General features: G+C 41.1%; 5 protein-coding genes across 6 annotated transcripts; 1 reads left to right on the forward strand and 4 right to left on the reverse strand.

The window, feature by feature from the left end:
• Window positions 1–762: 762 nt before the first annotated feature.
• Window positions 763–15,404, reverse strand: susd1 (sushi domain containing 1; the record flags this gene model as incomplete). Its single annotated transcript, XM_080739170.1, has 12 exons — window positions 763–886; window positions 1,338–1,431; window positions 1,910–1,949; window positions 2,147–2,402; window positions 3,745–3,838; window positions 4,597–4,783; window positions 5,170–5,264; window positions 5,558–5,722; window positions 12,046–12,228; window positions 13,235–13,384; window positions 14,555–14,710; window positions 15,266–15,404. The coding sequence occupies 12 exons, from the start codon at window positions 15,402–15,404 to the stop codon at window positions 868–870; spliced, it is 1,578 nt and encodes a 525-aa protein (XP_080595296.1). The 3' UTR covers window positions 763–867.
• Window positions 15,405–22,887: 7,483 nt separating this feature from the next.
• Window positions 22,888–28,267, reverse strand: LOC308296015 (uncharacterized protein). Its single transcript, XM_080739124.1, has 5 exons — window positions 27,981–28,267; window positions 26,056–26,219; window positions 25,431–25,676; window positions 24,338–24,538; window positions 22,888–23,906 (listed from the first exon to the last, which is right to left on the reverse strand). Exons 1-5 carry the CDS (start codon window positions 28,250–28,252, stop codon window positions 23,716–23,718), a joined length of 1,074 nt encoding a protein of 357 aa, XP_080595250.1. The 5' UTR covers window positions 28,253–28,267; the 3' UTR covers window positions 22,888–23,715.
• Window positions 28,268–29,645: 1,378 nt separating this feature from the next.
• ier3ip1 (immediate early response 3 interacting protein 1) lies at window positions 29,646–31,996 on the reverse strand. Its single transcript, XM_080739121.1, has 3 exons — window positions 31,861–31,996; window positions 30,875–30,976; window positions 29,646–29,939 (listed from the first exon to the last, which is right to left on the reverse strand). The coding sequence occupies exons 1-3, from the start codon at window positions 31,949–31,951 to the stop codon at window positions 29,884–29,886; spliced, it is 249 nt and encodes an 82-aa protein (XP_080595247.1). The 5' UTR covers window positions 31,952–31,996; the 3' UTR covers window positions 29,646–29,883.
• Window positions 31,997–33,085: 1,089 nt separating this feature from the next.
• Window positions 33,086–50,909, reverse strand: LOC308296139 (mothers against decapentaplegic homolog 2). Of its 2 annotated transcripts, none has more exons than XM_080739292.1 (11): window positions 50,754–50,909; window positions 49,036–49,461; window positions 47,458–47,547; window positions 47,022–47,215; window positions 44,283–44,417; window positions 43,630–43,692; window positions 43,402–43,455; window positions 42,955–43,167; window positions 40,288–40,425; window positions 36,243–36,387; window positions 33,086–35,582 (listed from the first exon to the last, which is right to left on the reverse strand). In XM_080739292.1, the coding sequence occupies exons 2-11, from the start codon at window positions 49,275–49,277 to the stop codon at window positions 35,459–35,461; spliced, it is 1,398 nt and encodes a 465-aa protein (XP_080595418.1). In that variant the 5' UTR covers window positions 49,278–49,461; window positions 50,754–50,909; the 3' UTR covers window positions 33,086–35,458. The 2 variants fall into 2 exon arrangements, with proteins under 2 accessions (XP_080595418.1, XP_080595417.1); XM_080739291.1 differs by having other exon boundaries at window positions 43,618–43,692.
• Window positions 50,910–66,522: 15,613 nt separating this feature from the next.
• On the forward strand, window positions 66,523–68,404 carry LOC308295177 (uncharacterized protein). The gene is made up of 4 exons (XM_080738171.1): window positions 66,523–66,666; window positions 66,913–66,979; window positions 67,089–67,130; window positions 67,537–68,404. Exons 1-4 carry the CDS (start codon window positions 66,650–66,652, stop codon window positions 68,230–68,232), a joined length of 822 nt encoding a protein of 273 aa, XP_080594297.1. The 5' UTR covers window positions 66,523–66,649; the 3' UTR covers window positions 68,233–68,404.
• The last annotated feature ends 3,685 nt before the right edge of the window (window positions 68,405–72,089 follow it).

Raw genomic sequence — 72,089 nt, forward strand, 5'->3', positions numbered from 1 at the left:
CTGGTGACTCATACTGTCCTCCTAATACGTGAGGGGGCAATGTTTCTTTGATTCATCTTTTATTTATTTTTTATTGTCTATACATATCTATATTTTGTAAAATATGTATGAAAACAAATGCTGTTAACTCGGCACTTTCACGTATGAAATGAACATCTATATGTGTATTTTGAACGTTAATTTTGCATTTGTTTGAAAGAAGGCATGTTTAGGAAGCAAAATAGTAAAAAATCTTATTTTTTTACATTTTGATTTTTTACATGTTTTCACCTGCCATGTCTCCCCTTAATTACTTGCGCCAACAGAGCGTGCAAGTACTGAGTTCGGCTGTGTATGTATGTATGTAAGCATGTATGTATGTCGGTATGACCAGCATTTCTGGCAACGTCATCATTAACAGCCAATGAGGGACCAGCATTCCTGGTGATACCAGTGCAGTGGTGAGTGCACCTCATGGCTGGCGCACAAGTAAGATGCAAGTTGGCACCTCGACAGAGTGCAGTTCTAGTTTCATTAAGCGTCCCGCAGGCCAATCACAGTGCTTTCTGCGAAGCTTGGCCAATGGGACCCTGGGCATACGAACACACTCTGAGATGTTTTTCGGGCCCGGACAAAGCCGGATGTTGGCTCCTTCCTAGCCTCACATAAATCACACTGCCTTGTGTTAGCAATGGCAGATAGAGTCTAGCTGCGCTAGGCTATAGCTCCTTCCAGGAGCACTGCTCAACAAAAAAAAAGAGAGGAAAAGAAGTTTCATGTGAGTCCAAGGCCAAGGAAGGACCGTGCTGGCTGGCAACCATACTGTATGTTCCTCTCGGAGTGCCGAATGGGGTGGTTTTCAGTATGTATGAGGAAATGTAGGCGGCATCATGCCTTCTTAAAAAACCTGGAAGACAAGGTACAAGATCACCAGGAGATGAACTAACATTATATATTAGGGGCCCTATTTTCATCAATGCCCTAAACGTCTTTGCCTCTTTTTTTTTTTACTATTTTGAAAAACATTTTAAAATAGTTCAAATAGCTGATATACAAGCTCGCAATGTGTTGATGTAGATCAGCTATTTGAAGTATTTAAAAATGTTTTTCAAAATAGTAAAAAAAAAAGGCAAAGAAGTTTAGGGTTTAGCATGGACGAAAATAAGGCCCTATATGTTTAACTTGTGTGTATCCCTGTGCATACTGTACAGCTGGAGGGTGGTGGTATAAATACTATTTACAGGTCAATAATGTAACAAACCATGTGCAAAACCGTTTTATCAATATAACCTTTTTACTGCAGTTTACTAAGGTCGGTCAACAGACATACAGTACATCATGATGTCAGACAGACTTACCAGATGTAGATATATCCACCAAAAATCACCAAGGCAATCAGTCCTATTATTCCAGCAGCTGACAGAGATGACACCTTCATTACATAAGATGTACCTGGAACAACAACCAAAAATACATGAGGCTAATTTCTCATACTGTCGCACAACTCGCACGGCACGGCTGCATCGCTTGCTGACAAGAACTTGCAGTGCATTGTTGGCTACAAGATCTGTTCTTTTTCTTTGCAAACCACTTTTATGTCAATGCTATTTTATTTGACACCGCATATACTCTACTCCACTCTAGTGGACTTAAGTGGAGTCTTGCTTAGGCTAAAATTGAATCTTTTTTAGTTGAGTTAATAGCTTTAATTAAAAAAGGTGTTTTCCACTGATTGTATTTCAGGAGTATGCAGAAATAGCTTCATGTTTTTGTACAATATATTTATAGATTTTGAAAACAAAATTCATCATGTAATTCAAAGAAAAACTTGTTAGTGTTGACCTAATTGATATATCATATCTTCTGAATATTTTCATAGAACAGAAAGGTTTACTTATATTTTGGAAGATAACTTCCCAAATAGGCTTACCTCTTACTTTAGCCCAAAGAACACAAGAACCTTTAAAAGCCTAGGAGAGAGAGAAGGTAAACATATGTGTAATTTAATGCCACCATCTTAAACGTTTAATATAATCTGTTTTGTTTGTTTTTATCTTTACCTTTAGTTATTGTATAAGTTATTTGGTGACTGGGATGGCATTTTTATTCTAAAAAAGGTTTTTACAGTTAAATCAATAACTTTTTACAAAACAACTATTGGACCAACCATTTTCCATTGACTGACAGCTCTTAAGATGATGTAATAGTCCTTGCCATGCTCCAGTGGAGCATTGTAGAAGCCATCATAGTAGAGACCATCTCCCACAGTGAAGTTCATTTCTTTTCCAACATCTCTGACGTGGAACTGGGCAGCGACATACTGTGCTTGGTACTTCCTTTTGTTGGAGAAATCTGGGGTCCCAGGGGCGCTACAGTCAAAAACCAAAGTCCCCTCGATTGACAGCACAAACACCTGGTACAAACTGAGAGAAAACATTTCTTAGATTCACAAATCTAAATCATGGATACAATGCCAAAACGGAGTAGTCTCAGGAGAGTGGTTGGCATGGGGTAGCGGCAGGGATAAGGTAAGAAGCTCAGTCATCCGCGAAAGACTCGGAGTAGAGCCGGCGCTGCTGCCCCTTTACATGGAAAGGAGACTGATAGATATGTTTTTGTACCATATTTCATTTGTATGTGCTTTTTTCATATTTGGTAGCCTCTTTCTTGTACGTCAGTTTGGTTGAACTTCCTGGTACGGTCCATCAGGCAGTGCCTGCAACTTAGTTTTTGTTTGATGGCTCCTATATCGTATAAGTCAACAATCCATTTAGGCCTGAACGCAAATCTGTGTCACTTTAGATTTTAACCACTTTAACCATTATTTTATGCTTTAACTAAAAATAGCAGATAAAATCGTGAACATTTGTGCACGTCTTTTAAATCCTTCTTCTAAATCAGTGGTTCTCAAACGTATTCATGTCAAGGACCCCCAAAATGACATGTATTTGGCCACAGACCCCCCCATCTCAAAATATGTTGTTCCAGGGACCACCCGGAAGCAAATATTTGAGTTACAAGCTTGAGTTACAAGCTCACAACGCGTCGCAGCGTAGATCTGCTATTTTTTGGCAAATGTTCCGCCCCAGGATAATGGATTAAATAATATCGTAAATTGCGATTTTCTTTCGTCACAATAATCGTGATATGAAAGTTTCATATCGTCCCATCCCTAATCTCCATGCTGGACACTCTGGATCCCCCAGTTAGAAATAACTAATAATAATGGCAAATAGCTATTGGTAAAACTTTAGATTACTGCACACCATTTATGATGTAATTATTTTTAATTACAGGGGTACTAAAATGTATAAAATAATAATTATTGAGTACAATAATTGTACAATAACAAATTGTTTAAAAGTGAGGGTTATGGAGGTTTTGTGATTCTCTTGTCATTCTGTTGCAATATTGTCACAGTAGACTACTTCTATTTAGTAGTAGTAAGGCTATATTATAAATAAATACATGGATAAAATGGTGAAACTAACCTACAGGATAGGATAATCTATCTGTTTAGAAGCCTATTAGCTATCCTATAGTCCTATAGTATAATAATGGGTACTTGCTCAAAAACAAATCTAATAACACCAGTAAGACTCCCTAATCGGGAGATAAGCGACCGTCACGTCATACACAAACTTTAGAAGGCAGTCGTAGCCAATCAGGAGGGAATATGGGAAATGACCTGACGGTCACAATAAAAAGAATTGTATTGTGTAAGGTCGCCTCAGGAAAATCAAGTCATAAACTTGTTAGGGTTACCTGATTGGGTCCAGTGTGCTGGGGGATCTGTACAGCCTTAACACAGGTGATGGAGTTTCAAATTCTTCATATGATATAACTGGTGCTCTGGGTGCTGGAATGAAAGGAATCAAACCAAAACAATTCAAAAGATGTGTTTACGTGTAGTTTATCTTCCTACTCTCAAACAAAATCTTTTACAAATGTCTTAAACCCATTTAGACCTGAATGCAAATCTGTGTCACTTTAGATTTGAACCACTTTAACCATTATTTAATGCTTTAACTATAAAAGAATTGCAGATATACAAGCTCACAGTGCGATGTAGATGGGCAATTTTAGAAAAATCGTGAAAATGTGTGTAAGTCTTTGTATATTTGACCCGATTCTATAAGTGTCTTCTAAAAGGTTTTCTTTGAAAAAAGTATGTAAGCAGTGAAGTAAGTAAGTATATGTCAGTGATTGGAAACAAAGGCCATGCACATCCAGAGCCATATAGGCAGGGTGCTGGACTAAAGTTAATCAACAATAAAAAAGAGAAAAAGTCCGCACACCAATTTTGCTGTTCCCAGTATAGAGTTTTTACTTTGGTAACGTTTCGAGCCTGACGGCTCTTCTTCAGAGCCGACCAAAGTAAAAACTCTATACTGAGAACAGCTAAATTTGTTGTGCAGACTTTTTCTCTTTTTTATTTATCTATGTCAGTGGTTCTCAAACTTTTTCATGTCAAGGACCTATCAATAATTAGATAAGATATAAATCAGCCCAAGAGGATGTTTGGTCATGTCAGCAGCAGCAATAATGTATCCATAGGCTAAATAGAAAATAAGCAAATGACTCAGAACAAAACAAAAGTAGAATGTTGTACTATACCTTGTAAGCTGGTATTAGCTGTGGCTACAGTTGTGAACTTTGCAGAGAGTGCAGTGATGGAGATGGTATAGTTTGTGACAGGCAGGAGATTAAGACAGAGGTCCAACTGGTCGGCTCTGGAGCTGAGAAAGCGCTTCCTCTTATCAAGAAACGAGCTCTGAAAATCTCTGGAGCCCACGTATATCACCTGTGACATAAAAGGGTCAGGTTATGGTGCCAGACAGTGAAGTATACTTTGACACTTAGGAGAGTCAAGTCAGATCAAACACATGTCAAATACAGAAACACTTCAAATACAAAATATTGAGCAGTGGTCAACTGCTCCTCAGAGTGACTTTGTCCGTTCCTATCGATGTCCCCCTGTCCCTCCGTAGCAGGAGTTGCAATACCGCTGCTGACCAAGTGGCGCTGTTGCGTCACACACGCACACACACGCACACGCACACACACACACACACACACACACACACACACACACACACACACACACACACACACACACACACACACACACACACACACACACACACAGAGCTGTGTGTGTCCATTCTGTCCAATAAAGTCCTGACTTACTGTATAATCTTCTGTATCCTCGTCATATTTCTCTGCTTTCCACCTCAGACACTTCTCATCAAAAACAATCAAGTCATTGATTGCTGGCTTGACTTCTGCAAGATATATTATAATTTCAATTATTTTTGTGAAGAGGCAAGCAGAGTGACATTGCAGTGGGGCACGGACATGCTCTCACCCATTGGATCGATCATTTCGTGACAGAACTGTTACAGCATTGTGTCACGTTATTGTATTGCTTTTTATTACATCATTTTATTGCTATTTTCTCATATTGCTGCTATGTTGAGGAGTCAAAACCCAATAATTTGCAATATCTCAGATTGTGGCTATGCAAGACTATACAGTTGGTAGCACTTTTTCTTCATTTCCTATTTTCCCCACTCACCTACACATCTCAAAGTGGCCTCCTGCCACTTCCCAGAGCTTCCACACACAGAGATGTTACTGCCCCTCCAGCTGTGGTAGCCATGAACACACCGATGCACCACCACACTCCTGTTGTGACACACCACCTCTGAGTTGGCAAGGAACGGTGCTGGACCACACTTGGCTTGGAAAACATTGGAGAAAGGAAAAACTGTAATAATCACATTATGACTGAATCGTTTAATTTAGATATAGATAGATAGATTGATTGATTGATTGATTGATTGGTTCATGTATTCGTTCAGTCATTCATTTAATTGATTTGATGAAAGCAAATACAAGTGCTTTACTACTGCTCTACAGTGTGGTTCACGGTGGAACAAAAGAGAATGCAAGCAAATCACCCAATAATGCACTACAACCATATCTTAAACTGTAAGCGATGTAATTTGAATGCATATTCAGGTCCATTGTGTTCAATTAGTACCCAGTGTCTTCCAATGCAACAAATAAAGCCTTCGTCTGGTGAAAGTAATCAACAAATCTTAATCTCAGTCTCAACATGTGTAAGACAACATAAAGTTAGTGTTCACTCCAGACTCTAATGTACTCTAGAGATATGAAATGTGTGGTATTTGTGTGAGCTTCCTGCCAACTAAAGGCTAAAGGACCATAGTTGTCAATAAGGCATGAGAGTCAATCAAGTTCAGTTTGAGATATGGTTACTATACCTTTGCATTGTATAGACACTTCACCCCATTTTCCTGATAATGAACACGTTGAAATATTATGTCCACTCTCATGGTAAAATCCGTCCATACACTCATATAAAGCCACGCTCCCCGGTCTACTGGAATGGTCCCACAGCAGGTTAGTGTGAGGAAGCGTTAGTGGGGAGGAGCCACAGCTTATCTCTGCATGCAGAAATGAGTTTGCCTATAGGTTATTAACATGGACAGACATATACCATATAGCCATTGTTTGTCCATTTAATGGTAATTCCAAAATTTTCACCTTTGCAACACAGGTCAATATCCTCCCAGAATCCATCTTTTCCACACACAGAGTAATTTTTGACACTTGTGGTGTAATGCCCTTCATCACATTGGTAATAGACCACGCTATCAATGTGTGATTTGTTGTTCCATAGAACTTTAGCATGTGGTTTGAATACAGGTTTGCCACATGTAATTTCTAAAACAAAAAACACACACAACACAAGTCATTCGTATTGTATATGATTGGAACTACTACTATTGAAGTAAAAGTTATAATTAAGGCTAACTGTAACACAATTAAAAGTATCAGCTGGCAAACATCCTCTATATATGTTATGTATGGTATATTCTATCAATCACCAGTATATTCTATAGCTTTGTTCTGAAAGTAACTGGGCGTAATCTCATTATTACACTATTGGGTATTCCAAACCACAATGGTTGGAAATCAGGAACGTCTTCAAATCACAGTTTTGTTTTACAACTATATTTCCTTCCATTTGATTGTCAAATTACTTTTAGACTGTTTCAAGAAGAAATCCATGAAGGTCACTATCTTAACCCTCCTGGACAAATATTGGGTTTAATAACATTATCACCTTCACAGAGCATGGAGGCCAAATCCCACTCTCCACTGGCAGAGCAAATTGACACATTTCCTTCTCCAATGCTGCGATATCCAGAGATACACTGATAAAACACCTGAGAACCCACTGAGATGTTTTCATCCCACATCATAACTGAGTTAGAGATGGCAGGAGGCTCACCGCCGCAGACAACTTCTACAGCCATGGAGAAATGATATGATTTCAGCATAATAAATTAATATCTTCCATGTTTTGGCATCAACTCATTCATGCACATAAGTCAAGTATGTTATCACGTAACATTTAATATTCAAGTGGTTCTCTAATCTACGTGAATCAATGGTGCTCATAATTTGTCAATTAGATGATGATTGACACAACTGTACAATGCCTGTCCCAGGTCCTAAGAGAAACTATTTACTGAATATTATTTGTCTATATCCAAAATGATCAGCTAATCTTGGCTTCACATCAAAACCACAGCTTGGTCTAGTGGTTAGATTGACTGTCCTTTAGCAGAAAGGGCTCCAATGTAACCTGTGTGAACATATCCCTGAGCAATCTAGTTTGTAAATCAACTCATTGCAAATCACTCATAGGATCATCGGTTAAAGGCCCACTTCACCTCTGGGACAACCCTATCTTATTTTATTCTTGTTTGGGACACGATCAACACAATCCTGAGTTATTTTTTGTGTTCAATCTGTTTTTTTTCTAGATATTTTAGTATTTCAGCATGTACTAGTGATGCATTTTGCATCATCAGTGATGCGTTTTGCATCATATGATGCAAGATGCATCACTAGTACATGCTGAAATACTAAAATATCTCAAAAAACAGATTGAACACAAAAAATAACTCAGGATTGTGTTGATCGTGTCCCAAACAACAATAAAATAAGATAGGTTGTCCCAGAGGTGAAGTGGCCCTTTAAATAAATGGAAGGGCATATGATTATTACAATATTATGATACACAGTATTTTGGAAAGAGCCGAGAACGTTTGTGTTTTTTCTACATTTCGGCATAAAGTGTTACCTTTGCATGAGATGTTTGGCTTTGTCCAGTAACCATCTATTGAGCACAGCGAGATACCGTTTCCCTCCTCATTATAAAATCCTAGTTTACAGTAGTAAGACACAGAGGCTCCTGGAGTGCAGCTGCCATTCCATACTTGCCCAGTGTGAGGCAGTATAGGAGGATCCCCACACAATATCTCTGAGGCAGGGAAAGACACAAGAGCATAAATATATATAGAATATATAATCCGAAACAACTCTTAAAATCTTGAAATTAAATCCCTAAAATACCTTCAAACCTTCAGATAATTGTATGGATGTTTTAATTACCTTGACATGATAGTGTCGGCTGTGTCCAATAACCACTTTCATTACATACTGCTAACAGGTTATTTCCTCCTTTGTTATAAAAGCCCTTTTCACAGTGATATAGCACAGTGCTTCCAGGGGTTGAGCTGCCATTCCACACCTGTTCAGTAGATTCAATGACAGGGGGACTCCCACACAAAACTTCTACAAGGAAATAATGTGCCATATGCACCACAGCAAGATCATTTCAAGACCAATTCAATTTACTTCAACCAAATGGGAGGAACAGAGGGAGAGGGTTTTGTTCAGAAATCAAAAACTCAGTTAAAGGGATATTTCACTTTCAAAAAAACTTTTGGTAATTTTATCATCTAATCAGGCTTTTATGAATACCCTGAACAGTTTTTTATTAGCTTGATTGAATATTTAGATATTTGATGTAAATGTTACCAGGCTTTTTTCCATTTTCCCAAATAATTATTACAAATAAATGAAAAAGGTTATCGAAAAAACACGGCCTGCTCACGTATTAGGAGGGTAGTATGAGTCACCACTGGGTGTTTTTAATGAATCTACTGGGTGTTTTTAATGAATCTATCATGGTTAAAATGGAGTTTGAAGTTACAATGGGTGTGTATGTGGAGAGAGGCCCTTCCACTGCTCCCTGTTGAAAGTGGAATATCCCTTTAAATCTGTATGACCGTACACTCCGTCACTGTTGTTATAATCTGCTACCTTTAATTGCCTCACTTTAATAATTTGTCCTTCAACCATGTTTTTTTCAACCTTTTGTACATATGTTATTACATCTGCTGCTATCATCACTGCCTCATCGCACTGCTGGTTTTACCACAGACATGTTGAAATCTGATCTGTTATCATCTTTCTTTTTCCTTTTTTCCTTTCTTGGAACTGCAATCGCGGAACTTGCACAGCAAATAACTTCACCCACTTCTTTTACGCCTGTAAACCTATAATATCACAATTAAGTTCAGTTGAGAAAGCCATTCTGTAATTTAAGTATTGAGTAAAGACTATAAAGCCCAGTAATGGTAAAGAACAGCATATTCAATCATTTTTCCACTACCACATCTTGATAGAGAAACTGCAGAAGCAGGGATCTTAATTGTTAAGGTCACGGCTTCTGCACTCACTTGTCTGTGCCGTCATTGTAAACTGTTCAGGATAAGAGCAGCAGCTACATAAACATATAGAATGAAACTATTATTATGTGACTTAATTGCAGTGTCACTGGACGTTTTGAACTGGGTGAATTTAAAGTGAACTGACCACAATCCTGTGAATATTCCTCAATAAGCAAAATGAGCATACCTTCACAGAGGACAGATGCCTGCTCCCACTGTCCAGTAGGAGCACAGGTGGAGATGTTGGTCCCACCCACATTGCGATATCCAGAGTTACACTCATAAACCACCACTGAGCCAATTTTTGAGGTTTTGTTCCACAAACTCTTTGAGTGAGGGATTGCAGGAGGTGGGCCACATTCAACCTCTGGGGCCAAAGCAGTGATATGCAGAAGAAGACCAACATTTAAACATTCTGGTTGAAATTTGAGTGCAGAGTCAGTTCCAGGACTTAATCGCTGTCAAAACTCCATAACTTGTAAAAGCATATGAATGAATGAACGAATGAATTAATTAATTAATGGATTTGTGTGACAGTTTGAAAATGGCATAAGGCAGACAATAATCAATAGACAATTGTCAAGATGAGGAAACAATGATTTAATTCTTGAAACACCTACCTTTTGTGGATATTGTATGCTTTTGTATCATATTTCCTGCAGACTAAATCAAATTGACCTAAGTCATCTATTGCATTCCCTCTGGCTCTGCCAGTAGAGCTTTGCATTGATAGTCCATGGGACCAGGCCAGAGTATTCACTAATTGGCACAACTCTTTCTCTTTTTGCACTGTCCTGGCTGTCACAGAGGTGGTCGGGGTCCAAACAATTTGTCTCTTGGCTAAGGGTACTTCTCTGATTCTGAGTTCTCAAGGATTTATTTATACAGTGGATTGTTCAAGCCGCAGAAAGACGGCCAAATCTTTGTGCGACTAGTTGTGAGCGGCTATTTTCGGCAAGGAGGTTTGGCTTACAAGGGGGAAGAAAATAGCAGACCAAGTACTGAGCCAAAGGTCAAGTTTACAAAGTATTGAGGGTTTAAATCAAATCCAATACTGAAAAACATTGAACCTCTTGCACTAGAGCAAGAGTCAGGCAGTGAGACCAATGCAACACCGGATCGTGCAAGAAAGGCCAAAAAACTTGACCTGTGTCATTATTTATTTTCTCATTTTCTCTCACCCTTCCTAGTTGCTTCAGCAAACAGAAACGTCTCAATTGTTGTCAACCTTTTTTTGATCACTTCACTTCTCCCTTCTTTTGAACTGAGAGTACTTTGCTTCATCATCGCTCTTGCATCATCCTGATGCAACGTGCAAGTTACACCCATCTTCCCCACTTCCTGCACCACCCTGAGCTGCACCCATCTTTCCCACACCTTGCACCTCCCTGAGTACAGCTGAGGGAAGTGCAACATACAGCTGCAAGTCAACATGCCCAAACACACCTTGCACTGAAAGCAGCCATAGGCCTACAGTATGTCCTCGATTGATAACTATTTTTAAATGTTATCTAGAACATACTCTTATCACGTTGTATCATAACTTATTCCTAAAGGTCAAGGATGTTCACGATCACACCAGAGGCAGCTCCACTAATCATGTTCAACGTAGATTTAACACTAAACAAGACTCTAACTCGTTCTCCTGCTATACCACCAACATGTGGAACGCCCTTCCGCAAGCCTTAAAGGAGAGCAAATCCCTAGCCTCCTTCAAAATTGGTATGAAAAGTCACCTTCAGGCGGCTGCTACTGGTGACTTGTACAGTAAATAGACTAAGCCCCCATGCCCCCCCCGCCTTTTCTGCTTTTGTAAATGATGTTACGCTCTTTCAGCTTTTGAAATTGATGTTGATTGTTGATTGATTCTAGATAAAGTACTATGTTCTATCAGTCTGTCTTTCAATGCTATATGAGATACATAAAGTGTGGTTCCTGTGTAAATAAGCCGTAAGGCTTTCTAGGATCTCCTTTTAGTTGACCCTGTACCAGTGATTTGTGCTGTCATGAAACTGTACTTTTTTCTATTGCAAACTGCTAATAAATTCTTCATTCAATCAATCAGTCAATTGCAGCCACCTGAATTCTGGCCAGTCACATGGACTATAAAGTACTTTTTACGTGGCATGGCAGTGCTGCTCGCCAAAAATAAACTATTTTAAGTGAATGTCACCATCGTGCAAAACAAAGTATAAATTAGGCTCACGACTGCCTTTGCTGGGTGTTTTATTATTCCTGCAACTCATTGGGTGACATGGCACTAACAAAGCCAAGGTTCAGAGTTTCATTTTCAACTTAAAAAATATTCAAGTGTGAATTGTGGTGCTGTAACATGATATGATGAAAGCTCGGGGGAGTGGGGGTTTCCCACCCCTCGACTCGAGTATGAAGTAAGAGAAAAATGGCTGGCATGTGAATATAGTCAATTAATTGCCGTATTTTATGTTACCTTCACAAACTAAGGTTGGGCCTTTCCATGATCCATTGCTTCCACACACAGAGGAGTTATCTCCTCTGCTCCACCGAAATCCATCATCACAACCAAATGTTGCTACGCTGCCATAAGTGGTCCCTGTGGCTGACAGCAGCACTGTGTCCTCCTCTACTGGTTGAGGCTGGCCACAGTCAATGACTGATGGAAAAGCACAAATGAGTAGAAAACAGTGCAGTTTAAATGTGGGCAACGGAACTCGTTGACATGTCCCCTGGCTGTGGTGGACAGTGGGTTCCATTATTCTCCAGTTACTGAGCTCATTTCACCAGTAGAATGTTTCATCAGCCAAATATGGAATGTTATACTGTGAAATAGCCACGTTAAGTGATTTATTTTATTTAAAGGAGCTATAGTCAACTTTTTCATTGTAGGGCCGGCACTTTGTTTACATTCTAGTCTATCTATAGACTAGAATGTAAACAAAGTGTCGGTCTGACAATGGCCAAAATGATTATTTTATCATTATTTTACCCTTTTTGTGGTCATTTTTGAATAGAAACACATATCTGAAGCTTATTTTTTTATAATATTTTTGAAACATTATTTTTATTTTAGCATCCGTTTTTCAAGAAAAAGTTGACTATAGCTCCTTTAAGTAAGTGTTAAATTGCTCTATAATCTTATAACGATCATTGCTATCAGATTGTTTGTTCAGTAACAAGATCTGTCTCTCCAGCTCTTTAGTAAACAGAAAATGCATTATCAGGTAATTACTGTATATCCGATATCCAATAAGGTGAGAGAACTCATACATGATACAGGATAGACAAGTGAAATTGGAAGCACTGACACAAAGAAACAGAATAAATTGAATCTGGAACACTGTAAATGGAAAGTGATAAATGGGTACTCTCTCCTGATTGGACGAAATTGGCAAAATGGCAACGGACCTGAAAATTATTAACAAACTATTTTCTGTTTATTAAAGAGATGGAGAGACGGAAACTCATGTTATTGAACAAATACAATATAGCAATGATAACTATCTGAATGTGCAGTACAGTTTGAGCCTTTTCCACACCAAAGAATATCACTACTTTGAAACTGTCCAGGAACAAGACACCAGTTGGACATTTAAACACGTTTACATAATCCATGAGTTATAATATAATAATACAATATAGAATACCATAGCTTGCCTTACCTTTGCAGGAGGCCTTGTCTCGCGGATGGAAGGGCTCAGTTCCCTGGTCCACCCGGAACCCCAACTGGCAGCGGCACTCAAACCCACCATCAAGGTTTGTACACCGTCCTCCCTCCCCACAGACCCAAGGCATCCTGCACTCATCCACATCTGCACAACCAAAAGGACAGCACGATCATGGGTATAGTGGACCACCAAGTACAAACAGTACACTTAGCACTAACGCATCTCAATAAAAACCTTACCTTGATTCACACCGTCTCATACACTAGATTCACAATGCTTTATTAAAATCTTGCATATTTTGTAGGTTTTTATAGTGTGAAACATTTTAAAGAGATCATTTTAGGGACTTTGATTTCAGTGGGTGGGGGCATGCGTACAAGTGGCTAAATATGTCTTTTTAGACACAATAAGCCGGCAATTTCTTTATTACTATTTACAGTAACACTAATAGCCCCTATAAGTCGCATCTGCCCATTAAAGATTGCAGTGCATCTTGGGAATGGGCTTATTGCATCTAAAAATACATATTTATCCACTTGTATGCATGCCCCCACCCACTGAAATGAAAATCATTAAAATCACTAAAACGGTATAAAGCAGTAAATGAAAACAATTTTAACATTCATCTTTTCTTTTCTGTAATTACAATCTAAAATGAACCCTTGCTGTAAAAAACAAAAACAAAGTTGTCCTTTAAATGTGGGGTATGTTAGCTGGGGGTTTTAATATTCCATTGAGATGTGTTTGATCATCACATTTTATAACTGCAATTCTTTACTTCTTTAGTCTTACTATACTTATTATTGTCCAACTAAACAAAACTAAAAAAAATAACCAATCTATCTGTACTAGTCCAGGGGTGCCGCGAGATGATTTGATAATATTTGGAATTTATTTGGACACTTGAAAAAATATTTAGTATCATTTTAAACAAAAAGTATTTTCAGTTATTTTCAGTCAGTTCTAACCAAAATGGCTATTATCTCAACATTTTCCTCGCAACATAATTGCTTCATCATACAAGACTGTAGCACAAAACGAGTGAAAACAGCCGATCTACAAGCACTCAACGCCTCGCGATGCGAGGCGTTGTGTGCTTGTAGATCTGCTGTTTTCACTAGTTTAGTACATTTTATAGATGATAAATACAAAACGAACGGTTTTGGACATACAAGGTTTCCACCCGACAACGACGATATGCTATAAATATAAGGTGCTGGGAGTGAAAATCATAATGTAGGGGTGCCTCGGATTAAAAAAATATTTATGGGGTGCCCTGAGACAAACAAGTTTGGGAACCCCTGCTCTACTCACCCCGGCAGTGAGTTCCATCGTTTGGGATGAAGACGTTCATGTTGTTGGTGGGGGTGTATCCAGACAGGCACCTGCAGTAGTAGCTGCCGTACGTGTTGTGACAGGAGGTGTGTGGCCCACAGATCTTAGAGGCTCCTATCTGACATTCATCTTTGTCTGGGAGAAGGAACAACCATTTTATTTTTATTTAGTTTTTACACCTTAGGACAAGAGAATCCAATGAGAGAGAGAGACGTAGCTACTTATTGGATTCATGTTATATGTGTTTTCAGACATTTAACCACTTAAATCCTCAATACTTTGTAAACTTGACCTTTGTCAAACCTCTTTGCAGAAAATAGCAGATCTACAAACTCTCTCACTTTCTAATTTCTATTCGGAGGCCCCACTGCAGTATCTCTGAGGACCCCTATAGGGGTCCTGCAGGACCCCCTGTTGACCCCTGCCTTAGTTAGTACATAGATGTTGAAATATTACTTGGCAGTGTGATTTCTTGAACAGGATTGGGGTAATAAATAATTGTGAATACTTTTGATTCACCATTCACCTTCAGTTCACAATCACAGTGAAACCATAATGATCACTGTAATTGCTACGCAACATAAATGAGCAGGAATTTGTGCTGGTGACATTGATGCAAAAGCATATGGGAAATGTTATACCACATAAAGAAATATATTATTTAAAAAGTCCATGCTAGTAAATCCATACCTTGACAGTAAGTTCTTCCATTTCCAACAAAGCCATACATGCAGTTGCACACTTTCCCAGAGCCATCAGACTTGTTATCACATGTGGCATTGGCATGGCATGTAGCACACACATCCAGAACCTGGCCCGTTGCCGGCATGTCTGAAAGAACACATCATTAGTACATGCGCGCACGCACGCACGCACGCACGCACGCACGCACGCACGCACGCACGCACGCACGCACGCACGCACGCACGCACGCACGCACGCACGCACGCACGCACGCACGCACGCACGCACGCACGCACGCACGCACGCACGCACGCACGCACGCACGCACGCACGCACGCACGCACGCACGCACGCACGCACGCACGCACGCACGCACGCACGCACGCACGCACGCACGCACGCACGCACGCACGCACGCACGCACGCACGCACGCACGCACGCACGCACGCACGCACACACACACACACACACACACACACACACACACACACACACACACACACACACACACACACACACACAATCTCTGCTTCATCTGGTGCAGGACTCGGGACTACTTTGCCCAAATGACCCTTACATGCTTTCTGTGTTTATAATTGTTGCACTATTTCCCTCCAGTCCTATGTGATTTAGATACGGTATCACAGACCAAACAAACTACAATGAATGTACAATGTCTATTTTATTCAAATCAATTCACATTTTGGAAAACAAGCCTCCCAAAATGTTGTACTTCATAATGAATTCAAAGTGAAATTCTCACCAAGAATTGAAGAGAGCAGAAACCCCACGACGATGGCCAAGGTTGGACAGTCCATGCTCATAGTGTCTTCCTCTTCAGCACAGCATCAGACACAAACTCTTGATCTGCATCCTTCTTTGTCGATGACGTTTGATAGCCATAGATTGAGGGGAGGGGGAAAGAGGGGAAGAGGGTGGAGAGCCACCCATGAACTCACAGAAGTCACCCAGAAAACTGTTCCCTCTTCCACTGTATTTTCTTTTCTCTCTTTTTTTCTTCTTCCTCTTCTGTTTTTTGGCACCGTTAGTTTGTGGCTTTGCTTGTCATCCTCTGACACATTCAGTTACACTTCAAATGTGTTGATGATAGACTCTGTGCTGCAGGAGTCGGTCATCACCCTCTGGTAAACTGCATACTCACACTGCGCTGGCTGATAAGGGCTATATTTGTCCCCATAAACCTGCCTGGGTGCGTTCCGCGAGTCTGTGACCTGTTTTTGACAAAATGCAGTGTTAATGGCGCTACATATTCATAGGGGGATATGCGTCTTGTTTAAAATTAACCAAAATTGTCATTGCCCAACAAGGCTGTGTTTAATTTGGTGAATTTCACACACAAGCTTGCATCAGATACACCCTTTGTGGTAGCGATTATACAATATGTACAGTATACAACGGATAACAAAACACAACAGGATAACAAAACACAACAGAATGAAACATAATGTTGGGTATTATGAAAGCTGCCATGTACCATACCTTTTCAGTTTGCTTCTCTCTACACAGTAATTCTATGGTCCAACAAAAGGAAAAAAAAACGCTTCATGGTGTCAATAAGGTCAAATTAGTGCATTTGGTTCAGTTCCTCATCGTTGCCTTATAAAACCCAGAAACAGACAGCCCTCCACATACTATATTGAGTTGCCGGTGGCCCAGACAGTATGTTGGTGCGGTTTGGGAGGAGGAGATAAGTGTGGTGGGCTGCTATCTCTCGGCCCACTAGGGCAGCAACTTGGGTCTTTGTCAGAACTCCCACCTCACACTAACGCCTGCTGGAAGGGCCTGATATAAGACTGCTGCTGCTGTATTGCATAATGAGACACGTCGCCATGTTGGAGGAATGACAACCAAAGGAAGGAGTATTGTTATGTTATTGCCTCTCCATTGAGTCTCCTCCTGCTGAGTCCGCCAGTCATCAATGGCTTAGGAATGAGACAAAAACTAAAAAAGAAAATCCATGAATTCAAAGCTTCATTGGGTGTGTAATTGATAAGAAAATAAGCCACATGGGGCAATTCAAATTGGGATTTTAGGGAACCTAATCAATAAATAAGTAGCAATATTTTCTTATTTTACTGTATTTAATATTTGCATTATCACCAAGTCATTCTAAAGCCTCACTAAGATCATAGTAATAAAGGTAGATGCATGCAACCATTAAAAAACCTTTACAGGAGACTACAGGAGTCTATAGTTTAGTTAGTTTTCTTGAAAATTAGTGTTTGAGAAGAATTTGAGTTGTTTAGACGTAAACCTTTGAATGTGAGAATATTAAAACAATCACATTACAGTGTTAGAATACACTAACTCTGAGCTTGGATGAAAAGGTGTATTGCAACAACATTACAGCAGAATGCGGTATGTATCATGAACCTAATTAAAATGATTTGCCCAAAAGTCAGAAAAAGAAAGAAAAATAAATCACCTATACACACATTTCATTTTTATGAGCACAGATTCTTATTAAAGCGTGAAATCACACTGGCATTTACAAAGGTATTTCGACAACAAATTATTGCTTTTGCCAGCTGATTTACAGACTGAGCGTTTTGTTGTTTATGATGAATTACAGTTTGTCCAAAACAATGGCAGTGTAGTGCTTCTTATATATAAAGGTGGATACTCTGCTTGTTGCAGGGGTTGAATAAAGTGTCTGAGCTTCTTCTTTCCGTACAGAATAGTTCCTCTTGAACGAGCGAGTCACCCTGCCTCCTATAATCACATCCTGTGGTGGGACATAAAGCTATAGACAGAAAGAGAACTGAAGCAAGTGAACATATTCATGTCTCAGGTAGGTGAGGGGTCATAGAATGGCACAAAAACAGCAGTGCTTTTGTTTTCTGGGTGTGGCCCCTGCCTCTTCGGTGGGAGGGGCCTCGGCGACCGCCGTCTCGTCTTTGCAGTCAGACAGCGAGCAGCTGGAGGCGGTGAACAGCCTCCCACACACCAGGTCCGCCGCTTTGCCGTCCATCGCCATCGACAGGTCGGTCACCGTCTTCTCCCTCAGTGACATGTCCTCGTCGTCATCGTCGTCGATCAGCACAAACTCCTTGACGTAAAGCAGCCCTCCCCCTGCCAGAGCCATCCCCCCAAGGCTGGGGCTCCCCTCTGACTCGTTGATGGTGTGGGCGTCCACAAAGGTCAACGTCGAGGTTTCTGTCAGGGTCTCGTGGGGGTCTGTGGAGGCGTCCTCTGGGCCAGAGTAAGCCTGGCTGCTGGAGTCCAGCATCCATGAGGAGGAGTCCTTCGCAGAATTCTGGTCTATGAGGTTCTCCCTCTGGCTTCTTCCATTGGAGGCGATGTGTGACGCACAAGACACCTTCCCTTTACTGGCAACCTCGTACCTCATGGTGTGTGAGCCAAGCTCCATGGTGCAGGTATTGTGTGGATACATCAGTCATTGTAGACCTGCGTTCTGCCGCCCCCTGCTGGGGAGAAGTAGGTGGTTCCCTGTTCCTTGGTTACCCACACATTGCTCTCTTCTGCTGAACTTGATCAGGGTAGAAAGAAAAAGAAGAAGAAGAAAAAAACATTTTCATTATTTCATATTTTGTGAATTAAATGATGCTATACAAATAAGGTTTACCGTACATCACTGTAAAACTGTCCCTTCTAAGGGGCGACTGCTGGCCTACCGGTCCAGGCGTATACCACATAGGCTCTGATGCCTGACAGCGTGTCACGGGTTCGGTTTCACTCCCCATCTCCTGTCAGTCTACCGTCCTATCAACTGCCCCCGGACAACCGCTTCAATGTTGTTATTTATTTATAACATCAGCACCAAAGCATTGAATTGAATTAAAGTGTTTAAAGCACTATTTTATAAGTCGAAACAGATCTGCAAGCTCACGAAAGCGTGTGAAAATGTGTGCCTATAACGACATGGCCATGAAACTGGTCAAATAACCCATTTAGACCTGCGGCCAATTCTAATTCCTGACCTAAGGTTTCAGAAAAACTCAAAAATAAACGTTGCTCTCTCTCTCACTCTCTCTCTCTCCCTCTCTCTCTCTCTCTCTCTCTCTATATATATATATATATATATATATATATATATATATATATATATATATATATAGCAACAGCTAATGTTGCAAAAAGGGGATCCCGGATTGTAAAGGTATAACAACGAATTGGGGTTCTAAATGGGTGCTGTGCAAGTGAAGAGAGTACATGCTGCCATTTAGGATCTACCTTTTAGAGTACCGTAAATAAATCAAGCTGATGCTTTAAAATAAAAACTGAAAATAACTTCAAATCCCCACAGGAGCAGAAACGACGTCTTCTAAAGTGAGAGAGAGTGTGTGTGTGTGTGTGTGTGTGTGTGTGTGTGTGGGGTGGGGGGGGGTAACTCTCACTCTTTCCACCCATCTTCATTCCATCTCTCTCTCTGCACCACACACACACACACACACACGCGCACACACGCACACACACACACACACACACACACACACACACACACACACACACACACTGTAGATTACACGTATGAATAAATCTTGTAGCTCTGAGAACATTCACACATCAGATGTTAATGCACTAACATGATCTATTGTAGAAAAAGCTTTTAGTACTGCTGTGCGGAAACATCATTTTAACCATTTGTTTAAAACAAAATACAAATTCAAGATCTTGAAACAATATCCACTCATGTAACAATTGAAGTAATTTGAATCAATAACACAAGCCGAAGCAATATACTGTAAAAAGAATACTGCTCCACAACTGTGGCCCTAATAACTACTTTTTTACTTTCCTTTTTTTCTTTTCGCATTTCATCTCCTTTGCAGCTGCTGGCACTCCTGGGGGCCCGCGACCCCACTTTTGAAAAGCTGCGGACTATAATCATGACTTATGAAAATGAAGACACTTGCCAATTAAGATGCCCTCAAAGGACTGTATTCCATTTACAGTAGTAACACCCCTGTTCCACTTGACTGACTCCTATGCATGACAGAATCAGGGCCCCATGAATGAATAATGGCACAAATGTACATGCTGCTCAAGACCCACTGGTGGATGAGGAACAATGGATGAAAGATGGATACCGGTTAAACACAGTAGTTGCAATAATACATTTGGTTTGCTCCTTACGTTAATTGTGCATAGGGCAGTCACGATATGACATTTTACATGACGATTAATTGTCACTCAAATAATTGCGATTAACGATTTAATTGTGTTTTTGTCGTTGATAATTACATTTCAGTTCGGCTTTTAGGCGTAAGTTGCACATGGCAGATATGAGACATAACCTAAATATACAAAGAAATTACTAACATATTTGACAAATTATTTCTTAAAAAATAACATTGATAGTAGAAATAGCCGATCTGTCGCGATGCGACATGTTGTGAGCTTGTAGATCTGCTATTTCCAAAATGTTTTACTTTAAAAAAAAATATATGAACATTCTTCAACATGGAAACGATTATGACGATTATGAAAAATATACGCGATTATGTCAAATAATTGCGATTAGACGATTATGTAATAATTGTGACAGCCCTAATTGTGCATATCACATCATTGTGTCAAAACTGTGGCAAATTTGACAGCGATAGAGAGTAGGGATGGGACGATATGAAAATGTCATATCGTGATTATTGTGACAAAAGAAATCGCGATTTACGATATTATCGCGATAATCAAAATCCATTGACCTGGGGCGGAACATTTGCCCAAAAAATAGCAGATCTACAAGCTCACAATGTGTCGCAACGTGAGCTTGTAGATCGGCTATTTTTTGGCAAAGACATTTGATAGAGAGTGAAAAAAAAAGACGATATCAAGTACGTATATTATAAGTACCTTTTACCAATTATAGAGGGTTTAAGTGGTACCGGTTATGCAGCTCAGCAAATATAAGGTGAATTGATCCCAGTGCATGACGGAGGACGATATGTTAAATCTCCACGATTATCGTGAGTGTTTTTTATCACGATAAACGATAATATCGCGTATCGTCCCATCCCTAAAAGAGAGCACATTTTACACTGATAAGAGGCAGACCTTAATTACAGAGAATGTTGGTCTAAGCTGACCCTTGCATTCAAATAGAAACAATAAAATATATTCTGAACAATCTATATTTACGTTTTCTTTATCAACTTTATCAATATTCCTGATCACATCAAACTGTGGCAGTAGTTAAAGTCTTCCACCAAGGAAATTAACAGCAATGTAAAGAGTTGATGTTTGGTGTTCCCTTCATGATTATTATTTCTGTACCAAAATCTTACATTATTTGCATGAAGCAACCATCTTAATTTATCTAGCCAATATAGGGTGGTACCATCTGGTAATACAATGGGCTATAATCTGACTAGCTCTAATAAATCATACAATTTAGAAATGCACAAAAACAAAATCAACTGATATTTCTTTATTTTAAAAAGTCATGTTTGACAAAATGTAGAATAGATTTAGTGTTATTACTATCCATTATATTCCTCTCCACACCACCATACAGGAAAGTCGCTGTATCAAGTATGCGTCTCAAAAATTCCAAACAATATCACAGAATTTGATCAGAGAAGGATGCTCACCAATAGAAGATGCTTTCCACATGCAGCAGATAGAAGTAGATTTCAGTCATGTAGATCCCTTGATACAGCTGATCAACAGAACAGGCAGTCGTATGAATTCAGGTGATGAAACTCTGATGACTTTTCTGGTTATGTGGATTTCTACACGCTACACAGAGACCCTTTTCTTCACTTCCAACCCCTGTCCCTACCTACCCCCACACAATAAGTGTTCCCTCCCACCACCCGTTCCTCCTGTCCCTACAGCTCACAATCTACAAACACAACAGAGATGCATCGAGGGAGTCCTGGGACGCTTCGTGCCAATCGCTTGCGCGAAACCAATACAGCAAGGTTAATTGGGTGTAGCCCTTAAATCAGGGAAGGGGTTGTTAATTGCATCCAAGTGATTTCAGGGATATGGGCATTGGGCACGTATGTCATCTCAAATTGGGATTCACCTCAACTCATTTCGGTATACATGTCCTGTCCAGGGAAATACATTGTGTATGAAATGTGCGATGTGATGTTTGATTTGAGTTGACATATTTGATTTGAAGGACATATTTCCTTCACTCACACTACCTGTAAGAACATGCTAGAACATATTACTCTTTGAAATGTCTGATTCTGTGCAAGGAAGCATGAAAAGCCCCTTCTCTGAGCACCATGTCACTGAATGTACTGTAGTACAATAAATAATACAGAAGAAAAGACTTTCACATACTGTACATGAAAGCTGTAAAACAGGACTATCAAAGGAATCAAATATTCAGAAGCCTCCAGTCCCTGTAAGGACTCTGTCTGCATCAGCCGTTGTCTTATAAATATATATAGTACACTGTTTGACATGATGAGAATACAGATGTATGAAACATACAATACACAAGCCAGTTCATAAGAAACACAAGAAATTAGACAAAATAATATATTTTTATAATATGTGTGATATGCGATGTACAGCATTTTGCAGCCGAGAATATGGAATTCATTATGTCATACTATAATTGTGATCGTCAGGTCGCAAGTTACTATGAAAAGCTCCACCGGCTGTCCCTCCGTCAGTCAGTCAGTCAGTCAGTCAGTAGTCCCTCCGTCTGTCCGTCACGTCACATCACATGCTAAACACATTTTTGGACACTGCTCCTACAGATTTTGCCCTAAAATCACGCAAAGCGGTACACAGTATCTCTAAAGTCATGTCATCAACATGGATCTGTCCCATTTCCCATATTCCCTCCTGATTGGCTATGATTGCCTTCTAAAGTTTGTGTATGCGACCTGGCGGGCACTTATCTCCCGATTAGGGAGTCTTACTGTTATTAAAGGGATATTTCCCTTGTTTTCCTTTCTTTCTTTTTTTTTTTTTCCCAACAAAATTATTAAAAATAAATGAAAAAACACTAGCCTCGTAAACCAGCCTTCTCCGGAAGAATTTGATTTCTGGGAGAGGCAGGTTCACGAGACAAAAATAACACGGCCTCCTCGTGTATTACGAGAGCAGTATGAGTCACCAGAACCAAGGACGGGTGTTTTAGAGTTTGAAGTTACAATGGGTTTGTATATTATCTAAATATTGAATCAAGCAACTTAAAACTGTCCCGGGTGTTCCAAAAAGCCAGATTAGACGATAAAATTACCAAAGGTTTTTCTTTTTTAAGTGAAATATCCCTTTAATAATAAAAAAAGATGCATTATATTTGAACAGTTTTTGAACATGGCAGTAATCCCGTACATTTCATTTACTGTAATTATGGTTGTAATGGTGACTGAACTGGAATGAAACACGGCCAGTAAAGCCCAGTTATTGAGTTATACTGGAATTAGCAGTAGTCTTTGATTAATCAGAAACAACTCATTGCAAAATGTTCCCTGATATAACTGAATACAATAATAAACACTAATCAAGCCCTACTGATGGTTCCAGTCATGTTGGGTAACCTGGTTTTGTGTTGCTCCATTTGGAAAGTTAGTCCTTGGGACGAAGACTCCTCTGGCGTGGTCCCCCAGAAAGTGATCTCCACCTTGCCTGGTACTGACAGGGGCTCCTTAAACTGGGCTGTGACAGAGATGGGGGCTCTGATGGCTTCGGTCCCTGATAAAATGAATTAAAAGGGTGTTAAACCTAAAATAAAGGTCTGGTCAAAACAAGAGTCATGGGTTCAAAGAACAAACATGATGATAGGGGTGGGACATGTATAAATGTATTAAATAATCAGCAGATTATATTAAAGAGCAAATTAAACATCAGATGATGATCAGATTTTTATCATATCTTTAATATGGACCCTGTCCATAAGGATCATACACAATAACTGTTAATATTATACAATCATATACCCACAAGAAGTATTCCAAAACCTACTGAAAGAATTCCAACCAGCTTAATATTTATATACAACGTATTCTTATTAAGTTAACAGCAGATTAACGTTTCAGCATCCAAGACTTCCATTGGTGTGTGGAATATTATTCCTTCCCTAACCAGCACAAGAGAATACTGTAAGTGTGTACAGGGTTGTGTACCTTTGTGTTCCTCTATTTCAGCCAGGCAGACAGACAGCATCCAGACACTGGGAGAGCTCCAGCATCTGTAGCCAAAGAGTCTGGCTGGTATTGTGAGGAGATAGTGTGGGAGGTAGTCGAGGAAGGACCAGACACCTGTCAGCCCTGCTATCCCAGGCACTCTCATCTCTATCCTCTTTACGTTGCCTGAGTCGGGCCATTCTGTCAAAAACAAAAAGGACATGAGCAGACAGAAAAACATACACTCTACTTTCTCTTTCTTCCCCTACACATGGTTTAATCCATGTTGGACCTCGCATTTCTATTTTGGGCTTGCCATTATCGCATAGGACGTGAACAAAAATTGCAACAATTTCCCCAAATGTATGCAATTCGCAGAAATTGCCTTTGTACATGTACAAGCTCACAACGTGTCGCATCGTATATCTGCTATTTTCGCAATTCATCATATGACACAAAGTATACAATATGGTTCATCCATCCCATGGAATAATGGAATTTCTCTCAATTCTCTTATTATATATTTTTTAAATATGTTGTTGTCATATGGTATGCTATTCTGTTGACATTTTTGGAAGGGAAATTCTTTTAGAAACATGTGCCTTTATTTTGAACAAAGACTTGGTATTTATTGTCATGTTAAAAGAAAAACCTGTTTAATTTATTTCCTCACTGTGTTTGATCACTTTATTATGATCAACTACTGCTTATGATCAACTACTGCACAACTAAGCTAAGCTAAAACAGGAGCATTAATATGTAGTGGTTATGATTTCATTCTCTCCACTCCCGCAAGCACGCACACCCCTGCTGGCCTTGAGTCGAGTAAAAGAGATAGAGCAAAGTAGAGTAAGTAGTGGCAAATAGAATGACATGGGATGCCATTATATTTACTTAATCTACTTTACCCTCTTGCTCTCTCCATAAAGTAAAATAAAAGTGCTAAAGAATCAAGAACTTAATTGGCTTTTAAGCAGTAAGTATGATTGATTCACTGAAATATTATTTATATTCATTTTTATTTTTAAATAACTCATAGTTTATAATCCTGCCTTAGTTTGGATGAATACATTTTGTGCTGAATATAACTCACTCTCACTGTCGTCCTTCAGTAAGGGTCTGGTGGTGTCCTTGTGGAACTTGTCTGTGGACAGAAGTGTCACTACGCTCTCCCACACTGGCTGACTGGACCGGGAGGAGGCAGAAAGGAAGACATCCACCTCCACACCGCCTTCCACAGCCTGGTACCCCAGGACTCGGACCTGCAGTGTGAACGGACCCTTCTTCAGTTCATCAATTGGCTGCAGGGTTGTCAAGCTCTGGCGCGCACGGATTAGACCTAGTTAATCAATAAAATAGTAGAAAAGATATGTATATATAAAAAAAAGCTTTCATTGTTGCTCATACAGTAATATGCAAAGTTTGCCTCAAGATTCTGGTACACCAAACACAAAAATCTACAGAGCATATTCCAGGCTCAGTTCATATTTACAATTACATAAACAAACAGAAGAGGCTCTTTGAAAGCAAAAAAAGTAGTTAAAATAGTGCAAAAGGTGACACACTCATGTAAGTAAATGACAATTTATTCCGTCTAAAGAGCCTCAGATTTCATCTTTCAGTATGCGAGGCCCTTCTTTTTGTTTATGAACTTTCATTCTGGCCTCTGGCATGTAATTAAGTGAGCAGGTGGTATGTTTCAGTAGACACATTATTACCTGCTGGACTCAACCTGAAGTTGTCATCGCAGAGGACCATGAGTAGCAGGTGTTGACAGAGAGCTTCAGGGAAACACAGTGGGATGTCTCTGTAGTCACTGTCAGGGTAATCCCAGCCATAACCTGCAGCATCGCACCACCGCCTCAGCTGCGGAATCTCAAGCCTTGAAATTAGAGTAGGATTTTGTTAACGTTTAGGTGTAACAGATTAGAACATAGTAGGTAACCAAAAAAAGCACAAATTCACCCAGAACGCACCTAGCCGGTGCTCATTATGCCTGGGGTGAGATTTGGGATGCCTCAAAGTAGAGGACAGTCACAGAGTTAAGCCCTTTGTACACAGGACAGTTGCGTTTTTTTCGTTTGCGGCATGAATAAAACGCATTGGATTTGGTGTGCAAGGCTGTGCGGAATCGGCGCTGCGGATCCAAAAAGGAGTCATAAAAGGAGTGATGAGTTTTTTACCGCATGCGACAAGACGCACGAATCGAACTGGGTTCGATCGAGAAAAAAACGCACGGCGGCAGCCACTCGTCGCACGGCTAATTCGGAGCCGGTGTGCATGAGGTCATAGAGAATCATTGTTTTCTTTTCAAAAAATGAAATTGTCCGTTTTATCCGTGCGGTTAAACGCGCCTGTGTGCAAAGGGCTTAATGCAACTTGCAATCAGTTTACAGTTTAGGCATTTAGCAGACTATTTTAATCCAAAGCGATTTACAATAAGCAGGTAATACATCACTATAATGCACCTGGTCTTCAAGATATGCAAGGAAACAGGGACAGATACCCATGTACCTGTCAGACTACTTCAATAACGTGAAAGACAAACATATTAGGCATATCAAATTCGTTCTGCTGCTATGCCACCAAAATGTGTAATGCCCTTCCAAAACAGTAAAAAGTTGAACTCCTTAACCTTCATCAAATCATTTTTAAATCCCTCTAATCTTAAACACAGAAATGCATTGCTAGTGCTACTAGTGTTGATTGTCCTGTTAATTATTGTGCATTGTCTTTAAATATCTTAATGAATTGCATACACAGGAACCCTAGGTAGAGGTAGCCCTAGAATGTCTCCAATATTCGGTCGATTGACTCTCCGAGTAATCCCTCAGATGTGGAGCCATAGAACGCTCCCATGGCGCGGCGGTTAGCAACTAATCTGCGCGGCACTAAAGTGCTGCGCGCTTCTTGTGTACTCACCCAATAATGTATTCCTCGGCCTGGGAGAACGATATTGTCCTATAGTGTCATATCCATTTGAAAGTTCTGGCTGAAAACGTGTACTTTGTAAAATATCACCACTTAATACGAGCCAACACGGACGACTTATATGACCGGGCGAGGGGCTCGGAATGACTGCTGGACTGAATATATCAAAACTTCCTTTGGGAAGCACAAAACGTACGGGGCACACAATTGACAGGTGCTGTGACTAATCACACCACCTGCGTGATTGTGTGCCCCGTACGTTTTGTGCTTCCCAAAGGAAGTTTTGATATATTCAGTCCAGCAGTCATTCCGAGCCCCTCGCCCGGTCATATAAGTCGTCCGTGTTGGCTCGTATTAAGTGGTGATATTTTACAAAGTACACGTTTTCAGCCAGAACTTTCAAATGGATATGACACTATAGGACAATATCGTTCTCCCAGGCCGAGGAATACATTATTGGGTGAGTACACAAGAAGCGCGCAGCACTTTAGTGCCGCGCAGATTAGTTGCTAACCGCCGCGCCATGGGAGCGTTCTATGGCTCCAGATCTGAGGGAATATACGGAGTATCATTCGACCGAATATTGGAGACATTCTAGGGCTAAGGTAGAGGTAGGTCTTTTTTGTTATCCTTTTAACAGTCATTGTAAATCGTACCTAATAATTGCAAAGTGTTAATTTAAGTATTCAATCAATCAAGTTAAGTAGCTTACCTACAGTTGAGGACAGTGTAGGCAACTTCACACGTCTCATTTCCATCTCTGTACAAGAGACCACTTCTCCTACAAGTGGCTTTGGTGAAGTATTTGATGACGAGATACACCGAGCTTGGAAGCGTTTGACCGTCGTACACCGAATTACTTTTTAGCAGTTTATGAGCGCAGTAAATGCGCCTATAGAATAAATAGATGGAACATGCAGCGAGCGACACAATAACGCTGCTCCGTGCGTGGTTAAAACACCCCATAGTGTTTAATAATGCCATGTTGTTTGTTATGTTGACAATGTGCAGCAACAGTAATGTACGGCACTTGTCCTGGGACAAACAAGGTGAGTTTGCCTAATACCCCAACCCAGACAAAACGAACCGACTCATCTGATGTCTTTCGTCTGATGTATATTTTTTGGACATATCCATCCCAAATCCTTTGCCAGTTTGAATGGCCTATATCAGTATACACTACAGATCCATCTAAAACTATTAATATTGTGTAAAAGCTCATTTTCTTCTGTAATATATAGGCTATATATTTTTTATAACGTTTGATTGATTGATTGATTGATTGATTGAAGGCTTTATTAGAAGTTTGCATAGGAAAATGTACAGATTCATGACGGTACAGTTCACTGGTACAAGGTCTACTAAAAGGAGATCCATGAAAAGACTAAGCTTATTTCAACAGGAAACCATTTAAGTATCTCATATAACATTGAATGACAGACAAATAGAACACAGTACTATGCAGTAGATATAAAGAAAAGGGGGAAAAAAAGAAAACAGTAAGTCTAAACAAACAGTAAGTATATACAAGGAAGGGGCAGGGGAGGGGAGGGTTGGGCTAGGTTTTTACCAGTTGCGAACGGCTGCTGCCTGTAAGTGGTTTTTCAGGGCAATTTTAAAGGATGCTAGTGATCCACACTCCTTTATGGCCTTCGGTAAGGCATTCCACATTTTTGTGGTATAGCATATACGTTCATACTTTAGATTCATTGTGCATGCAGTGAAATATTCAAACGCCCTTTTTTGCTTGCAGCTCAGAAAAACAAATCGCAAAATATATAGAATATTACTCAAAAGGATTTATAATACAGAAATATCACTTTGTTAGTATGTTATGTTACTTTGATAGTATTCTGAGTTTCCAGATGTCCTTTTTTTTCCACCACTAGGTGGCCAAAATGTGAAAAGACACTTTGATTGAGGCACAACACAGATTCTGTGTGGTTCAGACAGGCCAGTTTGCTGGTCAGTTAAACCCAGTAATAACATGGTCAGTACATCAGTTACTTACTAGTTGCGGCTCTGTGGGCAAGTGCCAAGTGCTTCTGGCTAAAGGAAATCATCATCTCCATAAAGCGTGTCAACGAACGGAAGCACAAAGTGCTCTAAAATCCCCGGTTAGATGGCTGTGTTGTCACACACACACACACACACACACACACACACACACACACACACACACACACACACACACACACACACACACACACACACACACACACACACACACACACACACACACACACACACACACACACACACTTGATTTCGTTTAAAGTGCATTGCAAGCTTGTCTGAATAACAAAAGAAAATATAGGCATTTCAACATATTTTATTCAACAATGAAACTGTAAATGCATTGAATTTGTCTGTAAAAATGCAACCATCCCAAATAGCCGTAGGCACTTATTTAGAATAGCTGGGCTGTAGTCTGTCACTGTATACAGTATATAGGACTTGACGAGACATTGCAAAAGGAGTGATTTATAGACTTCTGATCATGCCGACTTAAAATGTCTTCTTTATGCACAGGTGTTCCTGAGTTCACACAAATAGTCTTCTTCGCTGTCAAGCATGTGGTTTTGTCTGCTGGCTTCCAGTCATGTCATCTTGGCTCAACCAAACAGCAGCAGCAGTACGATAACGACAGTATTCACTCCTATCAAGGGCACTGTGGAGGAAGACACAAAGTGGTTTCAGTATATGTTGGCAGTTCTGAATAACGCTGTTCTGTTATTACGTTTTTATTTATTTTTATTTTTTTACAAGTCACTAGGAGACATTACAAAACAAGACAGCCTTCCACTCTGAGCTGTATTACATTTCTTTATATGACCATAAATGCAAACAAGACAACAGACAAATAAGTATATATAAAACACGCGCGCGGCCGCGCGTATATCATGCAACTAGTAACAGTCCCATCCTAATTTACAGTACACTTTAAGACAGAATAAGACATAATAAAGCCATAATAAGAAATAATGTGTTGGTAATTAGAACTAATATGTTTTATTAGACAGAAACAAAGACAGAATAGCAGAAAGAGTGAATACATTCTCCGGCACCGGCACCTGCCGAGATATATATATATATTTTTTTTAAACACACACACACACACACACACACACACACACACACACACACACACACACACACACACACACACACACACACACACACACACACACACACACACACACAAGTGAACCTCTGAGTCTTCTACAGTGAAAAGGTGGGTCTTTAGCATGGATTTAAAGATCCCTAGGGTGGGGGGCAGCTTTGATCCTCAAAGGGAGTTTGTTTGTTCCACAACGTTGTGCCAACACAGCAAAGGCATGGTCACCCGCCCTTACTGTGCTAGAGCATGGATTCTGATTGTCAGATCTGAATGACCTGGTGCTGGGATATTGGTCTGAGTTCTATTTGCAATATGTACAAAGAAATAATGTATTGCATGTTTCCTACTGAGATAGAGCGTGTGTGTGTGTGTGTGTGTGTGTGTGTGTGTGTGTGCGTGTGTGCGTGTGTGCGTGCGTGCGTGCGTGCGTGCGTGCGTGCGTGCGTGCGTGCGTGCGTGCGTGCGTGCGTGCGTGCGTGTTGTACCTCTCATGACTGTTCTGACAGATCGGATAAGGTTCATGAGTTGAACTCTGATGCCTGGTTCATCGCCGAATCCTCCAACACTTTGGTCCACACCCCAGCCAACTATTAAATGGAAGGAAAATAATCAGCACAATAAATGGGTGTACAGACAGATACATACCGTAGCCTTGATTATAGACAAGTTTAGCATTATGCTGAATTAAAATGTGTGCAAACGTGACCAGCCACCATGAATGTGAACAATACATTTGTGACGGGGTCCACCCTATGTTCTCCAGGTTCTATGTTCCCCACCCACCCTCCCTCCCCACAAAAAGGTTATATGTTCCCCGGCACCAAAAAAAAAGGATCTACTGTGCCCAGGTGCCCAGTTGCCATGCAGGTACTAAGATGTCTCCACCCCTAAGTGCCCACATGTCCAGGTGCCCACTCGCCCAGATGCGCAGTCATAACAAAAGTACATGGTGTCTGTCCAGATGTCCCTAGTGCCCCCCGTCACACTAGTATTCGTCATTCTCCCCATTATTGTGTTTTGAGTTTAATTAATAAAAAAATAGAAATTAATGTTTCCCATGCATTTTTGGATGAGGGGGGAAGATAGAACCTTTTTTATTAAAGTTGAATGGGGAACATAGAACCTTTTTTTGTGGGGTAAGTGGGGAACATAGAACCTGGGGAAGATATGACCTTTTGTGACAACTTGTTACAGAAATTTAGAAAATGCCCTACTTTTTTTCATATACAAGCGTTATATACTATAGGCTACTGTATTCTATTGTATTTCTGATTACGCTCTACACTTAATAAAAGTGTGTAAAGCGCTGGCCCACAATTTGACAGGGCCTTGATCACAGAAATAAAAGTATATATAGGTTTAACTCATCCACTGACTAACTGCCCAGAAGCTAGCGTCACACACGTTAGCTTAACTTTAGAAGATTTCATCAAAGCACGTCAGGCATATCACGTTAAGAACAAGCACTTACTTTTACTAAGAAACCTCTCTTCATGCAACACAGCAACGGCGTTTACACACAAAATAGCCGCCTGAATAAGCGAATATAACGTAAAAGCCATGATGTCTCTTCTTGGCCCCTAGAAAAGGAGCTCTATTATTTTCTTCTGACGTGTAGCGTACGGTATCTGGCGAGGGACAACTCGCAACTGAACTGGTATCGCGTTGCGACTTACGTTGGTAGAATACTAACCTCGCCTACCAGGCTTTAGTAGAATACTAGAGCAGCAATGGTACTCAAAATGGTCCGGGGACCCCCAGAGGTCCTTGGGGAGATTCAAGGGGGTCCTAAAAAATGTGTCAATGTACAATCAAATAGTTGTAAAGACCTTAAAGGAGTAGTTCACCCCAAAATGAATTTGTTTTTCTATTGATTACTCACACACCATGGAGAGACTTAGTTCATTTTTGTATGCCCAACTCTGGCATTCCATCATTATAGCTGTTATAAAGATTTTCTTCATGTTCAAGTTATGTCCAAATCTTGAAAGTGCATTTGGGTCCCCATCCGGAATCAATGGGGGTACATTTATTATAGGCCTTGGGAATGCGACAAAAAACTAAAAGTTATTACTGAACTCAAGTCTCCATTGAGTAATCAATAGAAAAGTTATTTGGGGGGTGAACTACTCCTTGAACCCTATAGGCCTACTGTACTTCAGCTCGTCAAATATAGCTGATATTTTTATATTTGGTGACACCACAAACCCTGGTACAAGATTTTGACATAACTTTAGCATGAAAATCTTTGAATACCGGTAACTTATAACAGCTAAAATTACGGAATGCCAGAGTTAAAGTGTGTATAATTATAGTAGTGTCACCAGTTACATGTGATACCATTCAGTTGTTCTGCAAGCATCCATATTTGGGCATTGTGGTGTAGCCGTGACATCACTGGGTGACGATGCAGACTTCTGGGCTTTCAGATGCCGTGCCGATGTCACACACAGACGGACATGTTCTGGTACCAGTGGTAGTCAGTCAGGTGTCCATATTTGGACACAGCAGTGTCAGACATTGGTGGGAAAACCTAGAGGAAACCTGTGTTTTCTGTTAATTTACACATAGGGTGTTATATGAATTACTGAAATAGAAATGATTTAAGAAACAACTACTGGTCCTCATCCCATTCCACTATTAACCTGCGTGCATGCCTTTTAAAATAAGTATTTTAAATGGACACAAAGCCAGAATCATCATGAGAATAAAAATCTTTATTAGTGTTTTATGAAGTCTGCATAATATGCCACACGCCTGAGAAGCTTATGGTCAGAAAAAAAAACTGCTCTATCAATAACCGCCCTCTACTGGTAAAACAACTGCGACATCTACTGTACTGACTTGCTTTGCAAAAAGATTACTGTTAAATACACACATACTGTACTACTGTTATGTATATGTACGTCGTCTGGTCCACGTCAGATTTGTAATGCTTTTTTTTTTTTTTCTTTTCACATTCATATGTTGTAGGCCAAAGATAAAAGAATGTAACACTGGACCCTAAACACATGGTTCAGTCCCCCAAAATCCAAACTCACTAGGTGCACTTAAAGTACAATCACTAGTGCCGTAAGGTAAACAATGTATTACATCAATATAAAGGAGGTTGGGGAAGAAGAAAAAAAAAAGAAAAAAAAAAGGAAAAGAAAAACAGATGTAAAAAAAAAAAAAAAAATAAAAAAGAACACTTGCAACAGCCACGTAATGACGAGAATGGCATACTGCAAGCTAGTTTAAGTCTGTTTAACATACAGTATTTCATAGACAGGAACGAATACAATACACACATTTAAAACACAGGATGTCCCAGTGTGCAGACTCATTCGCTCTTCCTTTCTGGTATAAGATTCTGGAATACTGCCATGTTTCTGTAACATTTTAAAGCCAATTGTATCTGCTTCACCTTTACCCGCTTATCTAAGCACCAAAAGGCGTCAAAGAGGTCAAATGAGCCGTTATTCCATTAAACGTTTGTTTTTTTCTTTTATTTTTCTTTAAGTGAAGAGATGAATGACTATGAAAGTTCTCACAACATGCCTCTGGAATCATTAAAACCATAGGAAGGAAAGCAGATTTGGGGTTACAGGCAAATCAACCATTTTTGTGTACTTTAAATGCACCAGATTTATTTTTGAAAGATAAAAAGTAATAAGATAAAAAACAGGCTACATCATGTGGGGCAGTGATTTTTCTTACCAAGACAAAGGGCTTTCATTGGGAATTGGATTCAAGCTGAACCGTTTGAGTAAAACAGGAATGATCCATGGTCTCCATGTCACTTTAAAAACAGCTGTGGTCTTGAAAATATTACTTTAATAAAAAGTGAAGGACAGAAAATCTTAAGTATATTTATATATAAAAATACATGAGAATACAAAAAAGTAGCAAAAGAAAGGGGATATAGGTTAAAAACAATATAGAATGAAATTCATTGATGCCTTCAATTTCTCCCGGTGAGAGACTTTTTTTTTTTTTTTTTTTTTATCTTTTTTTAAGACGCTTCACCTCGGAGAGCTCCAGGACTCCCAGTGTCGTGTCAAAAAACTAAACGAAAAAGAAAGAAAACAAAAAAATCCTTTCTAACAGCTTGATATTTTCTGGTCCCTGCCCAGTGCACCCAGCAAACCTAGGCCCAAGTCTCATTAGCTTCTAAATCCACTTACTGTAAGGGGGTGCAAATCAAACCAACCTAGGACACGGGAGAGTGCCGTGTAATGACTAAGAAGTAAAACTACAGCCAGGCCAATTATAGCGGTTTGTTTAGGGTTTTCGCTGATTCTTTTCTTGCCAACATTCCTATTTGTCCATTAAGAGGTGTGTCTTATAACGACACACGTCAAAGAGTTGAAAAAATAAAATAAGGGAGAGGGGGTGAGGGGTTGTTTGGGCAATGGGTGAAATCATTTTGGGAATCAAATTTCGTAAAATACAATGTGGCGTTGTCTCCCTTAGAGGGGAACAGCCACCAAGGCCATCATTCTTAACCAAGCCAACTCCCCCCCAGACAAAAACATGGGTCCAAGTTTCCCAGAGAAAAGTAAACTTAGGTTCAGAACAATGGTTGGGGTGGACCAAAATAAATTTCATTTTAGCATTCAAGCTTGTGTTACTCATACAAGCAATATCCAATACTGAGAAACTATTCACAGATATTTTTGGTTATTTTCCCCCTGCTTCCTGGACTAAAAACCAATATACATTTCATTTGTACCACAAATAGATCTAATATTAAGGATTTGGGGAAAAGCAATTTAACAAGGTGCATGACATAGATGGGTAACAAAGTGCCAAATTCTATACTGAAAAGTCTATGTATTGTTGTGTATATATGCGCGCGTGTGTGTGTGTGTGTGTGTGTGTGTGTGTGTGTGTCTCCATACGTAAGCTTGAGAGTGTGAACGTGTAAAGTTAAAACTGGGAGTGGAACTGGGCCACAAATACTATGAAGTTATGTACAGAAATTCATTCTGTGGGGTTTCTATTTTTTCATGATAGGACTCACAAGTTTTAAGAATTCATGATCTTTGTAAATAGGCTGACGTTGTTTGGGTAGTTCCTCGAGCCATTTAGGACATACTGGAACAGCGCACAGACGGGGAGCCCATCTGGGTCAGAACCTTGTCCAGCCACTGCAAGGGTCCATTCAAATGCAGCTCAATCCAGCAAGGAGTGCTTGTGACAGTCTGCCGCCTGAGAGACAAAGAGATAGAGTGAGATAGAGTAAGTGTTGTTAGTTAGTGTTGTTAGTTACTTCTGCTGCCTGGGTGCTCCGGTTCACCCCATTCTTTGTAAAGAAGCTGGAGTGGATTTATTATTTTAATTCTTGAAAGAATATGTTTTTGCGAGTACATGTTAACATCTTCAGAGTCCATATGAATTATATCCATCATATTGACTTAACCCTTTAAAATCTGTAAACCGTCTGTCACTTTTAACCACTTTAAGCATCATTTTATACTTTGGATATTCAAAAATAACAGATATACATAGCTCGTGTCAGGTCACTTCATGCCACGCCATGAGCTTGTCAAGATTTCCTTTTTGTTAAAGAGGCAGATCTAAATGTGTGTGCATTTCTAACTCACATCTGTTTTCACTACTTTTGTGCGACAGCCTTGTACGATGAAGCAGGGTTTACTTTGCGAAAAAACATACAAATTTGAAACTTGGAGATACAAGGTTTCCGCCCGACAACGAGATATATACTGTATATAATTTTGAGGGTCTTTGAAAAGGAAAGGTTTGAGAACCACTGACATGCGTTTTTCAGAAAAGTTTAGAAGACCTTTTTTAGAATCGCCCACAGGTTTTAATGGGTTCACTCCTGCTCAGCATTGGGATGATGCTCACCTGTACTCCGCTCCCCAGCCTTTGACGAAGCTCATACGGATTGTGCACATCCTGGTGAGCTGGTAGACAGCTTCAAAGCCCTGGTTGACTGACTGAGCCAGCAGAGCAGCAAACTCTTGGTTGTTGAAGATCTTCAAGTTACAACCTTGGGGAACAGGGAGGGTCAGTGGGTCAGACATGGGTATCGCCTAATAAAAACATGTTTTTTTTATTGGCTCAAACTTGCATAACTAGCCCTTACCCGTTCAAAGATATGAGCTCCAAAATGATGTGCAGTGTGTGGGTTATGGGATGTGCACTGTGCATACAGTATATATGAGGGATGGAAAGTAACTTTAACTGGTGCTTGCATGATAATATGTAGGAGCATCAATGTAAGAAATACCCGTTTTGTTTAATGGCCACACACACACACACACACACACACACACACACACACACACACACAGCTGGTTAAACATTTTGCCTCATGCTAGATGCAGAATAGATGTGCCTCAAGCTAGATGCAGAATAGATAGTAGATACACCATAAAAATGCTAATATACAGCATACGATTTGTGAAAGTGACAAACGGGCTTCACAGTTATGTCACGTGTGTTCATATGCTAATGGTGATGCGATTTCAGATCAATTGCTCCAGCCACTGAGGAGAAACGCTGTTTCAGACAGACAGACAGACAGACAGACAGACAGACAGACAGACAGACAGACAGACAGACAGACAGACAGACAGACAGACAGACAGACAGACAGACAGACAGACAGACAGACAGTCACTCACTCACTCACTCACTCACTCACTCACTCACTCACTCACTCAGACATTCGCAAAATTATAGTATAGATGTGTTATATTCGGCGCAGGATGCATCCAAATGTATTATTTATAATTATACTATACTTTTATTATGTATCCAGAACATTATTTATTGTGTTATTCATTTAATTATCTTATACATTATAACTCCTCTGCTGTACATAATTTAAGCCAGTATTTTTCTTTCAGTGGTCCTTGAGGGGGTTCCAGCTAAATGATGGAGAGTTGGTAAACAAATGGATCCTTATATATCTTTAACTCTCTTTTTGGGAGGTCTGGGAGGTTAAATCTCATCAAATGGTGGTCCATGGCTCAAATGCTGAACACACACACACACACACACACACACACACACACACACACACACACACACACACACACACACACACACACACACACACACACACACACACACACACACACACACACACACACACACACACACACACACACACACACACACACACACACACACACACACACACACACACACACACACACACACACACACACACACACACACACTCTACAATGGTAGAGTGGTTATTTTTCATAGGCGAGACATCTCGCTCATAACTCAGTTAACTTGGATATATACATACTAGCCCTTACCCGTTCAAAGATATGAGCTCCAAAATGATGTGCAGTGTGTGGGTTATGGGATGTGCACTGTGCATACAGTATATGAGTGATGGAAAGTAACTTTAACTGGTGCTTGCATGATAATATGTAGGAGCATCAATGTAAGAAATACCCGTTTCGTTTAATGGCTAACCCCCCCCCCCCCCCCCCCCCCCCGCCCGCCCGCCCGCCTGCCCGCCTGCACACACACACACACACTCCCCCCCCCCCCCCCCCGTGTGTGTGTGTGTGTGTGTGGGTTTGTGTGTGATTGTGCATGGCCTGAACAACAGCGCCCCTCCCTTAACATGTGTGGTCACAAAAGGTACTGTAGGCTAAATAGATATAGATACACCATAAAAATGCTATTATACAGCATACGATTTGTGAAAGTGACAAACGGGCTTCACAGTTATGTCAGGTGTGTTCATATGCTGATGGTGATGCGATTTCAGATCAATTGCTCCAGCCACCGAGGAGAAACGCTGTTTCATACAGACAGACACTCACTCACTCAGACAGACATTCGCAAAATTATAGTATAGATATGCTACTACCGCTTTAAATAACTGCTGTCAACCAGCAGGTGTCATACTTGGCCGTTGTGACAATGAACACATTGTCAAAATCCAACCTTTCTTAAATGTAGTATAAGATTGTCTGCTGTGTGTCCAGAATACGGCTAGTTATGGAATTTCGATCAAATGCCGTCAAAATGAAAGCATCAATACTACTCTGTATCGAAAGGGGCATCCAAACCATTTGCACTGATTTTTTATATATGCACATTCATTTCCTGTGTTTGTACTTGCATCATTTGGGAACAAGTATCAAAATCGGTATCAACATTTCTTTTAAGATAATACCCAGCCCTTTCAGAACACTTCTCCTGGCAGACTAGATGTCCAATTGCCTCCAAATGTGGCAAAAAAAGAAAAGGTCATGCATCTGGTTTTTGAAACGCCTATTTGTTACATTTAGCTTTGTCAGCAGTAGTACACGAATATTCCATTTTTGCCCGGAAGTTCTGCAATCTCTGTTCACTCCATCGGCTCACAAACGCAGCACTTCTGACCCCTCATTGTTGCAACTCTTCTATCTCAATGGCGCTGGAATTGTATACATCGCATGTATCTAATACCCACCAGGATACAGTTAAGATCCACCCCGCGGAAGCTTCTGATTGGCTGAACCGGAGGTAGGGAGCGCTCTTTTGTATCCACTTGGACCGCACGGAGGTGCCGAAAGTCGCGGGGAGGACAAAGATTTACTATTATGTCCACAACGGCACATAACTTGGTAACGGCGCAGAGTAGGCTCATGCTACCGTCGCAACGCTCGACACGGCGACTCGCTCGCTACCTCTCGCTCGGCGGTGTCTCACGTGCTCATGGTCGCCTGAGACGGTGCGCCTCCGTCATCTCCACTAAAAACAAGCGCTCCTTTACAAGAACCTAACTGAACCCTGGTGGGTTGAGGATTCACACGCATACATCACTTGCCTGTATCCAGACCATACTCTCCGCCCCCATTTCATAGAGTGGACTGCTTCAGTCTTCAGTCTCATGCTAAAACATTGCTTTATTTTCATCAATATCCATCATACTTTGACATAATTTATCTTTCTTCTACTCTCATTACCTGGTAAGTAAAATGATTCCTTTACGACGGCCTAGGCCTAATTAACCCTCCGTGGTGCTCGGGTCTTGGGAGTGTTTTTAGCAGGTCTTTCAGTCCGAGTGTATCAAAAAGGCACCTGGGTCAAGGTGACGAAAGTCGGGGGGACGGAGATACACCTCAATCTAACCGTAACCTCAGTACAGTGGTGGAAAAAGTACTCACATATTTTACTTGAGTAAAAGTATCAATACTGCAATTTAGAAATACTATAGAAAATAGAAATACAAGTAAATGTCCAGAATTCAAAATGTACTTGAGTAAAAAGTATGAAAGTGTAGGCATCAAAATGTACTTAAGCAAGTACCAAATAGCAGATCTACAAGCTCAGCGACACGTTGTGTGCTTGTAGATCGCAGTATAAAATAGGGCTAAAGTGGTTTATGTATGTTTAAAATATTATAATTTATATCTACGGTGCAAAGTGCCGAAGCTGGTGAGAATGCCAACCTGGTGAATGTTAAACTGGTCGGACCAACGGTGCTTAACCCAGTTGCTTTTTTGATACACTCGGACTGAAAGACTCTCCCCTCCCGTCTTCAAACCATTTTGTCCAATTAGGGCAACCAGACTATAGTACTTGTCTGACTTTATTCCATCCATCTTTCCCTTCCTAGATAAACTTTATTTTGCCGCGCTACTCCTCCTAGTTTTGGTGGCTTCATCGGGAATCGATTCCTTGCATTTTGCTAAGAGATACGTTATATAGTTTAATTTATGTACATTTATTTGTGAATTTATTTTCTCCATTGACTTTAATTAAAATGTAAAAAAAAAACTCCCGGGAACGTTTGCTCCATTGTCTTAGTTGACAACTTTAAAATCTTGCTACAACACCACCAAGATTCTAAATCACCACCCAAGCCAAATTGTGAGCCAGAGAAATGCTATTCAGTGATTGTTACGTCAACTATTTTACAACCAGTTACCTGGAGGTATTTTGCAGACTGTTGCAGGGTGCCATCCATATCGCTGGTTGCAGTTTGGACTCTGGACAAAGATGGCGCTATCGCTCAAACATTCAGCAAATACTTCCCCGCCAATGTAATAAAGCCTTACTCCTCTTCCTGTGAACAAAAAAACAGAAATACACATCCCGTTTCACACAAAGGTTGAGCAAGGTGTGTTTTAACCCATTTAGGCCTAGAATTATTGAATGCTTTAACCAGTGAAAAATAGCAGATATACAAGCTCACAGCGCGGCGAGCTGAGCTTGTAGATCTGCTATTTTTGAAGAAAGTCGTGAAAATGTGTGCAAATCTTTGACTATATGTATTTTCAAAGTGAACGTTTGTAACTCAAATTTTGCTTCTGGGGTGTCCCTGGAACTAAATATTTTGAGATGGGGTCCGTGGCCAAATAAATATAATTTTGGGGGTCCTTCACATGAAAAGGTTTGAGAACCACTGACATAGTGGTCTCTCAAGAACAGACAAACTGAGCTCCATTTAAGTGAAAAGGACCTTTTCTTTGAAGATGGCCGGCCAGATTGCTGACATAGAAACATAGGTTTTTTTCAAAAAACCTTAGAAGGATTCAAAAGACAGATTTCTAAACCAGTGGTTCTCAACCTTTTCATGCCATGACCCCCCAAAATAATCATAATTGAACTGGTGGAAGGGAATTTGAACTGGGGTACAGGTGTACACTAACACGCATGGACCGTTCCGTGCCGTACCTGTGCGTGCACGGGAAAAGAATTCCGGCCACACGCTGTGGTACTGCGTTCTACAACCACTACACTACTGTCCATGTGACAAACTATGTTAGGGGGAAATATTTAACAATTGTATGTACTGTAACATTACATAAATGTAAGGTGCTAAAACTACCAAAGTAATTCAAGGGTGCCATGGATGAAAGTTGCATTTATAGGGGTGTCCCGAGCCTAAAAAGTTCTAGAAGTCTTCTAGAAACACTGTTCTAGAAGACTGTCAGCGTAATATACTGTTAGTGCCTGTTGAGATTGGCACATTTTCTGGGGCAACCTGCCAAGATCACACGTCACACGTGTCTTCTTTTTTTTTTAGTTTTTTACTCTCAAAAAAGTGCCTGCAATGTAGTGCATTTGAAACTATATTGCAGCGCAGTGCGTGCACATCATGGGGTGATCACTGCTTGCCTCCTGTGAATTTGTTTATTTTCTTTTTATTTCGTTTGCTGAGTGAGGTCAGCGGACAAAGTGATGTGAGTGAGATGAAAAAACCTGGGTGAAATCTGCCAATCTCATAAACTGAATGCATGTAAATGTACAATGCAAGGACTAAAGCCCTTTGCACACAAGCGCGTTTAACCGCACGGATAAAACGGATAATATAATTTTTTGAAAAGAAAACAATGATTCTCTACGACCTCATGCACACCGGCTTCGAATTAGCCGTGCGACGAGTGGCTGCCGCCGTGCGTTTTTTTCTCGATCGAAACCAGTTCGATTTGTGCGTCTTGTCGCATGCGGTAAAAAACTCATCACTCCTTTTATGACTCCTTTTTGGATCCGCAGCGCCGATTCCGCACAGCCTTGCACACCAAATCCAATGAGTTTTATTCATGCCGCAAACGAAAAAAACGCAACTGTCCTGTGTGTTTCAGAATGACCCACATGAAAAAACACTTAAGTGGAAGCTCATAATAAATCATTTAACATCTGAGCTTTTATTTTACTAGAGTTCGGGACGTGCATCTCTATGCCCATACTTGGAGATCTCAGTCCTTGTCACTATTATGTCAAGGTATGGAGATCACTGATATCAATATATGCCCATATATTTGGAACCCTCTCAAGGATTCCATATCCTTGGAACAACACATTTAGAACCACTGTCCTAAGTATCGGATCTTTACATGCCGGAATCAACCGATACACAAGTTATGGGTATCGGGAAGGAGAAGAAAAACATTTTTTATCTGTACTGTACATCTCTAACTCAAAGCCAGACGTGGACTGGCAGTCTGAAAGGTCAGAAATATTGAGGGCTTTTCAGTCCAGTCTCTTATTTTTCCCTCGTTTTGGCAGCCAACATCAAGTGAATATGTAGTGCATCTCTGTTACACAGAAAGAAACACAGCATCCCTAATTGAACTTGCCTGGCTTTGTTAAGCACAGTCACGAGTTAGGAATATATATAACGTGACCGAAGTTTCATTTCTGCAAATTGTATTTGTTGTTAGTTATGCCAAACTTGGAGCCTTACTTAAGTTGGTGACTCTAGTGGTCACTGCTTTGTAATTTCAGCTGTCATCAGAAGCAAAGGCTGCATGAAATAGGCATGTCCATAACCATAAACAAACCTTATACGCCCAATAGCCCATGCATAGGCATGTCACTATGACTCAGACCATAACAATAAACTAACCCGATATATAGGCCTTTATGGAGATCCATTTGTCTTGATATCTGATATGCCCATATGTGGTCACAGGAATATGGGACCAACCGGCTTCAAACTTGTCAATACCAGCATTTTAGGCAGCATCGGCAGCTTTTCCAATACTGGTGTCATTATCGGAAAATACTCTACTTTGAGTATATCACATAATGGTCCAGAGTCGTTTTCTACTTCTATATTCGCAGACATGTGAAGCCTGCCATTCATTACCTATGTGCCTCCGGGTCATCTCCACGGTGGCATTCCGGTTGACGTTGGACAGAAGGCCGAGGCAGAAGCGCTCCGAGTTGGAGGGGTCTGTGAAGCCATCCACCGTCAGTGAGGGCTGCGAGGCATGGAAGGTCTCTCCCACACGCTGGTTCAGCTCGTAATAGGCTATTGAGCACCAGAAAGCTGGCTCAGAGTAAGTCACCGGCTGTAGGTCTGAAACAGGACATTTTACAAGTTTATATCGTCCTTTTGCATTTTCTCCAAGGCATTATCAATTTTGTTTTCCACTATTACAAGCGATTATCATATTGACAATACTGCCAAGATTTCACTTGAACGCTTGCAGTTAGTCAGAACCTTAGTGTATGAACATGCAAAACATTCAGGAATCAGGAGACCACAAGGGGAGGTAAATGCAATCTCCCAAAGAAAGTGTGCAAATCTTACCCATGCTGTGATTAACAGGGGACAGGGTGCTGGGGGACAGCTCTGCTGGAGAACCTGACAGGGACAGAATACAAGAAGTTAACCATTGGAGCTGATTTATAGAGGATGCTTTACTGTGGGGCATAACGGGTTTATTCGAGCCAAATAATCTCGACTTGAAGGAAGAGTCTGAAAGGCAATGGGAATAACAGACAGGGAGTGTCTAATCTAGGGTACCTGTGTCCATACTTTGATTCATCTGTTGATCGCTTGCCTCCCCATCCTCACTGATGTAGCCTGGTGGGGGGGTTTCTAGAAGACAAAACACAACGTACTCACTGTGGCATCATTGTAACATATATAATAGATAAAGAACATTGTTAATGAACTTGATTGTTATTATTAGGGATGGTACTTAAGTACTACTAACCAACTAGTCTAAAAACAATGACAAACAAATATAAATATTTCCATGCCGAGCTCTCAATGGCCCCAACATACCTCCATCTCAAATAACCATGCATCACCGTTGTGCTCCCCTGCCACATAAGCTCCACTTTGCACATTTTGCAGCAAACTGTGTAACTTTAAAGACTTCAATGCAAAGTGCCCCCCCTACTTTACCCCCCCTACTTTAGACAATTTGGGGGACACGCATTTCAGTTGCTGCCGTCTCCACCGTCTATGTGGTCATCTTTTTTACCCTTTTCTTTCCTCCCAACTTAGTCACTATGCCAATTAACTCTCCAACCCCAAGCACCTAGACTCTGCGGTGGAGGACAGGTACGTTAGCCTTGTGCCACCCAAACACCCACGCAATTGTTCTTTTAGTGCATCATCACCCAACCTTTAATGTGATTAGTCAGAGAGTCATCCTAACCCCTGGAGGAAATTGGACAAACCTGGTATGTAGTTGTTAGGAGGTTCAATTCCTGCAGGAAAGTTTGTGTTCTCAGGTATGGAATGAGTGTAGTCATCAAGCGGTGGTAGCTCTGTCAGAACTTCTGAGTGTCTTGGCACGAGAACGGGAGGCAGCACTGCGGAATCAAATATTACAATGTTACAAACAAACAACAGTAAGAACGTCAAAGGTGAAGAACCACAGTGGCTCCTCTAATGTACAGTAACTGTTACACATCTTCCTGTGTCCCAACAATGATTGCTAATGCCAGCCTTACACCAAATTACTTTTCATGCAATTTGACTGTCACAGACAATTTTCCAATGTTGAAATAAAAGCACAGGAGTTTTGCTAGATTTGTTTTAACTTTTAATGCGCTTCATCATCTCGATTGTTTAGTGTATGGTGGTCATTACGTCATTAATGTTCTCATCTTGAGGATCCGATCAAATCAAGCAAGTTTAATCTCATTCAAGGTTTGTGTGATGTTCAATAACGTGTCGTGAGCATTGTCAACAACTAATTGGTGCACTCTCCAGCACCACATAGGAGCCAGCAAACGTGGATCTTTTCTGTGTAACAGACAGCCTACTTGCCAAAAAGCAACAGTCATGCCCTCCCTCTGCTACACATCAAAATCTGTAGTGTTGAGTGCAAAGATTGTAGCTTCCAGTTCAGCTCCACACTTTCAGAGCTCAATTACTCTGTATTTTAGTGTATTCCTACAATACTAAAAGCCAGCACACACTAGACACGTTAACTTGCCTGTAGATATAAGAGGGTATAAGACCCTTTTTTCTCCTTTAAAGTCTTCTTTAAAGTTTTATAGTGTATGGCAGATGTGAGAGGGTGTCAGACGCCAGTCTTTTAAGTCTTCCACTAGTGTATGGTAGATGTGAAAGGAGTCTATGCGGTAGGCATAATGTTTAACAAGATTATGTGGTGACATTGTTTTACTCAATGCACAAGTAATAAGTTAAGCATTCTAAGAGCACAACTTAGATGGACAACAGAGCGCAACAAGACGCCATACAAAAACAGAACCAAGTATCCTCAGCTTGCATCATTTCTATGGTATGTAATTATGAGCACAGATGAAGGGTTGCCACAGGACAAGGAGGTGTTCATGTGTGTTAAGTTTATGATTATGGTTGCAGTTGCTGTGAGAGGTCTCTTGTGGGGAGGAGGGAGAGAGAGAGAGACAGAATGCTGCTTTAGAGTACGTATGAAAATCCTTATGAAGCCATATACGGAACAGCGAACATTCCTCACTTTAGGCTAAATGTGAAAGGAGGTTCAGCTTTAGGACCTGGATTACAATCATTACAGGTAACCAAAACACCCAAAACATATTCTTGCGATCCTATAACAATAATTTTCCATTTCACATTATAGAGGACTTCTGACTTCTATGTGACACTGGGTGGTAAACAACAGGGTGTTTCAACCAGCGGGTAACATATCGTCACTGTCGGGCAGAAACCACGTATCTACAAGTTTCAAATGTGTAGGATTTTTCGTACAGTAAGGTCCTGTTTCATCATACAAGACTGTCGCACAAAAATATTGAAAACAGCAGAACTACAAGCACACAACGCCTCGCACCGCGAGGCGTTGTGTGCTTGTAGATCTGCTGTTTTCACTATCTTAAATCACTTTAAAATCATGAATACAAAACGAACGGTTTTGGACATACAAGGTTTCCACCCGACGACGACGATATGTTGGGCAAGTGGGTAGAGATGGATTGGATGGAAGGCAGCATCATTTAGAACTATGGCTACAATCAGCCGATATGAGACGCTTTGAAGTGACGGATAGAGAGAAGCAGAAAAAGATGTACAGAACATCTTTTTTCCCACTCATCAAAATGTCTACCATAAAATACAACCACCTTTTGATATTATTTACGATCCGTGTTAATTCATCTCAGAGGGTACAAGTGGAAACAAATGGGCTCTTCCACTTACGTACACTATCAGAGTTACAGACCCATAAGGGTTCATTTTGTTCCTAACAATCAATCACTTAGCTGGGAAACCCCTCAAGGAACCCTGGGGCTACACACTGTACACAGAATGCCATAAAACACCACTTTAAATCTACAATCCCTTATTTTTGTCTTTCTTTACAATTGCAACAATGTCAACAATGTCCGAACTACGATAAAAATGTCAGTGCATCTAGCATCTGGTCTGCTTCAAATAAGTTTACGGACATTGTCAACCACTAGGGTGTTTTACCCAACACCAGGGTCTACATTTCTCAAGAGAAGAGTAGGGAGATCATCCCCAAACCAACTGCAGATGTGTGTAGTAGCGTATTGTGTCAACATTCTCTTAAAAAATATATCTTTAAAGCCATCATACGGGCCATCCTGCTGGGGACAGAAACGTTCTGGTGCCTGTGAATGGCGTAATCAGTGGTTCCGTTGCTCACTTCCAGAACCACATAAATGGGTCTGGGATTTTTATGATTCCGGTTCCTCAACGAATCCCTCTTAACGGTCCGATTCCTTAATGGTTACCTTTAACGATTCATATATGGCATTCCAAATGGACCACTCTCAAGAGTTATAGTGGACCTTGAAATTAAAAAGTTTGAGAACCACCGGTATTGTAATTGTATAGCAAGACGTGGTATCCTAAAACGGTTCGAAACGTTGGATCGAGTTCCGAATCCCAACCCTACACAAACCGCTGCAGGTCTACAAAAGAAAAACTCTTAAATGGCAGCTCACCTGGGGTCTCCACCCTCTGGTAGTGGTAAGGATTGATGCACACCTCATCCTTCTTGAGGTGGAAGGCGTATTCACAGGCCTCGATGGCGCGTAGCTCATGGTGGCTGTGCAGGTCGGGCCATCGCCACAGGCGGCAGTAGATGACATGGGGAAGCCCCTTCCTGTGGGAGACCTGCAGGCGGCCGTCCAGGGATCTGATTTGGGGTAGCAACCATAAAGTGGCGGTGAGAGATTTGGGAGGCGAACAGGGAGCGAAATGTTGGATAAGATGTGTAAAAGTATAAAGCCAGAAGAGTCGAATAGGCGGGGTGACGAGAATGAGAAGCAAAAAAAAACACGCTTTCTCATTTTCCCCTCACCCGACACTGCAAAATGACAACTTTCCCACATCAAAGTTGTATGCAACACCATACAATAGGTTGAGGAGGATAGTCACCTGGTTTGGTCAGGGTAGCTGTATAGGCCTGAGGTATCCCACTGTTCTATCGTATTTGGAGTACTCAGTCCCCATATTTCAGAGCAATTGCTGTGCACAGAGAAAACAACAAAAACAAAACAAAAAAACAAATGATAAACATGGGACATGGATCATTCAGAAGTATCAGTATGGGTAATGTGAACATTAAAAGGCCTCTTTTATTGGAGTCTCAGGTAGAAAAAGACATCAAATTCATTTTCATCTGAGAAATGAAGGATGGGATACTTCAAATAAGAGAAGCCTTTTTTTGACAGAATTAAGGAGGGAGGGAAACAAAACATAAAATGGCATTCAGTAACACACAATGAGACTGTTGGTGAGACAAAGAACATTCTTAAACAATTGTGGCATTGTATTTAAATACAACTTTCTTTTTTTTTTTACTACAGCCGTGTATGTCGGTGAACTTATCTGGAGACGTTCAAACAAACACTGAAGACACTCAAAGGGAGAAAAGAAAGGGGGGCAACCTTGGAAAGAAACTACCTTTCCGTTTTCCAGCATTCTCAAAACTTCACAAGAAAATGGTCGGAAAACAAAAAACAAAAAATGGAATGAAGACGAATGACATAAGAGTTGCTTCTGAAGACCAGGACAACAATACTGTAGACTGCATTGGTTAACGCTTAAGACTATAGCATGTAATTTGCCATATTACTGAAGTGGGATCTCAACTACCCTTCAAAACCACTTTATCTTCGGTTCCTGACGGCATAGCAAACTATGTCGCAAGATGTGTTTCTAATACAACCGTACCTCTAAATGACAGCTGGTTACCAGCAAAGCTGCTAGGTTAACTCAACAGTCACAAACATAAATTCGGCCGGTTGTAATTTCCCACCCTAACAAAATGTGCAACTTCTCCCACCCTCTAAAAGGTGTGTAAATCCTTTACTACTCGAGTGAGATCTGCAAGGGAAAAGCATTTCATTCACATCGAGCCAGCCATCATTTCTGTACAAAAACAGGAGAACTCTCAGGCGATAACAACCAGGCGACTATCTATAGACATCCAAACAACTGACGTGGTTGTTGGCAGCTCATCAGTGAAGAACGAGACTGTTAACACACCATGTTCCCAGAGAACATGAGTCTAGGGCATCAAGGCTGACTGGCTGATAACATCCTCACTGACCCCGTGTAATGTCTGCCACCCATGAAAGGAATATATATATCAGCTTAACTGTCAGCACTGTGACTTTTCAGTTTTAATTCCCAGTAGACGTCTTATTTATTCCTAATGGGACATCGTTCTTTCCCCCCCGGATCACATACTTGAATAAAGCACATCTTCAGACCGATTTCACAATCTGAGTAGCTGTGGATGGAAACTGGGGTCTAGAATTGGCATTCCATGCTTCTGAACTACGTCTCAAACCAGAACGTTTGCATAAACATGTGAAACACACAGGTGACTCCAGTGCTAGACCAAAGTGGTGGCAGTCGAGTATGTAACATGAGCAGCTCTTGATGTGCATAAAACAAAACGTTCTCTTGTCCTTAACGTGGCCATTACTCCTCCATGGTGCGGCCTACCTGGGGATGGTGACACACTTGGTGTTGCAGTTCTGTGTGGTGATGGCTTTCTCCAGCTCATCGAGCTGGCCAGTCTTCTTCAGCTTCTTCACCAGGCTCTTCACTGCCTTTTCACACCACTTTTCCTCTTGGCCGTTCTGCTCTCCACTGCCTCCACCCGCTCCACCCGGCCCGCTGGCAGACTTCTTCCAGCCCAGCAGCCTCTTTACCACCGGGGGAGTGAAGGGCAGGATGGAGGACATCTTGGTCGGGAGGTGGTAGCTGAGGGTCTCTTCAGCCTGAGAGCTCAGAACACACTCGCGCACACACAGAAGCAGAGGGGACCTGGAGGCACAGATTTGGGCCCTTGCTCTGGGGTGGCCCCACTCTACTGACCCAAGGAGTCACAGGTTGGAAGCCAGGGCAAGCAGTTTAAGACAGAGAAACCTTTTGGAGAAAATCAAACACACAAAAAACAAACATACAATTACTAACAGATCCACAGTTAATAGCGGTCATATAGAGTAGCTACTAGACTGCTGCCAAGTTCAACATCACAATAATAAACACATGATTATTGTAAAAAGGAATGCTAATAATTGTCTAATGCAGAAGCAAAATAGTATTTGGTTTGCCACAGCAACACTGTAAACGTTTCATAAGTTGTTGTGGAAACTGGAGCATTCGGCAGTTGAACAGTCCACTTTCCTGGCTGTCACAAACAAGATTTTAACATGTAGCTAAGATGGCAAATATATTAAGCTGACCAACAGGGTGTGCCTGAGTGTGTTGTTGCATTCGTGAATACAGGCAAACAAGCACCATTTATAAGCTATCAATTATCTGAATTGAGAATCATAGCTCGTACTGGAAATCAATCGAATTGATTAGATTCACAAGAGTATTTATGACAGCTAACAGTTACAGTAGCTAGCTTCGTCCTGTGTGTGTGTGTATTAGCTGCAGGGCCGGCTGGCTATGGCTCAATATACTTCGCGGCGCGTGGTGTCGCGCAACCGAATATATATCAGATCTATAAGCTCACAACGCGTTGCAGCGGGGACGCGTTGTGCGCTTGCAGATCGTTTGTTTTTGTTGCGCGACACCGGCCGCACAACCAATTATATATCTCCGGCTGTAGGGGGGCCTTGCTTTGCTTTCACTTCACAAGCTAGCCGCTTGCACAGGCAATATAGTTGCAGAATAAACGCTGAAATACCATCATAAGTTATTATGTCTCCATGACATATACATTGACAATCATAAAAAAATAAGCTATCAATCAATAACCGAGTCGGCTTGCGGGGGGGTTCCTCTTCTATCTCTCCAGGCCAGCTAACGTTAGCGGAACGCAAAGCTAGCTTGTTATCAGAAATCCTTTTGTTGTGATCCCAGAAAAAAAAACTGCTTTGCGCAACAATCAACTCGCGCTACTTGGGCTAACTAAACGTTAGCTGGCAAAAACAAAGTCAGCTTCCCCACTATTAACACGGGGAAACCCAATATTTAGCAGCTTACAAATCACTTCTTCCATTTCAGCATAACCCGTTAGAATGTTCCCCAAAACCAAACATAATACACTTCCAAAAGCGGATAAAAAAACCCAGTTCACATCTTGAACTATTCCACTAAACTGAGTCCCCCCTCGCTAGCCGCTAGCTGCTAGCCTGCTACTTGCTAACACACAAAACAACACGCACCAAAGTCGTGAAAACAACCAAACGCATTGCAATAGTTACCCCAGTTATTAGCCTCCCGAATTCCACTTTTCGCAGAAGAGGACGTGCACAGCTCGACAGACGCCTTTCTGGCATGAAATACGCGAGCGGTTTTCTATGGCAGCAGGAATTATTTGACAAGGAGGCTTGTTGGCTTTTCTGAAGCTTGCTACTGTTGCTAGTTAGCCTCGTTAGGTGGACCCGGATTCATCAAACGACTTACACACGAACATGCTGGGCGCACATCAAGAATGTGAGTCCCGCCCTCGCTCAAAAGCGATTGGACAAAGCCGAAGCCGAACTGCGAAGAGGGACCCACCGGATTGGTTCGTTTGTCACGCCAATCCTTAATGTTTATTTGACAGCATGGTTTTGTATCTATGATCTGTCATCGGGGGAAATAGTTTGACTCCAAAGCAATTTCAAGCAGATTATCAATAATGTTTCCATTAATTATTTAACGTTTTAAAAGTGTCAAATATATATGTTTTTTATTCTGGTGACAAGAAGACAATTAACCCATTTAGTCCTAGAATTATTTATTGCTTTAACTATTGAAAAATAGCAGATGTACAGCTTGTAGAGCTTGTAGATCTGATTTTTTTTTTTTTTTTTTTTTTTTTTTGAAAGTCTTTGAATAGGATATCTTTTTAAAAGCGAACATTTGTAACTCAAAAAATTGCTTCTGAGTGGTCCCTGGAACAACATATTTTGAGATGGGGTCCGCGGCCAAATGCATGTAATTTTGGTGGTCTGGTTTGAGAAAGTTTGAGAACCACTGATTTAGAGGGATTTAGAAGACATTGCACAAATGTTCACGATTTATTTATTTATTGTTATAGCAGATCTACATACTCGCAGTGAGCTTGTTTATCTGCTATTTTTTAATAGTTAAAGCTTAAAATAATGGTTAAAGTGGCTCAAATCTAAGGCTCTCTTATTCTTCCCTCTAATGACTCTGTCATAACAGACACTGATGAACACCTGTCAAGCTTAATTGCTCTTCCCCAAATCATGAATCCAATTAGTGTAATTGGTCTCACCTGCTACCACTATAAATGCTTCAGTCCAGCATCTGATAACATTTGGTCGATTTTTTATTCATCTGTAGCCATGGCCATGGCTATATGTCTGCTTATTTGTGCTGTGACATTCCAACTGGGGCCCTTGCAAGGTGAGCTGTGGGTTTAAGATAAGTTTAAAAGGAAAAGTTACTTCCACCCACTGTAATCAGCATTGTAGCCATTGTTCTGAATTAAAAGTAAATTGTCATAATATCTCCACTTTGGAGATAAAGCACCTCTTCTGTTGGAACCTTAATTGCACCATTACAATGAATTAAATAATGAATAGGGATGGGGATGATAATCGTTATTGTTTATTGTGATAAAAAAAACGCTCACACTAATTGTATGGGGGAGATTTTAATTTATTGTGAAATTGTTTGTCATACTCCCTCTATACTTGCTAAAATGGACATATAAAGACTAAAGAGTGCATTTGGTACACTCTTATTTCACTCTACACAAATCCATTTGCCAAAAATGGCAGATCGGCTGAATTGTGTAGACAGACAGCTATTTTTGGCACAATAATAATCATGTAATTTTCATATGTCCAATCCAACTAAAATGTCCTTGTCCATCAATTTGTGTTAGCTGTACATGTACAGCCTCCATTGAAGTGCGGCCTGGGGTTCAGGATGTGCACAGATGGCTCAGCCTGTGTCCTCTACAAGCATGTGTGTGACGGAGAAAGTGACTGCAATGATGGATCAGATGAAGAGGGCTGTGCAGAGGCATGCACTGCAGGTACTGGTTGTGTGTCTCAATAGCGTAGAGCAGCAGGGGTTCCCAAACATTTGTTTGTGAGCCTGTAGACCAGCAATTTTTTAATTGAGGTTAAACTATATATATATAAATATATAGAAAAATCACTGGTCCCGTGCCTCCAAAATGGGTCCCTACCCATTATTGGGAAACACTGATCTAGTGCAGTGGTTCTCAACCTGTGGGTCGGAACCCCCAGGGGGTTATGTTGGGGGGGTCCCCAGATGATTAACTTAGCTTTTTAATACCTCTAAAATGACAAATTAAATATTGGTCAAATTGTCAAATATTAGAGGCAGAAATTGTGAAAATGGCTGATCCGAAAATGGCCGATCTACATGCTCACAAGAGGCGTTGTTGGCGTTGTGACTTGTGAGCAACGGTCATGGCCTGAAAAGGTACTGATCAAGTGCATGGTTAAACCACATTGGTGGTGCTTGCTGCCCGGAAGACTGGTACAACTAGCTCCACAAAGTGTATATGCATAATCACCTAAGGGAAATGCTGTCTCAGATGTCCTGGTTATTCAGGGGAATTAAAACACCTGAATTTGGGTTACAAGGTGCAGCCAACTTAAACCAGCACTAACCCAAACATGCTCCATGAGATTCATGAGGACTAGAGCACAAATCTGACTTCATTTCTCCCCTTTCGCTGCCCACCCCCAGTTTCCTGTCTCTGTTCTAAATAAAGAAAAAGGGGGAAAACTGCCTATAACACTGAATTTACTATTTTCGAATTCTATCTCAAATGTTTGGTCAAAACTATGGCGCATGTATTCAATGTATAAAATGGCTCATTTTGTGCTTTCATATGGTTTTTGAGAATGAGATGTTAAGGGATTCCAATGTGACAAAGTTAGTGTTTCGAAATGACAGTCAACCTAACCCCGCCAGTCCAGGATGAAGCACCCCAGCTGTTAGTGCTGATGCATGTCGTTCTCTTTTCACAAAGAGGAAATCACATGCGTTCCCTTCCTAATGTCAACCTCACAGGCTGGAAGATTTTGTTCTGCTCCTTGTATGTTCTGTATCAACTTATGAACATTCCCACAGTGAAACCAGAAGCACTGTAGTATGGCCATTTTCAACTGCTGTACATTTCTCCTTCCAAAAGGCCAGTTCCAGTGTTCCCATGGGAAGAAGTGTATAGATCAGAAGCAGGTGTGTGATGGCGAGTCCCAATGTCAGGACCGCTCTGATGAACTGAACTGTATGAAGCGCACAGAGGACTGTACTCACCAGTGTGACGACAAGAGACGCTGTCTCCCAGACAAGCTCCTCTGTGATGGGGAGAAGGACTGTGTGGATGGCAGTGACGAGGCCAACTGTGGTGGGTTAATAATCTGTTCATAGGGTTGTACGGTTAAGCCTAGAGAGAAAGAACCATGCAGGTCAGATACAAATCCGTGTTGTGCACTAACTCGGCCACCGGACAAACTTATTATAAGCTACTCACCAAATGGTCGGACAAAATGTATAAATTAGGCTTTAGTTTAGTTTGTCTCTTGTCTTCTGTGATAAAATGGAGGAACACCAGAAAAGGGTTTAAAGGATGTTACAAAAGAAAACGGAACAAATAAGTAATATGGTCTAGCAGCAAATTGCAGAAAAGAACTAATGTGAGGAAATACAGAATTAGTTACTGAGGGAGAATTTCAAGATGATTAGTTCATCTGACACAGAACTCTAGTTTAACTGGCATAAGCTGCTAGATCCTTCAAATAGACTGTTATCAAATCTGAAAACTCATGATCATAGCTCATCATATTTATTGTTTAACTTATCCATCACCCCACACTGCATGCACAAAATGAGACTGGCATCAAGTCCTTCATGTAAATAACAATAGTCCCTATCACTTATCCATGGCTCTTTATCGGGATTAAAGGAAAGAAGAAAGACGATGCCATCACTGCAGGACCTTCCCCTTTCACCTCCAGGTCCAGTCGCCCCAACACGGCACGGGGTTCCATCAAATGTAACTTGGGCACCGTACCCTGCACAGACCTGACAGATTGTGTCCGTTACAACCATTTGTGTGACGGTGAAGAAGACTGCAAAGATGGTTCAGATGAGGAAGGGTGCTCAACTTCATGTCAAACTGGTAAATGGTGATGGTGTGGGGACATTTCTGCTGATACACTTTTATACTAAAGACTTTTTCAGATGTTTGCCATTTGTCATACGGCAACATATATTGGGCATGAGTGGTCTAAATTGAGTGTAATCCACAAAACAGGCTTAAAAATGAGGACCAATTATTGGACTGTAACTAATAGTCCCATAATGATGCCAACAAAGGCCAAAATTAGAGGCCAGGCAGACAGTGTTACTCTGATCATCATTTCGATTTGAATGTTCAGTGTTTGGCATTAATGTGACTTTACTGTCCTCTAGTGAATTTCATTGCTCACTGCAATTGCTTTATTCTCATACCAGTATCACTGTATCAACCAGGTAGAATAAAAGTTCTGTGGTCTTCAAAACGGGCCACATTTCATTCTTAAGCCAGTGTCGGGGATCTACTAACTCGCAAGTCGCAACCCATTGCATCATCAGTCAACGTTTTCCACACTAGCCAATTGTCTACAAGAGTCCTATGGTAAATGTTTTTTGGAGGTCATCACATCACTATATTTGAACATTTTTAAAACGCGTTGCATTAGTCGCGCCCAAAATATGACGAAAATGTGAAAGTGGTTAAATCAACCTTTTTAATATTATTCTACCTACCCCTCTAGATAAGTGGGCCCTTGGGCCACTTGCCCAAAAGCCTGTTGGATAATCTTTGCTTGGCCTTCCTGATTCTCAACTTGCAGATTTCTGCCCATCTCCTAACAAAGTCTGTGATTCTCAGGCCAGTTCCAGTGTGCTCATGGGAAAATGTGCATTGACCAGAGGCAGGTGTGTGACGGTGTGTCACAGTGTCAGGATCGTTCTGATGAGCTGAGCTGTACGAAGCGCTTGGAGGGCTGTTCTCATCAGTGTGACAAAGGAAATCGATGCCTGCCTGACAGCCTTCTCTGTGACGGAGAGAAGGACTGTATAGATGGCAGTGATGAGGCCAACTGTGGTAAGCGGTCATAGAGGCATGTTTTCCCTGCTGACTTGTTTCCCATCCTTTTGAGTATTTAGAACAGAACTTTTTGAAAGTGGTCCTTCACAGGAATTTAGGAATTACTTTTTATTATGTAACCATTATATCCCACCTACCTTCTATCACCACAGCTGAAGAGGGCTGTGGTGCTAGTGAGTTTAAGTGCACCAGTGGCACGTGTGTGTCAGCCAGCCTGCACTGTGATGGGCATCCAGACTGCAAGGATCGTTCAGACGAGGAGGGCTGCACCAAGCTGCCACTCTGCAGCAGCAAACAGCGCTGTCCCCAGAGCAAAGAGTGTCTGGTATCAGAATGGATCTGTGATGGAGACCAGGACTGCAAAGACGGTTCTGATGAGAAGGTACAGAGGATGTTAAAATGCGAGTTTTATTTTATCTTTACGCAGTTAATCTGTGAAATACGTTTTCTTTTCCTGAACAGTTTTCACTGTTGGTAAATATGAAACTCATAATTCCATGCCAGCAGAAACATGAAATTCCATTTGTGGAGTTTTAATCAGTATACCATAAACAGCAGTTGTAACGTCGGAGATTGTGTAAATCTATTAATGACTCCTGAGTCCTCTATAGGACTGTCCTGTGACTCCATTGACTTGTGGAGACTTCCAATGGTCCTGTGCCTCCAAGACAAAGTGCGTTCCTATATCCTGGAAATGTGATGGCTCCCAAGACTGTGATGATGGCAGCGACGAGGCGCAGTGTGAGTCAGGATTGTAGCCTACATATGACATGAAAATAAGGGACATATCATTTGGCAAATGAGGAAGAAACTAAACACTAAGCAGTTTCGAAATATACCTCAAAATACTTATTAAAAATAAATACTAATTAAAAAATGCCAACATGACTAAATTGGGTACTAAGAAAAAAATCTTCATATAGCTAAATGTAACTTTAAAGGTGTATTCAGTGATAATGAAAGTGGCCGGGGGTCATCTTGCCCCGTACTGGCCTTACAGCATGGAAATGTTTAGTTTTTTATAGATTTTTTACACCATTATAATGTTCTCGTTTTGATCATTAGACTCAATCACTGAATATCGGTAGGCCTACATCTCCAGCTTCAGGATATGTATGATACTGATTTACTACGAGACTGTGGCATTTTATGAGTTCAGTAGTTTACAATCTAGGCATTTAGCAGACGTTCTTAATTCAGAGCGACTGTGGTTCTCAAAACCGTTATTTTGACCATCATAACTAAACATCATAACATAACTACGGCCATAATCTACCCTGATTGGTCGAGGACTGGCTGGACACCTCTGAAAACCGAATCTAGCTATGCTCGTAACACGGGCCATGGTGGAAGTCCTTATATGGTCAGCACACATTCTAGTGAGGAGAATGAATGGAAAATGTACCAATTATATTTTTATTTGAATGAAATACAATCACTGAATATACCTTTAACTGTGGGTTCCATGCAGGTGGAATGGCATCATGCGGTCCTTGTGAGTTCCAGTGCGGCAGTCTGGAGTGTGTGGACATGGCCCTGGTGTGCAACACCGTGAACAACTGTGCCGACGGCTCTGACGAAGGAGGGAACTGTGAGACCAGGTGTCTCGCCCAGGACACTGCCCGCTGTTCTCAGACCTGCTATAGTACACCACAAGGACCGGTGAGACTCCTAACATCTCTCCAACGATTTGCCTATTTGAGGTCTACCAGTGGTGGGGGAAGTAATCACATTGTGTTCTGAAGTAAAAAGTACCAATACCAAATGTAGAAAACTAGAAATATGTAGTTATAAATAAGCCTGGTATTAAAAAGCATTAAAACATACAAATGTTACTATATTAAAGGTCCTGAAAGTAATGGTACTTAATGCAGAATGTCCCTGTTCACAAGTTTGCAAAAATGCTTTGAAAATGGCAGATCTACAAGCTCCAAGCTTTCTAATCTGCAGGTGTTCTGTTTTGAAATTCCATGTATTTAAGAAAGTCAGTGGTTTTCTTTGGGAAAGTGAGTGAGGAATGCCCCCCCCCCCCTCAAAAACGACTGCTGAAATTGAACAAGGCACAACATTGAACATTAAAATTAAAATTAAAATGTTGTTCCGGGCACGCTGATAAGCTAGCTAAATAAAGGATGAACGTCGTTTTAGTATAGTATCATTACAGTATGCAGAAGGGGCTACTGTAGGTCTGTCCCCACAATGTGTAAGGTTTCTTTCTACTCTGCTCTGACACAATGTTCGATCTGTGCCATGCAGAGGTGTGGATGTAAAGCTGGCTTCAGGCTCCTGGAGGATGGACTGACCTGTGTTGACATTGATGAGTGTGAAGGACGGAGCCCAGGAATCTGCAGTCACATGTGCATCAACACGCCAGGCTCATACCAGTGTCAGTGCCACCCAGGCTATGTCATGGAGGTGGACGGATATCACTGCAAGATCACAGGTAAAACCTTCTAAGTATCCTGATTGGTTGTATATTATGATGCAAATGATAATGATGCCAGTATAGATGGCCACAATGTGATCAAATCATGGCACACAATGTGGCTATACTGTGGCTAAAAATGAGGACACTGATGTTATGTCCTGTGGCTTGTTCCTGGGAATGGTGTCCTGAGGTGTAGCTCGTACTAGGCTTTCCTGCCTTTTTGTTGATAGTTTTTAAGTGAAGATGGACAGGAAATGGGAGCAAGAAACTGGAGAGACACACAACAAAGGGACGGGACTTGAACCTGCAACATGCTGTCAGGCTAGGTGCCTGGACCGCAAGGCGAGCAGTCTGGGCCTAGCTTTCCTTTTTTTGAGGACACAACACAAATCACAATTGAGTTGCATTGCATGTGTTTTGTACAAGCAAGACCTAACTAAGCTTGTGTGCCTGGCTGACTACAACTCGGGTCTCTTCATCCCCATCCTCTCATGCAGGTGAGCCTTTCCTGCTGGCCTCAGTGCAGACAGGCCTCTTCCTCTATGGATTACACAGTGGCAGTCTGGATGTGCTGCAATCTACTGCAAAGACACCCATACTCGCTGTGGACTATGACTGGAGGGAGCGGAAGGCCTTCTGGGTCAGTATAGACTCGGAGGGTATCGGGTGGTCCTCATTGGACCAAAAGACCAAGGGCACACACATCAGAGGTTTGTGCAACAATTGTGCTGCATTGATTGAGTTGGGACTTTAAACTGCCTTGAGCGTTTTAATACGTAGACAGCCTGTTAATCTTTTTTATTTTAGAAATATTTGCGAGCATTGCACAGGTTGCAAATGGAAAACTGCATGTCATCATCATGGCACAGTGTCTGACCACTAGTGATGGGACGATATGAACATTTCATATCACGATTATTGTGACAAAAGAAATCACGATTTACAATAGTATCACGATAATCAAAATCCATTATCCTGGGGTGGAACATTTGGCAAAAAATAGCAGATCTACAAGCTCACAACACGCGTTGTGAGCTTGTAGATAGGCTATTTTTTGGCAAAGACATTTGATAGAGTGAAAAAAAGACTATCAAGTACGTATATTATAAGTACCTTCTACCAATTATAGTGTTTAAGTGGTACCGGATATGCAGCTCGGCAAATAAAAGGTGAATTGATCCAATGCATGACGGAGGACGATATCACGATAAATTAAATCTCCACGATACGATTATCGTGAGTGTTTTTTTTTATCACGATAAACGATAATATTGCGTATCGTCCCATCCCTAGTCTGACCACAAACCCACTTGGCTCTTCTTTTGCTGTCATTCCATAGGTGTCAGGGCTGATTCTGTAGCTCTGGACTGGCTGGGCAGGAACCTATACTGGATTGATGGAGTCAGTAGTCAGATCCAGGCTGTGGGGCTGACCACAGCCACCAACAAAGCTCCGCAGCACTGCATCATCCTGGATGAAGACTTGGAACAGCCTCGCTCACTGGCCCTGCTGCCACAGAAGGGGTTGGTATAATATGGTCACTGTCGAGTCTGTCGCCCCATTAAGACCCGAAGCCGATTCTGCAAATGCTTTCTAAATCCTACGTTTTCAGAAAAACGTACAGTACTTTCCAATGTGATATGTATTTGGCAGCAGACTGACACCGCCGTCCCCGAATGTAAATATACATGTAGCCTACATTGTTCTATATTTACAATGTATTCATTACATTTTACAAATGTATTTCATAAATAAAATAAATAACACCTGCCATTTTCACTTTTCACAATTTTTTTCTTTTGTCCCCAGATTGATGTTCTGGACAGAGATTGGGAATGAGGTGAAGATTGAGCGCGCAGGGATGGATGGATCAGAGAGACGGGCGGTGGTCACCACAAGCCTGGGTTGGCCATGTGGCGTGGCTGTCGACTTCCTGTCGAATCGGGTCTACTGGACAGATGAGAGGTTTGGGGCAATAGGATCAGCTACATTGGATGGAGAGGACATTCAGGTACAAGCAATTCTATTTTGTTAACGTTCGATTTAACTTGTCTGTGATTGTTTTTGGTTGTCCTAGTCTTGGAGCATTTATTTTATTTTTTTGTTACTGAACAGTGCATTAGAAATCTACCAAGTTTGCTCTGTTTTAAATTTTTACATGTGCTACAGTATCATACGTAGTAGGCATTTCTTCTAATCTTGTATAACCACTTTGAACCTGGTGTCTCTATTTTTGGCATGTCATTGTTGGTGGCTTACAAGCTCATAACGCATCACCGCAATGTGAGTTTGTGCGACGCGGTATAAAGGGAGCTTATTGGATAATCATTGATCTGTTGGTGTCCTATGCTCACCCATTTAGCAAATATTAAAAAAAAATTAACTGTAACTGCTGTCATCATCTAACACTCCCACTCAGATCCTGCAGTTGAAGGAGATGACCAAGCCATTTTCTGTGGCGATCTTCAATGACCAGCTCTACTGGTCCGATGCCAAAAGGAGGACTGTGCAGGTCGCCCACAAAATCACTGGCAAAAACCATCAGATCCTCTTCAAAAGACCCAGACAGCCTTTCGGCATTAAGGCAAGACAAATATTGCCTATTAACTTTATTTTGGACAATATAATAAAGCACAATGTGAGAGGAAATGGGGGGGGAAAAAACATTTATGTGGTCATTTTAGCTTTGTCCCGTTAAATGTAAGGCAACAGAGAAGGGACATTTATTCATCCATATCTAGATAATATGCATTCAAGCCATCATTTTCACCTGTTGGTTTCAGATCATCCACCCGTTGCTCCAGAGCGGTCCAGAGAACCCGTGTGAGAACATGCAGTGCTCTCACCTTTGCGTTGTGACTCCACGTCTCCAGGCTGTGTGCAAGTGTCCCCCTGGACTCCTGTTGGCTGACGATGCCCTCACCTGTTCCGACATGGCCAACTCAGCATTTCTGCTGCTTCTCTCTCCATCCACTGTCACACTGGTAACAATGTTTTGTTTTAACCCATTTTATTCTAAGAATGTATGCTCTGTGGAACTGAATGGATGGTCTATGTACATATGTACGTACGTGGGTGGATGTCTAGTTTTCCATAGTTATGGAAATTGTACAAAACGTTTAACATGCAGTGTATGAGTTAATGTATTCTATACTGTACATAAAGCAAGGTAAATGTATTTGAACGTGTCAAAATGTGACTATTATAAGGCCTGCACCCTCCAGACAAAGGTGCATGCTCTTACCACTTGGACATAATGTACTACTGTATCATTATTAACAAATACATTGACAAATACAGAAGATTATGTCAATTTGAAAAGCGTTGTCTTCACAGATCGACCTGCAGGGCCTGCACGCGGTAGAGCTGAATGGTTGGCCAGAGCATCTAGCCATGCAGTTGCCCAATGTCAACCAGGCGGCCATCTTTGACTACAGCATCCGCGACCACACCCTGTTCGTGACAGACGGCGGCACGACCTCACTGAGCCTCTTCAAGTTGAAGACGACAACGCTGACTCCCCGAGGCCAGCTGCTCAAGCTCCTGGCAGACACGCTAACAGCCCTGGCCCTGGACTGGACGACGGGCAACGTCTACTGGAGTAGCAAGAAGCAGCCTCGCTTACACGTCACCTCCCCCACCGGCGCACACACCGCCGTCCTCGTCAAGGACGGTGTTGGCAGTCTTGAGTCGACCGCTGTTCACCCGCCATGTGGGAGGATTTGTTTCGTCAACAAGGGTGCGCAGCACGGCGAAGGCTCCCTGGCTACGGTAGAGTGCGCACACATGGACGGCGCTCACCGACAGGTTGTGTGGCACAAAGCTGTCTCACCCACATCCCTGGTCTTCTCCAATGAAGGGGAAGAGATCTACTGGGCTGACACCGGTAAGTATTGTCTTCATTTGGGTGAGGGGGTGGAGGAGTTGTCATGTCATCACTGAAATTAAGATTATTTTGTTCCCCCTCAGGCCCTGGTGTTATTAGTTCTGTCAAAGTTGATGGTACCGGCGGGTACAATGAGTTCCAGGTGGGTGATGGCCTGGTTGCCTTGGCTGTAAGTGATGACCTGCTGTTTTGGGTGACCACCAGCGGCGGTAAGGATACTTAATTTATGTATAGGAGTTCAATTAGAATTCTGGGAACCATCATAACATGCTAGATCCCTAATTTAATCAAAACATGTGTTGAACCCAAGAGCCCGGGCCTCAGGGTATCGTCACAGGCTGGGCACATGAAATCGAGATCTACTTTGGAGCCATGCCGTTCCCATGTAATGCAAAATGGTAATTTCTCATTAACAATAACAATTAGCCTAAATTATAGCCTTTCTTTCAGATAAGACTAGGCTCTGGTTCTTTGAGGAACGGCAGCTAAAGAGCAAGATGTGGTTTGAGGTCAGCACAACTGTGATCAGCTTGAAGGCTTACAGCAAGGCTTCACAAACGGGTGTGTATGTGAGGAGTCCACACACAAGACCACCTGCAAGAAATTGTATAGTATCAAATATTCTTAACATATATATGTATGTACATGGAGCAGTAGAAGGATGGGGTTAGTACAAGACATTTCTGATAAATATGACCGTATTGTAAAAATGTGCATTCATAAATCTTTGTGGTGGTCTGAACTTCATGGCAGTCTGTTGGGACAACAGGCCAGCCATCTGGCAACCAACTAAGGCTTACAATAAACACCAGCAAATAATTGTTCTGGGTGACAAAAGCAGATAATTATGTAATTTGCTGACATCACATTTGTCTCACATCAGGTTCCAATCAGTGCTTGATAAGCAATGGCAACTGCCACCAGTTGTGTCTGGCCAACCCAGGTGGTCGGACATGCAAGTGTTCTCATGACCACATCTCCGTGAATGGCACCCACTGTGCCCCACAGCAGAGCTGCCCTGCCGGTAGCAGGCCATGCCTGGATGGTGTCTCGTGTTATCCTGCTGAAGCCTTCTGTAACGGGCATGTGGATTGTCCAGACCACTCGGATGAGAACTGTAAGTTATTAGGTGATCTCACAGAATAGGTGATCATCAGATTGTTATTTTTATAGATAACAAAAAATATATAACACGCAGGCAGAAACCCTTTTATCTCCCATTTTCAAACGTGTATGTTTTTTGGTGAATTAAAGCCCTACTTCATCATACAAAAGTGTCGCACAAAAGTAGTGAAAATATCAGATCTACAAGCACAACGCTTCACATTGCGAGGCGTTGTGTGCTTGTAGATTTGTAGATTTTCATAGATGTTTAAAATGACAAAGGAAGGTTTTAGACGGTTTCCACCCGACAACAATATATTTTTACTAATGTAAGTGCATACACTTTAAAATGAAATGTATTATATTACACAAATGATGCTAATGACACATTACATTAAGGTGCACTTTTCCTTGAATGAAAACTGCGACATCCCTTCCTTCCTTGTCTCAGGTGTCCTTCAGAAACAGGGCTTAGGAGCCATGGCTGCTGCCCCCCCTGCCAGGCCTAGAAGCTTCCTTCCTTCTCCATCTGAAGCCCCAGTCCTTCACAGCCCCCTCCCCACTAACAACTCTACCCTGAACACCAGCATCCAGACCAAACCCCTGGAGGACGCCCAGGACTGCAGCCAGAGTCACTGCAGTGGCCAAGGGCACTGCGTGGAGAGTGACGCTGGGGACACGAGCTGTGTGTGTTATCTGGGCTATATTGGAGCCTTCTGCGAGGACCACCTGCTGAAAACCATGCAGAGCCCCATCATCTATGGAACGGCAGGTCTGGTCACTGCGGTGGTAGTCATCGCTGCCCTGTGTGCCGTGTTTAAGAAGGGGAAGAACGCCAACATAAGGTTTTGCTCCTTTTTTTTTTTTTTGCAACTTGAAGAGGCTCCTCCTTTGCTCCTTATTTAAAATGTCTTATTCTGTGAAGTTGAGCCACTGCAAATTAATGTTGGGCCCTGTCTACATGTATATGGCTATTTTCCGCCTCCATTTTCAGAAAGAAATCTGCCCACACCACCATTTTTTTTTACCTTTTGCATGTGTATGAATGGCACAAACACAGGAAATGTTTTTCTAAAAATATCTATATACGCTTGGACAGGGCCTACAGGTATAGAGGCTTTAACTGAAGATATGTTTTCAAGAAACTGAAGGAATGTGTTGCTGCTTGGTAATGTATTTCATATGGTACAAGCAAGCGATTCATATTAAAGGGTGTAAGTGCGATTTTTGTTAGTTTCTAGTTGATATATAAAGCTATTCTGATAATTTATCATGTTACATGTTAGTATTGGAATGTTATCTGCTCTTTATTTCATTACTTCCAGTTTCACTTGTTTATCCTGTAAGAGTTATCTCTCCTGATTTGAATAGAATTGGTATCCTGACCTGAAATTGTATGTATTTACTAAAGAGCTGGAGATACTGAACAAACACTATAGCAAAGGGTAATGTGAATACCATCGGAACATGGAGCTATTTAACACTTGTTTTAGCAAAAAGAAAAGAAAAAAATATCACTTGCACCCTTTAAATTTTAGGATTATTTAGCCATCTTTAAACAAGGGGAAAACATTCTACATGTAATATTTATTTTAATTATCCAGAATGTGTTTCCTCCCCACAATGTAAACCATTGTTGTCTAAGATGTCATTGAAACTTCATACTACTTTTCCCAGGAGAGCTAGCCCAGTGGTGAAGGAAACCAGTATGACCGACCTTGAAGATAAAGCTGAGGCTGCACTAACAACACAACATGCTCACACCGGGAAAACGGACATGGCAGAGGTAATTCTGATATGCGTTGTTAGCTAGTTAAGTTGCAGATCTGGTATTTTGGCGTGCGCTGCCAAAAAATGTATAAATTAATTGGTAGGCTTTCCACAAACTATTATAACTTCTGCCACCCGGAAATGTAGTTTACTGTTCCTCTGGGATGACTCTCTTTTCTTTTCCTTTCGCAGGAAGCAGTGTCTTCTGTGGACTAAGGCAAATTGATGTGCTGCATGTTTGTTCGCATGAAATAAACACGCTACATTTTCTATGGTTGTCTGTGACGTTATTTTCAGTACGATGCACCCAGCAATTAGACCACCAACTCTGTGTGGTTGCTTAGGTTGAGATTTCTAGACGAGACAATGGTTAAGAACCCGAATTACACCACTTATTTGAATATTCCACAAATTACTGAATGCTTTGGTTTCTCAATCATGCAATGATTCATTTTGGTGGTTTACTGCTGAAATTAACTGGTTGTTTGGCCTTGAGCTTTTGCCAAAATGAGTCATTTTGTCAACAAGCATTCCCCTCCTGTTGACAAATGACAGGATAATCTAATACCTAGTCTTCATGGGTGGAACTGAGGGAATCTCATCTTGAGACTAGATGAGATGACCTTTGTCCCGTCTCTCCCCCATTATAGTTTGGGTCTTTTCTTGCCTTAAAGGACACTCAGCCCTAAATCACTTCTAGGCTAATTTTCCTACTTATGTTGATCCAAAAAGACTGTCCATGGGTATTAAGCAGAAATGCCCCTGTTGTCCAGTTTCCCCAGCAGAACTCAGCTCTCATAGCTTAGAGTGGATCCTATAAGCTCTTTTACACTATTTGTTGTGTTCAAAAGTGATTTTCTTTTTCATGAATGTGATACTAGTTGCCATTACAAACACATCCATGCCTTGGTTTTCCCACACAAGCCACCACAATCTCATAAATAATGTTTTGGGGTGAGCATTCGGCACAAGTGCCAAACAAAGTGACTGTACTGGCCAATCACAGGGCATCTTTTCTTGGACTTGGCAAAACACATAAAAGCTTAACATCTGCTATGAGAGCTGCTGGGTTCTACTGGGGAAACCGGACAACAGGGGCATTTCTGCCTAATATACCCCATGGACATCAATATAAGTAGGAAAATGAGCCTGGAAGTGATTTAGGGTGGAGTTGTCCTTTAATGGGTGGTTGACATTGAAGAGGAAATAAGGAGAGCCCTGGGCCTGGGAGTGACATGCAGCAAAGGTCCACGGGGCTCGGGAATCGAACCCTGGACTTGCTGTCAGGCATCGGAGCCTATACCGTAGTAGTGTAGTATGTGTCTATACTGTATAGTATGTGATATGCGTGCATATTTTGAGTATACCATAGATTGATCAGACTGAACAGGTTGGCCACATGAATCCTAAGATCCAAATGATTGAAGATGTATAGAGTACACTGTCTAAAACCATAAAAGATATATATATATATTTTTTAAAGAAGAAAAAAAGTTAATGTGGTTGAGATGTTTACTTTAACACACTTTAGCTTGCTTTTTGGTAGGCTAATGAACTCTTGATATTTCACCATCACATCTGATAAATCATTCACATCTTTGGGTAGACCATAGTTCTTGCTCACATGATATTAAGCATTCCTGTGGCCAAGGATCTTTTTCTTGGGTGTGACTCCACCGCTCACCTCAGTCTAATAGCCCGCAGGTCTCAGATTTTAATGACTTGATGTTTGTTTCATTTGAGGACCAGTTCCTCACCTGCTTTTATCTCTGATAAAGCAGCCCGTTCTGTACCCTTGCAGTGTAGACGGAGTCGGAGCTTGATGATCTTCTGCTTAGGGTATGTTGATGTTGAATTCTACCTCGACAGATTTTGTTGAGTATTGATGCGATGAGTATGTTGAAAGTAACTAGCTACTTTTAGACTAGATACTTGATCAATTTAAAATAACACAATTAAAAGATGTACTGCTAGTTACTGTGACATTTCAATGCAGTTGATGTTTTAGTGTTTACACATTCAGTTGTATAAAAAAAGTGATGTATACAACAAAACAATACTTTTATAATAGATTTTATTCTACAGAAAGATGGCATTGATCAGGGCAGCAGTTGTTTTTTTGCTCTGCACTGAAGTATCCATCAGTTTTCCAGTAAGTAACAATTACATTTCATTCAGTTTAGATTAAAGATTAATGTCACAAGTATTTTAAATTGTATTGGATTTCATTTAATTTAAGCTTTTTTGTTTAACTAATGTAGGTGTACTACAACGGATTCCCCCCTACCTTCTACATTCTAAAGGTAACAATTACATTTCATCCAGGTCCAATGTAGAATAAAGATTTTCAGTATTTAAAGGGGAAGACCACCCATTTTCAATATTGAAATATGTCATTAATATAACTTAGAGGAGTTGTGTGGAAATAGAAAAAAGGTTTTTCCCCTTCTGTGTTGCCTAGAACTGGAGGATTGATTTTGGGGTTTGTATTGTAAAGTACAATGTGTGATGTCATCAAGTTGTACTTTACAATACAAACCCCAAAATCAATCTTCCAGTTCTAGGCAACACAGAAGGGGGTGAACTTTTTTTCTATTTCCACACAACTCCTCAAAGGTATATTAATGACACAGTTCAATATTGAAAATGGGTGGTCTTCCCCTTTAAGTTGTATTGGATTGGATTTAATTACATTTTTGGTTTGATCAGGTGTACTACAAGCCCTCGCCTTCCATTCCAGACCCTCCAAAACCTCAGAAAACCAATAACCCAACAATCACCCAACGCCCTACAGAGAGTACCAACAACCCAACAATCACCCCGCGTCCGCCCTCTGCAGAGAGTACTAACCCAACAATCACCCCGCGTCCACCCTCTGCAGAGAGTACTACTAACCCAACAATCACCCAACGCCCTACAGAGAGTACCACTAACCCAACAATCACCCCGCGTCCGCCCTCTGCAGAGAGTACCACTAACCCAACAATCACCCCGCGGGGCCCGCGCCCTAAAGAGAGCGGGAAATGCGATCACCAACCAGCTGCCGCGCCCATTTTCGTTTTCCCAAGCAGATCTGGTAAGGAGACACAAGTATTCCACGTTCCCTCCATCTCTGGTGGCCACGCAGGGAGCAACCATTCTGGCCACTCTGTTTTTGTATTTCCTGAAGAAGACCAAGATGCAGTGGGAGGAGGAGGAGGAGGGAAGACTCAGGGACAGTCTGAAGTGCCCTTCTATGTGTATCCAAACGAAGTGGCCAACGCTATGGGCATCACCCGAGGTGATGAGGAAACATCTGGCCCCAGGGGCGATACCTTTGCTGGGGTGAACGGTCATGAGTCCATTCCTCCCTCCATGGTCATCCTGCCAGGGGTCTTGGTTCGTGTTCCTGAGGGAGGCGAGTAGGTTTAATGTGGGTATCCTTCTGGGGGTCCCGACCCACAGGTTGAGAACCACTGGGATAGAAGACAGCCATAGATCATAATGTTCCTCTTCTCAGTAACCATAGAGAAATTATCTCACACTGGCTTCTATAGTATACAGTAGGTTAGGAAGAATCTATTTGCCACTTAAAGGAGTAGTTAACCCCCAAAATGACTTTTTTTCTATTGATTACTCATGCCATGGAGAGTAGAGTTCAATAATATTTGAAAAAATTTGATTCGAGTAAATTTACCCCCATTGATTCCGGATGGAATGGGGGTACATTTATTGTTATCACATTTTTGTCTTAGGAATGCGACAAAAAACTAAAAATATTATTGAACTCTACTCTCCATGGCTTGACTAATCAATAGAAAAAAAGTCATTTTGGGGGTGAACTATTCCTTTAAGCCCTATAAGTCTACTTTGTCGTACAATGAAAAGAGATGGCAAATAGAAAAAATCACACCCGTGTGAAGTGGAGCTGTGTGTGTGTGTGTGTGTGTGTGTGTGTGTGTGTGTGTGTGTGTGTGTGTGTGTGTGTGTGTGTGTGTGTGTGTGTGTGTGGATCATGTGTACCGATTTTTGTGACATTTGAAGAAAATATGTAGGAAAAGGAGCAAAAAGTGTGTTTTGGAGAAAATTCAAGATGGCGGAAAATCTATCATGGCGCAAATGGGCGTGGCCTATATGGGGAGATGCGTCATGACCCAAGGAATCCAGGGAAAAAATATTTTTAATTTTCCGACCTACGGTTCAAGAGTTACAGGCCAAAACGTAAAGTGGGGTGTTATGGCGCCACCATGCGGCCAAATGACACAATTATGTTTTATTTAATCCTTGAAATCATTATGAACCTCCTCTCCAAGTCTTGAAACTCTAGCCCCTATGGTTTGCGAGAGACAAATAATTGAATGTGAGTTTTTGCGATTCCCATTATAAGTCAATGGGGAAAATTAATTCACTAATAAATTAATATCAATTAAACTATTGAACCTTTCTCTTAGCAAGTTACTAGCCCACGATTCCCGAGTAAGCCGGTCGATTTGACATATGGCGCGAGTGTGTGGTGGCAAAACTGTGGGACTAGTAGCGTGCCGAAGTTTAGGAAGTTCAGGCTACATACACACAGACACACACACAGACACACAGACAGACACACAGACCCACACGGCCACGTATAGGGAGCCTGTGCTTCACACAGCTCCAAAAAGAAATGGCTGATCTACAAGCAAGCCTGTAGATCGGCTCATATTTGTTGTTGTTTTTACCACCTATGACTTGCCAAAAAGAGGGATGCCACTGCCAGGTTTAAAGTGTTTATAAATTGTTCTAGGTATGCAGAAATGTGGTGCTGTGGCTCTGACCCTCGCACCGTTGCTTGCTTCTGATAGATTATTCTATTTTTTCATTATTTCTGTGTGCATGAGAAATTAAAGCTGCAATTCTGAACTAAAATAAAATACATATGTGGGTCAGTGACGTGACGCCCCAAAAAATGTGTTTTAAAAAAAACTTTAAATTGCAGGCATAAAAGTTATTTACTTTTGTTCTACTCACTCTCAACCTTATGGAAATACATTTTGTTTTTAGATATTTTATTGGAATCAGACTTTATTCAGCAGTTTGTTGTACTGTGCCTAAAATCGTCATATGGTGTGACATGAAAATAATTGTTCATAAAATGAAAATGGAGTACATCTTTCTTAAGTTACTCACTTTATCAAAGTCCTTTATCATAACTAACCAGTGATCCACTATAGTTTTTTGAAAATTTATTATATCTGTATATTTTTTTCATAATCGACACTGTGTGAGGCCCATGTTCATGATCTTACAACATATTTTAAATGTATTCTGTCAAAACTTTCTCTAAAATTACACAAATATTTGTGACTCTTCCTGATAATATTCTCTATGTAATCCATAAACATTTTTTTGGTTTAATCATTAATAAAGGTATGATTTTTCACTATTTGGAATGTCACACCAAATGATTTAGTGTCACACCGTATGATCATATCTTCATGTGTCAAAGCAAACTGTGTTTTAACCTACCTATTAGTGAGTACTGAACTTTACTGATTAAACAATTACCCAGGATAACATGGCCTTAATATTTCTGAACAGGATATTATTGTAGGGCTTTAACATGGGATAAGAAAGAATTGTAGTAGTAGATGGATGATGAGGATGTGCACAGGAATGCTACGCACACCTAAGTCTTCTGCCGGCCCACGGCAGAAGGATCCTAAAGAGACAATAAGGCGCATAGCCACACTTGGAGCCAAGGCAACATTTTATTAACACCAATTAGTGGAAACAGAACTCAGCATTCAGGTAAATTGCTTTTTTCCGAAGTCTCCTGAACTTGAACACAGCATTTTGTGTTGAACAAATGTAATTAGGAATCATGACATTACACCACATCTCCACTAGCTAAAGAGTGCTGGGTTGCGCAACTCCGAAAATAGCTGATCTACAAGCTCTCGCAGCACAACGTGTTGAGAGCTTGTAGATCAGCTATTTTCGCTAGTTTTGTCTCGGGTCCTACCTTAACACTGTCCACTGTCCAGTCCAGTGAGTGAAAGTACAAAAGTATTAGATCAGATTAGATTATACATTTAGACTGTATTGTACATCAGCCAGTCGTATTTGGTGAGGGTAGCAAACCGGCTGCCTTGTTGCGGTTCTGCTATGCCACAGACAACCTCCTGCTCTTCGTAGAAAATGCAGTCTCGCCCCTTTGGCTCCTCTCTCCTTGCTGGGTCATTGTTTAGTTTCTCCCTGTACTTTCTCGTTCTCTCAGCACTTGTCATTTTCCAGCTGACAAAAGAAAATGGAATGTATAGTTTAAGACAAAGAGAAAATATTGTTTAGATTGAAACAATATGTTAAGGTTTCTGTGAAGGGGTTTCTGCTCTGTCTGATGAATTTGAAGTATCACTGAATGAAGCTAAATTACATTTTATGTAAAAATGTTTAAAACAAATGTTTAAATGTACAAAAGAAACATGGAACTTTGTTATTTATTGTTATATCTGTAGTTAAATACAGTATAAATCATATGGTGTGACAATCAAGTCATATGGAGTGACAAGCAGACATGTCACACCATTATGATTAAGTGTCACACCATATTACGTTTTCTGCATTTAGGTTTACCTTGAGGCTACTATGTACACATTAGCATGCTAACAGCATGCTAGCTATAACAAAGCAACCTAGATCTACATGGAAATATGACCAAAACTTCAAATAACTTAAGCTTTTTTTAATGAAAAGGTGTCACACCAACAGACATCCAAAGTGGTGAGTTTGTCAAAGTTTCAACAAGATGGCATTTCATGAAAATGTTAAAATCATAACTCACCTCAGACACCTGTCTTGCAGTTGTGCTGGGAGTGCTGAATAGCCTTACAGAAGAAGGACCTCTCTAGCCAATAGGTGTCCAAATAATTGCCTGTTTAATTTGTCCAAACTAGTGTCACACCAAATGATTTTGGTTTGGGGGACAAAATGTTTTTGATCAGAAATGACTGAAAACATTATGCTTTGACTTTGAAAAGATATAGGCTCACAAATAGACATTTCTTTAGCCTAAATTCATTTTCAAATGATTTTTAGCAATTCTTTTTCTTAGTTTTATTCAAGTTCCCACTTTGAGAAACAAGGTCAGGACAGTCACACCATATGAGTTTTGCCATGTTTGGTTGAAAATTCTGAAGAAATGAGGAATGAAATGTTTTAATCTTGAGTAAGTTCACATAAAGCTTAATGTCCTGCACAATATTCAGAAGGTTTTTGACAAATATATTTTTTATTTATACATGTTTGAC

The sequence above is a fragment of the Nannobrachium achirus genome (assembly GCF_963921795.1).
Source record: "Nannobrachium achirus genome assembly, chromosome: 12".
In the NCBI taxonomy this organism is placed as follows: domain Eukaryota; kingdom Metazoa; phylum Chordata; class Actinopteri; order Myctophiformes; family Myctophidae; genus Nannobrachium; species Nannobrachium achirus.

What these genes read in the sequence shown, in the direction of transcription:
- LOC308296015 (XM_080739124.1), bottom strand. Translation starts at nt 28,252, where the DNA reads ATGGCATTATTAAACACTATGGGGTGTTTTAACCACGCACGGAGCAGC. An exon ending in CTTCAGGTTGAGTCCAGCAG is followed by an intron (nt 25,677 to 26,055) that starts GTAATAATGTGT and finishes TTGATTAACTAG; the next exon opens with GTCTAATCCGTGCGCGCCAG. An exon ending in ACTGAAGGACGACAGTGAGA is followed by an intron (nt 24,539 to 25,430) that starts GTGAGTTATATT and finishes TGTTTTTGACAG; the next exon opens with AATGGCCCGACTCAGGCAAC.
- ier3ip1 (XM_080739121.1), bottom strand. Translation starts at nt 31,951, where the DNA reads ATGGCTTTTACGTTATATTCGCTTATTCAGGCGGCTATTTTGTGTGTA. An exon ending in AGAGAGGTTTCTTAGTAAAA is followed by an intron (nt 30,977 to 31,860) that starts GTAAGTGCTTGT and finishes TCCATTTAATAG; the next exon opens with TTGGCTGGGGTGTGGACCAA. An exon ending in TGTCAGAACAGTCATGAGAG is followed by an intron (nt 29,940 to 30,874) that starts GTACAACACGCA and finishes CTTCCTCCACAG; the next exon opens with TGCCCTTGATAGGAGTGAAT.
- LOC308296139 (XM_080739291.1), bottom strand. Translation starts at nt 49,277, where the DNA reads ATGTCCTCCATCCTGCCCTTCACTCCCCCGGTGGTAAAGAGGCTGCTG. An exon ending in CCAGAGGGTGGAGACCCCAG is followed by an intron (nt 44,418 to 47,021) that starts GTGAGCTGCCAT and finishes TTGATTCCGCAG; the next exon opens with TGCTGCCTCCCGTTCTCGTG. An exon ending in GGCTGGGGAGCGGAGTACAG is followed by an intron (nt 35,583 to 36,242) that starts GTGAGCATCATC and finishes TTTGTCTCTCAG; the next exon opens with GCGGCAGACTGTCACAAGCA.
- LOC308295177 (XM_080738171.1), top strand. An exon ending in AAGTATCCATCAGTTTTCCA is followed by an intron (nt 66,980 to 67,088) that starts GTAAGTAACAAT and finishes TAACTAATGTAG; the next exon opens with GTGTACTACAACGGATTCCC. An exon ending in CTACCTTCTACATTCTAAAG is followed by an intron (nt 67,131 to 67,536) that starts GTAACAATTACA and finishes TGGTTTGATCAG; the next exon opens with GTGTACTACAAGCCCTCGCC.